At 43.2% G+C, this 53,872-nt stretch overlaps 1 protein-coding gene across 2 annotated transcripts; it reads left to right on the top strand.

Annotated features, from left to right (window-relative positions):
• Nucleotides 1–2,785: 2,785 nt before the first annotated feature.
• On the top strand, nt 2,786–47,927 carry LOC117399657 (zinc finger and BTB domain-containing protein 47-like). 2 transcript variants are annotated; one of them, XR_009328593.1, is made up of 7 exons: nt 2,786–3,012; nt 28,057–29,409; nt 29,727–29,874; nt 33,283–33,398; nt 40,287–40,431; nt 41,986–45,622; nt 45,670–47,927. XR_009328593.1 is itself a non-coding variant. In XM_033998968.3 (6 exons), exons 1-6 carry the CDS (start codon nt 3,010–3,012, stop codon nt 42,312–42,314), a joined length of 2,094 nt encoding a protein of 697 aa, XP_033854859.2. In that variant the 5' UTR covers nt 2,786–3,009; the 3' UTR covers nt 42,315–47,927. The 2 variants fall into 2 exon arrangements, 1 of the variants encoding a protein (XP_033854859.2); XM_033998968.3 differs by having other exon boundaries at nt 41,986–47,927.
• Nucleotides 47,928–53,872: the final 5,945 nt, after the last annotated feature.

Here is a 53,872-nt window from a genome sequence, read left to right as displayed (position 1 = left end):
CTTTAAAATTGCTGCTTTTGTATTATTATGTGTACACTGTTATTTAAATGGTCTGACTGTTTGATTTCAGTGACGGTTAAACGCGTGTGACGCGTATCGTATTATTTCATTTTGGCCCGTTCCAAACCTTGTCCGTTTTTCAGGGAACACACACACACACTCATACAAATACAGTATAAAAATACATAGCTCAAAGGACTGTGTTTTAAAATAAGCAGACTTCCAGTTAGATGCACTGTATTTATTTTGTTGGTACAGTACTATATTTTCAACAGAATAAGTATTTTAATTCAGAACGATATGATTCTGCAAACATCCTTTGCCATAACTAAAGAGACGACACGTTAACTGTAATACAGTACATACTTTTAAATCCGGTACGTATTGTAAAATTTCCCATTAACGACCTAACAGCAAAATGAAATCTAAATGTTATCCATGCACAGAACTGCGTAAAACGTAAAAGGCCATGCAATTTAGCAAAACCAAGAGATAAAACAACACGTTTCCAGAATTAAAACAGTATCCAAAGTCAGTATTCAAAATTGCATAATGTAGTGCTCGATAAGGCCCTAATGTCACAGTTCACTTGCAAATGAAAATGCACAAAAAACAACTACAGATCATAGATATATATAAAAAATACATCACAGTATCTAGAACTGCTTAATGATTAACTGTTACATTACCCTAGCTTGTCTCGTTCGCTTTGTTTTGGCTGCATTTCAGTCAGGTAAAACGGGAAGAAGCGCTGTGTAACTACACAATATAAAACAGACAGATTTGGCATTAGAGAGTTTTTTTTTTTTTTTTTAAACACGGGCTGTGACGGATATTCAGATAAACTGTAACATTTGAAGAGATGCGTTTTGTATCACAAAACTGGTGACGGAGTCGGAAATCGCGTGTGACGGGTAAGTGCATTCATTTGTTACATATACAGTATATATATATAAAATGAGGATTGATTTTATTCTTGATACAAGGCTGGTAAAACGCAACTGACGTGTATCTGGGTAACGGATATCTGAGTGCTGACTGTACACATGTATTGTGGTTTGTTCTTTTTTCTGCTATGTACTGTACAGTGCTTTGTACTTTTGTATAAAAAGCGCTACATAAATGCAATAAAATAAAATAAATAAATAAAATATTGTGTTGACCAAAGTGCTGAAACAGAAAACTGACAAATCTACTGTTCTGTTACTCAAACATACTGCTCTGTGTTCTGTTACTCAAACATACTGCTCTGTGTTCTGTTTCTACTCAAACATACTGCTCTGTGTTCAGTTACTACTCAAACATACTGCTCTGTGTTCTGTTACTCAAACATACTGCTCTGTGTTCTGTTACTCAAACATACTGCTCTGTGTTCTGTTTCTACTCAAACATACTGCTCTGTGTTCAGTTACTACTCAAACATACTGCTCTGTGTTCTGTTACTCAAACATACTGCTATGTGTTCTGTTTCTACTCAAACATACTGTTCTGTGTTCTGTTACTACTCAAACATAATGCTCTGTGTTCTGTTACTACTCAAACATACTGCTATGTGTTCTGTTACTCAAACATACTGCTCTGTGTTCTGTTTCTACTCAAACATACTGCTCTGTGTTCAGTTACTACTCAAACATACTGCTCTGTGTTCTGTTACTCAAACATACTGCTCTGTGTTCTGTTACTCAAACATACTGCTCTGTGTTCTGTTACTCAAACATACTGCTCTGTGTTCTGTTACTCAAACATACTGCTCTGTGTTCAGTTACTACTCAAACATACTGCTCTGTGTTCTGTTACTACTCAAACATACTGCTCTGTGTTCTATTACTACTCAAAGCCACTCTGTACATGTGAGATGACAGGCATCATTGACTGTGAGGAAAACTTGACCTTGAGAGAGAAGGCAGTGTCTGAACTCACAGCTGAAGAAGTCCTGTGCGTCCCGGCACACAGTGCTACAGTATGTGATGTGTACTTCTCTGTGTACAGCTCCAGCACTTGAATATGTTTTTATTACACTGAAGTGATGTGTACTTTTATTATTATTATTATTTGTTTATTTAGCAGACACCTTTATCCAAGGCGACTTACAGAGACTAGGGTGTGTGAACTATGCATCAGCTGCAGAGTCACTTACAACTACGTCTCACCCGAAAGACGGAGCACAAGGAGGTGAAGTGACTTGCTGAGGGTCACACAGAGAGTCAGTGGCTAAGCCGGGATTTGAACCGGGGACCTCCTGATTACAAGCCCTTTTCTTTAACCACTGGACCACACAGCCCCCTGTGTACAGCTCCAGCACTTGAACACGTTTTTATTTCAATCCTCTCCCCTACTTTAAACACGTCCACTCTTCTGTTAAACAGCACATACCTGTCCCAGTTTGCCATGGTTTGTCATGTTTTTAATATGCTTTACCACACCTCTCCAGGATTCACATCGCCTGCTTTACCATGCTTCCACTATGCTTTATTACACTTAGCTGCTTTTACTGTACAATTGTAAACTTTGAATAGAAGGGAATTGTGATAGGCCTGTTTATATGGGTCTAAAGCACATCGCGCAAATGATTGAGTGTGGAAAGTACAGGTCACATGTCTCATTCCGAAGTGTTTTATACGCGCGTGAGAATTCACATAAAGTAACAGATGACGCGTTGTTGATGCTCGAGACGGCGGAATACACGGTGTCATTGCTTTTAGTCAAAGCCACATACACACCGCACAGTACAAGCTCCCTAGAAATTATAACGTCCCTGTCCCTTTAAAACTCCAGACAAAAAGCCCCATATGATCCCTGAGCTCCAATCATCAGTCCCTTCTGCAAAAGCAGCCTCTGCATTTTTGTCTTTTCCTAAATGCTAACATGGCGAAAAAAAGACTGATGTCAAGAAAAACAGAGGCAGAAGAAATGTGAAAAAAGGAAAACCAAACATTTTCATGGAGAGCAAAAGTCAGAAGCAAAGGGAGGAGAATCCGGGCTCCTTTGCACCAGAAAACCTGCATCAAAATGGTAGAGCGTGTATATTTCTAGTTCTTTATTTTCCTTTTGATCTCTTGCAAATTTGGGCTCGTTAGGCCTTTGAAAGTTACCTGGAATTTGCCGTAGGATGCTTTTTGCATGCGTGTGTTTGAAGAATTTGCACAAATCCCTGCGGATCCGCCTCCATTTGCTGGTTGTTTAGGAAGTTTGCAACTTGTATTAAACCCAGGAAACAAAAACCAAAAATGTGAATGCATGCAAAAAGCAACAATAGCGACATTGCTGCCAAGAAAGAGTTAAATGCCTAACCGTCAGGGTGCTGCTGCGTCTCAAAGAGCAGGTCGTGACTGATGGATTGCGTGACTTCAGGTTTGTAAGTGTAACAGCACTAGTCGCGGCGCAAGTATAATTTAGACACAGTGAGACTAATACTTACGGTTTGCATATGTTTCCTGCATTTTTGTTTTGGTGCCGTTTTAATTTAATCAGAAGAAGTTTGAGGTAGGATTCTAAAAACAAAAACAAAACGGTCTTAACTAACTCGGATACAAACATTTAGAATGTTTTTTTTTTTTTTTTGCAGCAGAGTTTATTTATTGCAAACAGAGAATATAAATACTGCCATCTTTGTTTATTCTGAGTTGGTAGCGGGGTTAAAGTTTAGCAGGTTATGGGGTCCCCTGTTTCATTAATTTCTTGACTCCCCACCCCACAGACTGTAATTAGTTAAACGGGCCGTTTCAGAATTTGACGGATCTTCTCACAATGCACCATCCCCTTTTTTCCAGTGCCACGTTATAAACTTCTTCTAGAATTGCTTCACGGAGCCTATTGAAGTTGTATTGTTTGCAGCCTACATTTTAACAACCGCAGATATTAATACTATAATATGAATAACAAGGATTTGTTGTGGTTTTGCGTGCATTTTGAGTATTATTGTTTAGATGGAGAACAATAATTTACCTGTACGCTTCGGTGTTTTAGAGCCTTATTATTATACACGGTTGTGCTCAGAGACCCGGGTATAATGAGATTGCCTCTGTGTGATAAGGTTGATGATAAAACTGCTAACCTGTTAAAACAGAGCAACGGCCTGAAGAAGATTTCAAGAACAGCAGTGTACCGTATTCCTTCATGAGCACAGCAGTGTTAGAACAGCAGTGTACCGTATTCCTTCATGAGCACAGCAGTGTTAGAACAGCAGTGTACCGTATTCCTTCATGAGCACAGCAGTGTTAGAACAGCAGTGTACCGTATTCCTTCATGAGCACAGCAGTGTTAGAACAGCAGTGTACCGTATTCCTTCATGAGCACAGCAGTGTTAGAACAGCAGTGTACCGTATTCCTTCATTAGAACAGCAGTGTACCATATTCATTCAAGAGCACAGCAGTGTTAGAACAGCAGTGTATCGTATTCCTTCATTAGAACAGCAGTGTACCGTATTCATTCATGAGCACAGCAGTGTTAGAACAGCAGTGTTAGAACAGCAGTGTACCGTATTCCTTCATGAGCACAGCAGGGTTAGAACAGCAGTGTACCGTATTCCTTCATGAGCACAGCAGTGTTAGAACAGCAGTGTACCGTATTCCTTCATTAGAACAGCAGTGTACCATATTCATTCAAGAGCACAGCAGTGTTAGAACAGCAGTGTATCGTATTCCTTCATTAGAACAGCAGTGTACCGTATTCATTCATGAGCACAGCAGTGTTAGAACAGCAGTGTGCCGTATTCCTTCATGAGCACAGCAGTGTACCGTATTCCTTCATGAGCACAGCAGTGTTAGAACAGCAGTGTACCGTATTCCTTCATGGGCACAGCAGTGTTAGAACAGCAGTGTACCGTATTCCTTCATTAGAACAGCAGTGTACCATGTTAATTTATGAGCACAGCAGTGTTAGAACAGCAGTGTACCATATTCCTTCATGAGCACAGCAGTGTTAGAACAGCAGTGTACCATATGCATTCATGAGCACAGCAGTGTTAGAACAGCAGTGTACCGTATTCCTTCATGAGCACAGCAGTGTTAGAACAGCAGTGTACCGTATTCCTTCATGAGCACAGCAGTGTTAGAACAGCAGTGTGCCATATTCCTTCATGAGCACAGCAGTGTTAGAACAGCAGTGTGCCATATTCCTTCATGAGCACAGCAGTGTTAGAACATCAGTGTACCGTATTCCTTCATGAGCACAGCAGTGTTAGAACAGCAGTGTACCGTATTCCTTCATGAGCACAGCAGTGTTAGAACAGCAGTGTACCGTATTCCTTCATGAGCACAGCAGTGTTAGAACAGCAGTGTACCGTATTCCTTCATGAGCACAGCAGTGTTAGAACAGCAGTGTACCGTATTCCTTCATGAGCACAGCAGTGTTAGAACAGCAGTGTGCCGTCTTCCTTCATGAGCACAGCAGTGTTAGAACAGCAGTGTGCCGTATTCCTTCATGAGCACAGCAGTGTTAGAACAGCAGTGTACCGTATTCCTTCATGAGCACAGCAGTGTTAGAACAGCAGTGTGCCGTATTCCTTCATGAGCACAGCAGTGTTAGAACAGCAGTGTGCCGTATTCCTTCATGAGCACAGCAGTGTTAGAACAGCAGTGTGCCGTCTTCCTTCATGAGCACAGCAGTGTTAGAACAGCAGTGTGCCGTCTTCCTTCATGAGCACAGCAGTGTTAGAACAGCAGTGTGCTGTCTTCCTTCATGAGCACAGCAGTGTTAGAACAGCAGTGTGTCGTCTTCCTTCATGAGCACAGCAGTCTCTAGCGGTTCTGGTGCTAATGTTACAATGTCACTCCACCCATTCCACAGTTTAAAGTACATTTCCTGTGTAGCGTCTTGATCAGCAGCTGATCTGCTTAATAAGGTGTTATAGACAGCAGTTGTGGATTGATTGATTTCTTCAAATTAACTAGCTCTAGGAACTATTTATATGTGTGTGGGAATTTAAATGTGTGTTTAAGGTGATAAAACCACATACTGTTTGCATGCATTTCTTGTGTTTACACTGGCTGGACAAAACATATGAAACACGTGTACAAGTAGAGTGTAGGGCTATCCTGGGCAGACAGGGTGGCACTGATTCAGTGGGACAGCTCTACAAGGCTGTCAGATACCTGACCATTATATGAATATCACTACGGAATCACTGTTTTCACTTTAGTTCTGCAGCGTGGCTGTTTCACTGTTTTCATGCAGAGTTCACTTTAGTTCTGCAGCGTGGCTGTTTTACTGTTTTCATGCAGAGTTCACTTTAGTTCTGCAGCGTGGCTGTTTCACTGTTTTCATGCAGAGTTCACTTTAGTTCTGCAGCGTGGCTGTTTCACTGTTTTCATGCCGAGTTCACTTTAGTTCTGCAGCATGGCTGTTTCACTGTTTTCATGCAGAGTTCACTTTAGTTCTGCAGCGTGGCTGTTTCACTGTTTTCATGCAGAGTTCACTTTAGTTCTGCAGCGTGGCTGTTTCACTGTTTTCATGCAGAGTTCACTTTAGTTCTGCAGCGTGACTGTTTCATTGTTTTCATGCAGAGTTCACTTTAGTTCTGCAGCGTGGCTGTTTCACTGTTTTCATGCAGAGTTCACTTTAGTTCTGCAGCGTGGCTGTTTCACTGTTTTCATGCAGAGTTCACTTTATTTCTGCAGCGTGGCTGTTTCACTGTTTTCATGCCGAGTTCACTTCACTTCTTGTAGCCAGTGCAGCCGTCCCCATTGTGAGTTCAATGCAAGACAGACGGGACAGTTGACTTTCTCCACTTGGAGATTTAACGTGCGTTTCATTTCCAATCGGAAGGCTTGGCACAGGGCAGGCCACTTTAAACTACGTTGTCACTGTCAGGGTTTATCTGACTGTGCTGTTTCTCTGCTTTCTTTGGCAGACGGAATACTGTATTTAAAAAAGAAAAAGGCTCCAGACTGAAAAGGGGTTTAAGGAGAATGTGAAGCTTGTCTGACAGGACATGTCAAACAGTGCAAAGCAGAAGAATGATTACAGTGTGCCTGCCTGCCTGTCGGATGATTACAGTGTGCCTGCCTGCCTGCCTGTCGGATGATTACAGTGTGCCTGCCTGCCTGTCGGATGATTACAGTGTGCCTGCCTGCCTGCCTGTCGGATGATTACAGTGTGCCTGCCTGCCTGTCGGATGATTACAGTGTGCCTGCCTGCCTGCCTGTCGGATGATTACAGTGTACCTGCCTGCCTGCCTGTCGGATGATTACAGTGTGCCTGCCTGCCTGTCGGATGATTACAGTGTGCCTGCCTGCCTGTCGGATGATTACAGTGTACCTGCCTGCCTGCCTGTCGGATGATTACAGTGTGCCTGCCTGCCTGTCGGATGATTACAGTGTGCCTGCCTGCCTGTCGGATGATTACAGTGTGCCTGCCTGCCTGCCTGTCGGATGATTACAGTGTGCCAGCCTGCCTGTCGGATGATTACAGTGTGCCTGCCTGCCTGCCTGTCGGATGATTACAGTGTGCCTGCCTGCCTGTTGGATGATTACAGTGTGCCTGCCTGCCTGTTGGATGATTACAGTGTGCCTGCCTGCCTGTCGGATGATTACAGTGTGCCAGCCTGCCTGTCGGATGATTACAGTGTACCTGCCTGCCTGCCTGTCGGATGATTACAGTGTACCTGCCTGCCTGTCGGATGATTACAGTGTGCCTGCCTGCCTGCCTGTTGGATGATTACAGTGTACCTGCCTGCCTGTCAGATGATTACAGTGTACCTGCCTGCCTGCCTGTCGGATGATTACAGTGTGCCAGCCTGCCTGTCGGATGATTACAGTGTGTCTGCCTGCCTGCCTGTCGGATGATTACAGTGTGTCTGCCTGCCTGCCTGTCGGCTGATTACAGTGTGCCTGCCTGCCTGCCTGTCGATTACAGTGTGCCTGCCTGCCTGCCTGTCGGATGATTACAGTGTGCCAGCCTGCCTGTCGGATGATTACAGTGTGCCTGCCTGCCTGCCTGTCGGATGATTACAGTGTGCCTGCCTGCCTTGTGTGCTTGGGGTCATTATCTTGCTGGAAGATCCACTTGCGGCCAAGTTTCAGCCTCCTGGCAGAGGCAATCAGGTTTTTGGCTAAAAAACATTTTTATTGCCTGCGTGCAGTACTTTACACTTTTCTCTATTAAATGTCATTTTCCATGTGTCTGCTCAGTTCTGAATGCTGTCTAGATCATTTTGAATGACCTTTGCTGCTGCTGTTTGCCACTCCTCCTATTTTTGTGTCATCTGCAAATTTAACAAGTTTGCTTACAATAGCAGAATCGAAGTCATGCCAGAGAATGGGATTGTGGTTCTCTTTACATCAATGCCACATTATCGTAACGTCCATTGAACTGCTTCTAACTTAACCCCATGTTGTTTCTTGATAGTTTTACAACATTAACATTTCTCCTGGTGGACACTTTGCACTGTTGCAGACAGGACATGCAGTAAACCAGGCCCATATTGTGTCCCAGTGTGCTGAGTGATAGTCAGAGGAAAGCAAAGCTGAGATGACAAGGAGCTGCCTATCGCTATTGTTCTTTAAGAGCACTGCTGTTTGATTGTCATTAGTTTGCCGTTCAGCACTCAGAAGTGTTATGAATCAAATGCACAGGCCCCAGGATTTCTTTAAACCCAGCTGGACGGACAGAGAGACTGTTCTGGAAAGCACTGTCTGTGTAACTTGAGCTACCCGTCTGGGCTGTGTAATACAGTAATACAGTATGCATCCTTGTGCTTAGTGCCAGGTAGAGTAACAAGCAAATGGGGCACATCTGACACTGAGGCTGTGGAACACAGAACAGTTGGAGGATGCATCCCAATGCAGGCTTTTGCTTTTTTATGAGTTAAAGCAATTCATTTTTTTTTTCTTTTATAAATTTAGTCTGAGGACTGAGGACTCACCATGCAGCCACCCAAGAGCTACAGCGTCTGAGGACAACGCAGCTCTCGGGCAGCTTACAGGCAAGCCCGCAGGCACCCAGCCAGACTACAGGGGTCGCTGGTGCGCGGTAAGCTGAGGACACCCTGGCCGACCTAACCCTCCCTCCCCCCGGGCGACGCTTCCGCCAATTGAGCGCCGCCCCCTGGGAGCTCCCGTCATCGGTCGGCAAAGGAATAGCCTGGACTTGAATAAAGCAATTCATTTTAAATGCTCTCGACATGTAAATAAAGGCAAACTCAGTCAGCTTTTATGCAGTCCACTGTGGGACATTTCCACAGTGTATAATACAGCTGGATGAATGCATCAGGAACCTTGACCTCTGTCTTAGCATGGCTGCCATATTTGCTGTTGTGCTATTCTTCTGATCCGGATAATAAATACCACACATTAAGAAATCCTGCTCTGCAATTTGAAATGTCCTTTGAAGTGACATTCTGAGGTTTACATGGGTACAGCTGTCCAATCGAAGCTCAATGTTTGTCAGTTATTCACGTGTGGTTGAAATCGTACTTGCCATTGATTGAAAGTGATCAACTTCATAAACTTCATGCTTTTGTAGTTTGACAACAGCAACTACTCTACCATTTCGAAACCCTGAGTCAGTCATTGTAAACTGCTTCCAGGCAGATCAGATCCAGATGAAAAAAAAGCTTCACCTTTTCACTAGGATGGGATGAGAATTATGCCTCAGATAATTCAAAGGAGAAGGTCTGTGCATCTGCATCTGGGGATTACATTGGACAGTGTGTGATCATATCCTGAACTCTGCTTCTTACTGTATGAGCTCCTCCTCCAGCAGATCACATCCTGAACTGTGCTTCTTACTGTATGAGCTCCTCCTCCTCCAGCAGATCATATCCTGAACTGTGCTTCTTACTGTATGAGCTCCTCCTCCTCCAGCAGATCATATCCTGAACTCTGCTTCTTACTGTATGAGCTCCTCCTCCAGCAGATCATATCCTGAACTCTCCTTCTTACTGTATGAGCTCCTCCTCCTCCAGCAGATCATATCCTGAACTCTGCTTCGTACTGTATGAGCCTCCTCCTCCTCCAGCAGATCATATCCTGAACTGTGCTTCTTACTGTATGAGCTCCTCCTCCTCCAGCAGATCATATCCTGAACTCTGCTTCGTACTGTATGAGCCTCCTCCTCCTCCAGCAGATCATATCCTGAACTCTGCTTCTTACTGTATGAGCCTCCTCCTCCAGCAGATCATATCCTGAACTCTGCTTCTTACTGTATGAGCTCCTCCTCCTCCTCCAGCAGATCATATCCTGAACTCTGCTTCTTACTGTTTGAGCTCCTCCTCCTCCAGCAGATCATATCCTGAACTCTGCTTCTTACTGTATGAGCTCCTCCTCCTCCAGCAGATCATATCCTGAACTCTGCTTCTTACTGTATGAGCCTCCTCCTCCAGCAGATCATATCCTGAACTCTGCTTCTTACTGTATGAGCTCCTCCTCCTCCTCCAGCAGATCATATCCTGAACTCTGCTTCTTACTGTTTGAGCTCCTCCTCCTCCAGCAGATCATATCCTGAACTCTGCTTCTTACTGTATGAGCTCCTCCTCCAGCAGATCATAGCCTGAACTCTGCTTCGTACTGTATGAGCCTCCTCCTCCAGCAGATCATATCCTGAACTGTGCTTCTTACTGTATGAGCTCCTCCTCCTCCAGCAGATCATATCCTGAACTCTGCTTCTTACTGTATGAGCTCCTCCTCCTCCAGCAGATCATATCCTGAACTCTGCTTCTTACTGTATGAGCTCCTCCTCCTCCTCCAGCAGATCATATCCTGAACTCTGCTTCTTACTGTATGAGCTCCTCCTCCTCCAGCAGATCATATCCTGAACTCTGCTTCTTACTGTATGAGCCTCCTCCTCCAGCAGATCATATCCTGAACTCTGCTTCTTACTGTATGAGCTCCTCCTCCAGCAGATCATATCCTGAACTCTGCTTCTTACTGTATGAGCTCCTCCTCCTCCTCCAGCAGATCATATCCTGAACTCTGCTTCTTACTGTATGAGCTCCTCCTCCTCCTCCAGCAGATCATATCCTGAACTCTGCTTCTTACTGTATGAGCTCCTCCTCCTCCTCCAGCAGATCATATCCTGAACTCTGCTTCTTACTGTATGAGCTCCTCCTCCTCCAGCAGATCATATCCTGAACTCTGCTTCTTACTGTATGAGCTCCTCCTCCTCCTCCAGCAGATCATATCCTGAACTCTCCTTCTTACTGTATGAGCTCCTCCTCCTCCTCCAGCAGATCATATCCTGAACTCTGCTTCTTACTGTGTGAGCTCCTCCTCCTCCAGCAGATCATATCCTGAACTCTGCTTCGTACTGTATGAGCTCCTCCTCCTCCAGCAGATCATATCCTGAACTCTGCTTCTTACTGTATGAGCTCCTCCTCCTCCAGCAGATCATATCCTGAACTCTGCTTCTTACTGTATGAGCTCCTCCTCCTCCTCCAGCAGATCATATCCTGAACTCTGCTTCTTACTGTATGAGCTCCTCCTCCTCCAGCAGATCATATCCTGAACTCTGCTTCTTACTGTATGAGCTCCTCCTCCTCCTCCAGCAGATCATATCCTGAACTCTCCTTCTTACTGTATGAGCTCCTCCTCCTCCTCCAGCAGATCATATCCTGAACTCTGCTTCTTACTGTGTGAGCTCCTCCTCCTCCAGCAGATCATATCCTGAACTCTGCTTCGTACTGTATGAGCTCCTCCTCCTCCAGCAGATCATATCCTGAACTCTGCTTCTTACTGTATGAGCTCCTCCTCCTCCTCCAGCAGATCATATCCTGAACTCTCCTTCTTACTGTATGAGCTCCTCCTCCTCCTCCAGCAGATCATATCCTGAACTCTGCTTCTTACTGTATGAGCTCCTCCTCCTCCAGCAGATCATATCCTGAACTCTGCTCCTTACTGTTTGAGCTCCTCCTCCTCCAGCAGATCATATCCTGAACTCTGCTTCTTACTGTATGAGCCTCCTCCTCCTCCAGCAGATCATATCCTGAACTCTGCTTCGTACTGTATGAGCCTCCTCCTCCTCCAGCAGATCATATCCTGAACTCTGCTTCGTACTGTATGAGCCTCCTCCTCCTCCAGCAGATCATATCCTGAACTCTGCTTCTTACTGTATGAGCCTCCTCCTCCAGCAGATCATATCCTGAACTCTGCTTCTTACTGTATGAGCTCCTCCTCCTCCAGCAGATCATATCCTGAACTCTGCTTCTTACTGTTTGAGCTCCTCCTCCTCCAGCAGATCATATCCTGAACTCTGCTTCTTACTGTTTGAGCTCCTCCTCCAGCAGATCATATCCTGAACTCTGCTTCTTACTGTATGAGCTCCTCCTCCTCCAGCAGATCATATCCTGAACTCTGCTTCTTACTGTATGAGCTCCTCCTCCAGCAGATCATATCCTGAACTCTGCTTCTTACTGTATGAGCTCCTCCTCCTCCAGCAGATCATATCCTGAACTCTGCTTCTTACTGTATGAGCTCCTCCTCCAGCAGATCATATCCTGAACTCTGCTTCTTACTGTATGAGCTCCTCCTCCTCCTCCAGCAGATCATATCCTGAACTCTGCTTCTTACTGTATGAGCTCCTCCTCCTCCAGCAGATCATATCCTGAACTCTGCTTCTTACTGTTTGAGCCTCCTCCTCCTCCAGCAGATCATATCCTGAACTCTGCTTCTTACTGTATGAGCTCCTCCTCCAGCAGATCATATCCTGAACTCTGCTTCTTACTGTTTGAGCCTCCTCCTCCTCCAGCAGATCATATCCTGAACTCTCCTTCTTACTGTATGAGCTCCTCCTCCTCCTCCAGCAGATCATATCCTGAACTGTGCTTCTTACTGTATGAGCTCCTCCTCCTCCAGCAGATCATATCCTGAACTGTGCTTCTTACTGTATGAGCTCCTCCTCCAGCAGATCATATCCTGAACTCTGCTTCTTACTGTTTGAGCCTCCTCCTCCTCCAGCAGGTAACTCTTGTGTTTCACAGTGAGACAGAAAGCTTGGATTTAGCTTCTAAAAGAGCTATCCCTCTGGGACCCACTTTCAGCAGATTCAATTAATTCCTTTCACAGAGAAGCAGGTTTTTCTGCAGTAGGAACATTTATATGACATTTTTCTTACTCTGACTCTCGCTGTAGAAAAGCCTGCCTCTCAAATCCATTCCCATGGCAACAGTAATGGCAGCGCTCCTTTGTAATCCCACAAAACTCTCGTCTCGAGGTCTTAACCTTGGCTGCCATGCTCTCGTCTGTGTAAAAGTAGGGCTAGATTCCCAAAGCTCCTTTCTCTGAATCAATAACATCTTTTTTTTCAGAAGGTTATAAAACTTGCACATTAAAGTTAAGAAAATAAGTGACATTTTTTTACGTCCTTTATATAGTCTTAAAGGTAGAATGGAATTGGTTTAAAATATGTATGTTCTCTTACTCCTGTGTAGTATTTCATCTGAAAGAGCGCTCATGAAAATGGACGTTTTGTATGAATGTGTGATTTGGGAATGAAACACTGTGTCACTGACCTTGAGTCTTGCATGATGACTGAGGACCTTCCTCCCTGATGATACAGTGGAGGCAGGCGCACATCTGTACGTGTGTCTCACTAGCATTATATAATATACAGGATTGTGACAGGATAGCTTGGGTGATGACGTCAGGCCAAGAAGTACACAGACAATAGAGCTGGGGAATGGAAGCGCAGCAGCCCATTTATTAATAAACAAACAAAAAGCTTTTAAACAAAAACACAGACAAAAAGGCTCGAGGGCCAAAACAAACAGACAAATAATAATTCTAACAAGTACCGTGCTGGCAGTTCCAGCACGAGTAACAATTGTGTTTGTCTTTTTTTTTTGTTTCGTTTCTGTTTTCTCCCGTCTCTCCTGTTCTCCACTCTGGACCCTCTCTCCCCGTGCAGTCAAAGCTGCAGGTCTTTTATATTATGGCCGAGGGATTAACTGGCTATTAATTATCTTATTAACCCCTCGGCCATAGTCTGCACAAGTCTAATAAATCCATGTGGCTGTCAGTTAATTCAGTAATCAGTTAGCTGATCAGCCACGTGTTCTCACAAGAGGTACACAACACACAACAATAACAATAATGGCGGCGGATTTTCGTCCGCACCACAGATAATGCAGGCTTTCCACCGTCCTATATAATACAATAAATGATAATAGATTAAATGATAACACTATGTAACACATTTTTTGTTCCTGGGTAGTAAGTGTTATTTCCTAAATGCTTATGCCTCAAAAGTATAGAAAATGGCTATTATTCCCCACAAACTTTGCTTTTGTGACCAGGACAGTGATATTTTGAAATTGACCTATTTCCAATGAGAAAACGGACGAATTTGTGTCTTTTCGTTCACATAAAGTCAGAAGAAAACAACATATGAATCCAAATTAACATGTATTTATACTAAAGTAATACAAAAATGACTACAAAAGATTTAGAAGTGAGTAGTTTTTCGAGATTTATGATTATACTGTAAATCACTTTCACGAATCAGCCCCCAAATGTAGTCTCCCATCATGTTCTCATTATACTGTCCTTGGTAGCAGCATTCAAAGTCCAGTATATCCTGGTGGAAGCGCTCGCCTTGCTCCTCCGAGTACGCTCCCATGTTCTCCTTGAATTTATCAAGATGAGCATCAAGGATAGGGACTTTGAGGGACATCCTACAGCCCATTGTGCCGTAGTTCTTCACCAGAGTCTCAACCAGCTCCACATAGTTTTCGGCCTTGTGATTGCCCAGGAAGCCCCGAACCACTGCGACAAAGCTGTTCCAAGCCGCTTTCTCCTTACTAGTGAGCTTCTTGGGGAATTCATTGCATTCCAGGATCTTCTTTATCTGTGGTCCGACGAAGACACCGGCTTTGACCTTTGCCTCAGACAGCTTAGGGAAGAAGTCTTGAAGGTACTTGAAGGCTGCCGACTCCTTATCTAGAGCTCTGACAAATTGTTTCATAAGGCCCAATTTGATGTGCAGTGGTGGCATCAGCACCTTTTGGAGGTCCACCAGTGGCTCCCACTTGACGTTGTTCCTCCCCACAGAGAACTCGGTCCGCTGTGGCCAGTCCCGCCTGGGGTAGTGCGCCTTGGTGTCCGTGCTGTCCCAAAGGCAAAGATAGCAGGGAAACTTGGTAAAACCGCCTTGGAGACCCATCAGGAATGCCACCATTTTGAAGTCTCCTATGACCTTGATGCCATCTCAGAAAAATGCAGATATGTATCCATTTAGGCAGCTGGAACTAAACTAAACTGGTGGGCTTAAGGCCCCTGTATTTATACTACTATTTATATTACTGGAAAGTTCTAGAAAGTTCTAGAAGTTACTCCAAGTTTACTCAGCATTGAATCTATCTGGAATGTTCTGGAAAATAGGTAAATTTCAAAATATCACTGTCCTGGTCACAAAAGCAAAGTTTATGGGGAATAATAGCCATTTTCTATACTTTTGAGGCATAAGCAATTAGGAAATAACACTTACTACCCAGGAACCAAAAAAAAAATAATAATAATTGTTACACGGTGTAATAGAATAAATAATAGATTAAATGATAATAGATTAAATGATAATAGAATAAATGATAATAGATTAAATGATAATAGATTAAATGATAATAGATTAAATGATAATATATTAAATGATAATAGAATAAATGATAATAGAATAAATGATAATAGAATAAATGATAATAGAATAAATGATAATAGATTAAATGATAATAGATTAAATGATAATCGAATAAATGATAATCGAATAAATGATAATCGAATAAATGATAATAGATTAAATGATAATAGATTAAATGATAATAGATTAAATGATAATAGAATAAATGATAATAGAGTGCACACATATAGATAGGGGCGGAGCTCCCCGACACAAGGGTCTTCAGGACTTTGTTCCTGAAGACCCTTGACCTCCTGCCTGTCCTTAATATTCAAATGAATAGTGGAAAGTGAACAGTGTTTCTATCAAGCTGGAGTATTACTAGGTTTTGAGCTGTTCACCTATCAGCAATATGATGGTTTTCATGATTGATGAGGATTATGACTGCCAGCATTGTTCAACTGACGAGATTCATAAAGACACACAGATATGAGTTTTTACTTGAGCTGATTGCTGTGTCAAAATAAATCCTAGCACAGAGACACATCGATTACCTTAGGGCAGCAGTGTGGAGTAGTGGTTAGGGCTCTGGACTCTTGACCGGAGGGTTGTGGGTTCAATCCCCAGTGAGGGACACTGCTGTTGTACCCTTGAGCAAGGTACTTTACCTAGATTGCTCCAGTAAAAACCCAACTGTATAAATGGGTAATTGTATGTAAAATAATGTGATATCTGTATAATGTGAAATAATGTATAATGTGATATCTTGTAACAATTGTAAGTCGCCCTGGATAAGGGCGTCTGCTAAGAAATAAATAATAATAATAATAATAATAATAATAATGTTAAAAAGCCTCTGTATATGATATACTGCATCAGGAGAACAGTTAATCCAATTGTGTTAAAAGCTGCTGAGGACCCTTTTTAACACCAGAAGGAACAGTATTATATATTTGTGTTGTGTTTTTACAATTGGAGCTGTAATTCACATGTCTGTACCTGAAGAACAGTATTATATGTCTGTGTTGTGTTTTTACAATGGGAGTTGGAAGCGACTCCAGAGAAGATCAGTAAGAATGGGTCCATGCCTGTGTCCAACGTCATTGCCTCAGCTTGTACAAAGGGTGTGCATTGCAAGCATGAGAGTGCGTGTCGTACAGTGCTGTGTGCTGGAGCAGCTGTGTGTTCGTGTGATGCTGTGTTGTGTGCTGGAGCAGCTGTGTTCGTGTGATGCTGTGCTGTGTGCTGGAGCAGCTGTGTGTTCGTGTGGAGCTGGGCTGTGTGCTGGAGCAGCTGTTCGCGTGGAGCTGTGCTGTGTGCTGGAGCAGCTGTGTGTTCATGTGGAGCTGTGCTGTGTGAAGCTGTGCTGGAGCAGCTGTGTGTTCGTGTGGAGCTGTGCTGTGTGCTGGAGCAGCTGTGCGTTCATGTGGAGCTGTGCTGTGTGAAGCTGTGCTGGAGCAGCTGTGTGTTCGTGTGGAGCTGTGCTGTGTGATGCTGTGCTGTGTGCTGGAGCAGCTGTGTGTTCGTGTGGAGCTGTGCTGTGTGATGCTGTGCTGTGTGCTGGAGCAGCTGTGTTGTGTGATGCTGTGCTGTGTGCTGGAGCAGCTGTGTGTTCATGTGGAGCTGTGCTGTGTGATGCTGTGCTGTGTGCTGGAGCAGCTGTGTGTTTGTGTGGAGCTGTGTTGTGTGATGCTGTGCTGTGTGCTGGAGCAGCTGTGTTGTGTGATGCTGTGCTGTGTGCTGGAGCAGCTGTGTGTTTGTGTGGAGCTGTGTTGTGTGATGCTGTGCTGTGTGCTGGAGCAGCTGTGTGTTTGTGTGGAGCTGTGCTGTGTGATGCTGTGCTGTGTGCTGGAGCAGCTGTGTGTTCGTGTGAAGCTGTGCTGTGTGATGCTGTACTGTGTGCTGGAGCAGCTGTGTTGTGTGATGCTGTGCTGTGTGCTGGAGCAGCTGTGTGTTCATGTGGAGCTGTGCTGTGTGATGCTGTGCTGTGTGCTGGAGCAGCTGTGTGTTCGTGTGGAGCTGTGCTGTGTGCTGGAGCAGCCGTGTGTTCGTGTGGAGCTGTGCCGTGTGATGCTGTGCTGTGTGCTGGAGCAGCTGTGTGTTTGTGTGGTGCTGTGCTGTGTGCTGGAGCAGCTGTGTGTTTGTGTGGAGCTGTTTTGTGTGATGCTGTGCTGTGTGCTGGAGCAGCTGTTCGCATGGAGCTGTGCTGTGTGATGCTGTGCTGTGTGCTGGAGCAGCTGTGTGTTCGTGTGGAGCTGTGCTGGAGCAGCTGTGTGTTTGTGTGGAGCTGTGCTGTGTGATGCTGTGCTGTGTGCTGGAGCAGCTGTGTGTTTGTGTGGAGCTGTGTTGTGTGATGCTGTGCTGTGTGCTGGAGCAGCTGTGTGTTGTGTGATGCTGTGCTGTGTGCTGGAGCAGCTGTGTGTTCATGTGGAGCTGTGCTGTGTGATGCTGTGTGCTGGAGCAGCTGTGTGTTCGTGTGGAGCTGTGTTGTGTGATGCTGAGCTGTGTGCTGGAGCAGCTGTGTGTTTGTGTGGAGCTGTGCTGTGTGATGCTGAGCTGTGTGCTGGAGCAGCTGTGTGTTTGTGTGGAGCTGTGTTGTGTGATGCTGAGCTGTGTGCTGGAGCAGCTGTGTGTTTGTGTGGAACTGTGCTGTGTGATGCTGTGTGCTGGAGCAGCTGTGTGTTCATGTGGAGCTGTGTTGTGTGATGCTGTGCTGTGTGCTGGAGCAGCTGTGTGTTGTGTGATGCTGAGCTGTGTGCTGGAGCAGCTGTGTGTTTGTGTGGAGCTGTGCTGTGTGATGCTGTGCTGTGTGCTGGAGCAGCTGTGTGTTTGTGTGGAGCTGTGCTGTGTGATGCTGTGCTGTGTGCTGGAGCAGCTGTGTGTTTGTGTGGAGCTGTGCTGTGTGATGCTGTGTGCTGGAGCAGCTGTGTGTTTGTGTGGAGCTGTGTTGTGTGATGCTGTGCTGTGTGCTGGAGCAGCTGTGTGTTTGTGTGGAGCTGTGCTGTGTGATGCTGTGTGCTGGAGCAGCTGTGTGTTCATGTGGAGCTGTGCTGTGTGATGCTGTGCTGTGTGCTGGAGCAGCTGTGTGTTTGTGTGGAGCTGTGTTGTGTGATGCTGAGCTGTGTGCTGGAGCAGCTGTGTGTTTGTGTGGAGCTGTGCTGTGTGATGCTGTGTGCTGGAGCAGCTGTGTGTTCGTGTGGAGCTGCGCTGTGTGCTGGAGCAGCCGTGTGACTCGGGCAGAGGGAGTATTTTTAACATTAGGTAGGTAGATTACATTTACAGTTTGGCATGCTTAAAATTCAAAGGTAAGGCACAGCACACAGTCATTAAGAATGAAGAAGTGTAGTTAACATATTTATTGACTGGTGAAAGCTGCTGCAGTAAGTCCACTGTTTTGTCATTTCAAATATTTTCACAAAACAAACATTCAACTTTAAAGCTACAGTGTGTCGTGCAAAAGCATGTCATGAAAAAACACATTTGTAGATGAAAAACACTAGAATAAAAGTTGCTACATTTAAATATATAAACACTAAAATAAAGAGCTTTATATAATCTCTGTAAGAAATTGCAGTGTCCAGTGTGAAAAAACAACATGTAACAATAAATTAACATCCAAAGTAGCACAGTATTATTATTATTATTATTATTATTTCTTAACAGACGCCCTTATCCAGGGCGACTTACAATTGTTACAAGATATCACATTATTATTTACATACAATTACCCATTTATACAGTTGGGTTTTTACTGGAGCAATCTAGGTAAAGTAACTTGCTCAAGGGTACAGCAGCAGTGTCCCCCACCTGGGATTGAACCCACGACCTTCTGGTCAAGAGTCCAGAGCCCTAACCACTACTCCACACTGCTGCCCTAGTAGCAGTTAAATGTTCAGTACAAGAAAATGCCTGAGTTACAAGCTCTTGCAGTGTCAAAAAAAAAAAAATCTAAAATATAGATTGCAGCGTGGCAGGAATGTGTAGTCAATCAGTCTGTATCATCTGATCCTTCATCATCGATGATGCAAGCAATTGTCTGAATCATTAAACACAAAACCACTTCTAGGCACTTTTTTTCATGTGAGCCGCAATATTTCCCCTCAGGCATTATTTGCACATGGTTATTAAAAAACGGAAATTATTGGTGAAACTATTACTTTCAGCTAAACGTTGGTTTTGGGGGGGGGCAAAATCCTGTAAATACTTGGCAGAATCCTGTAAATACTGTAGCACTGTTGCTACATATGTGGGTGTAATTTTCACTCACCTGTCTCTTTAAGTAAAGGCAGTAGCCTGGCCAGGCCAACCTATAAAAACTACATTTCCCAGTGTCCATTTCTTTCTTTCTTTCACCCCATTGGTCCATTCAAAATTTCATCCACCAATCCTCTCACACAGTCAATCTTCACCTGTCTCTTATTTCTCTGATTGTGGGGGGTTCAGGGTGTGTTTTTTTCCTGTAGCTAGCACCTTGGTGAGAGTCTGTCTACCTTTTGAAACCTAATCTTTATACTGTTAGCTAGATATTATTCTTTAGCCTTTGTTTTTCTTTTTGTCTGCTGCTTTAGTTTATTGTCTAGTTGCCGTTTTTTGCTTAATTAGGTGGGGTAGTTTCTTTTGTGTTTTTTGCTGGAGTGTGTGGTTGTAGGTTTTTGTGCATCTGTTCTGGACTCTTTGCAACCGCAGTTTTCATCAAACATCCATTTCATCGCTCTCAATGTTTTTCATCTCCTGAAGACCTCTACATCATTGTTCACATTCCTCCCAAGTAATTAACTGGACTTCCATACCGGTTTGGTGAGCTCTTTCTGTTGACTGTGTCATCATTGTTGTTTTTTTTCTTTTGTTACTTTTTGGGACTTCATTACTATTTTGTTGATTTATATTTTGTGTTGCATTGTTTATTCATTCTGTATATTAATCATCCTCCGTGTCAGTAATTGTTAAATTGTTGTGGTTATATTCTTAAGCTCTGCTGTGTATCTTCATTTAGAATCTGTTTTCCTGGGTTTGTTTACACTATGTTCTCTTCCTTGTCACTCAGTCCCTAATTGAGTTGTTTTCTACTGTAATTGTTTAGTCTTATTTTTTGTCAAGCTTTGTGTTCCTTGGAATAAACCAGTGTTTGTTTAGTTAAATTGACGCATTGTGACGACCCTGTTTTACTGTCAGTCACCCTTACTGACTTATTTAGTTTTAATTATTGGGCCAGTAGTATCTCCTAAGGGAGGACAGTACAGTTGCTTCTCAACTGTGTAGGGTGACCGTTACAATACTTGTAGCAAACAAAATCATTCCATCCATTTCTCCGCCATGCACATACAGTGTACTGGGCAGTGTTGTGTGATACACTGCCGTTACGCATCAGCACGTTAATTCAGTGTAAATCAGATGTCTCTGTTAGATGCTGTGCGCTTGCTAAAGCATGCTTGTCAGTCAGCAAACAATGCAACGTTGCTTCAAAAACGCTGCGGTTTCTGTAGTTGAGGAGGAGAGTGCTGATGAAAATACAACCGAAACTGAAAATCTGACCCCACCAGAGGGGATGTCAGAGGAAGAACTCTCAGCTGTGTCACCTTGACGACCAGGACGCTCTGCCTGAAACGGACACCGATGACGTAAGCGTGCGTGCTGCGCTTGTGACACTGCAGCGTGCTATGGAGAAGCATCCAGATACAGAGCCAAACTGGGATTTTTAAGAAAATGCTGAAAGATTGTAGTCCATACTTGCAAAAAAAGTGTGTCCAGATGTGTATCCGAGTTCTTCGCTGTGTACTGTACGCTTCTGCACTTGCAGTACTTGTTATTACATTCGTAGGTTTTAATACATCTGTTTTTATTATTGTAATGAGTATCTTAATAAAGATGTAACCGCACACATGCTTGTTTGTTTTGATTACTGGTGATGGGGGGACATTCTGAATATCAGGTTATTGTGTGGGTGTTTATACCCTGCATCGCTTGCTGCAGGCGAATCACATTAACACAAGTGCACCTGTTCTAAGCGGTGGTGACTTTACTGTACAGATATAGTGAGGGAAAGTGCAGCACAGGCTACATTTCTGAAATCATTCTGTTTGATTCAACCTCTTCAGGGTAATCGGGATGACTGATTGGTGTAGTTGCCACAGTGGCTTCTCTTGGTATTACCAGCATGGTTTTCTACAGTACATACATGAGTAGATGAGGACTAATGCCCACTGGGGGCTTGGTTGAAAACTAAAAACTCATTTTACTTGTGAGCAAGCCAGCTTCACAGCCTGGAGCCTCCGGAGGTGAAAAGCACAAGCGGCTGGGGAATGCCTGCTGTGCATCGTGGAGCTTGCTTTCCAGTGGACCCAGTGCATTGCTATCCATACTGGAGATGAAGCCGTCTGCAAAGGGGTTCCAGTGGAGGCTTTCCAGTGGGACCCAGTGCATTGCTATCCATACTGGAGATGAAGCCATCTGCAAAGGGGTTCCAGTGGAGGCTTTCCAGTGGACCCAGTGCATTGCTATCCATACTGGAGATGAAGCCGTCTGCAAAGGGGTTCCAGTGGAGGCTTTCCAGTGGGACCCAGTGCATTGCTATCCATACTGGAGATGAAGCCATCTGCAAAGGGGTTCCAGTGGAGGCTTTCCAGTGGACCCAGTGCATTGCTATCCATACTGGAGATGAAGCCGTCTGCAAAGGGGTTCCAGTGGAGGCTTTCCAGTGGGACCCAGTGCATTGCTATCCATACTGGAGATGAAGCCATCTGCAAAGGGGTTCCAGTGGAGGCTTTCCAGTGGACCCAGTGCATTGCTATCCATACTGGAGATGAAGCCGTCTGCAAAGGGGTTCCAGTGGAGGCTTTCCAGTGGACCCAGTGCATTGCTATCCATACTGGAGATGAAGCCGTCTGCAAAGGGGTTCCAGTGGAGGCTTTCCAGTGGGACCCAGTGCATTGCTATCCATACTGGAGATGAAGCCGTCTGCAAAGGGGTTCCAGTGGAGGCTTTCCAGTGGACCCAGTGCATTGCTATCTATACTGGAGATGAAGCCGTCTGCAAAGGGGTTCCAGTGGAGGCTTTCCAGTGGACCCCAGTGCATTGCTATCCATACTGGAGATGAAGCCGTCTGCAAAGGGGTTCCAGTGGAGGCTTTCCAGTGGACCCAGTGCATTGCTATCCATACTGGAGATGAAGCCGTCTGCAAAGGGGTTCCAGTGGAGGCTTTCCAGTGGACCCAGTGCATTGCTATCCATACTGGAGATGAAGCCGTCTGCAAAGGGGTTCCAGTGGAGGTGGTCGTACATACCTGTGTGTATGTACAGTCACACAGCATCCTAGAGTGCTGTACAACGTGAATAACTAACAAAACAAGGGAGCTCACATGTACAATACACTCCAGCTACAACCAATTATAGAAAAGTACATTCAAAACAGTGTGTTTTCAGTTTAGACTTAAAATGATCCAGTGTTTCAGCCTGCCCAATGTCAAGCAGAATAGAGTTCCACACCCGAGGAGCACGGCAGCACAAAGCTCCGGCTCCAGCTGATTTAAGATGATTGTTTGGAACAATGAAGAGTTCTGCATTTTCTGATCTCAAAGAACACATAGGAATAGGCTTATCTAATTGACAGAAAAGCAGGCATTAACATGGTGTAGCAGAAGTTATTGAGAGGATCAGATTCTGCATATTTATTGTGTGTCTGTTCGTACAGTCGTCCATCTGTATGTGACACTTCATCATTGCATATACCTGGAGAACCACTAATCCAGTTCTCCTGAAGCTTCACATTAACATGGTGTAGCAGAAGTTATTGAGAGGATCAGATTCTGCAGATTTATTGTGTGTCTGTTTGTACAGTCGTCCATCTGTATGTGACACTTCATCATTGCATATACCTGGAGAACCACTAATCCAGTTCTCCTGAAGCTTCACATTAACATGGTGTAGCAGAAGTTATTGAGAGGATCAGATTCTGGTTATAAAACGGATATTACACTTCACGTATTTGAAAGTAGGATTTAGACATGTCTGCGGTGCATTTTGTTAAATGCAGATTTACTGCTAAACGCAGCATTGTATGCTAATGGCAGGATTACAATACCGGTGTTACTCTCATTTTGATTGAGCCTTTCTGAAATGACTGGGTCTGTGTTTAGATCCACTCTGATGAATAATGCATTCCAGGACCCTGATTGAGCAGGGCTACAGGGGGAGTGGTTATGAAAGGACTGGATGGCTCCAAGCAAGGATCACTCTGGCATTTACATGCAGATATAAAAATGATAATGAGCGTTATATTTGCTATTTTAATTAGAGATGTTACGCATCCTCTTTTCGTAGTTGTCATGGTCATGCATAGCAATGCTATTTGGTTGATTTAATCATTAGAGAGTTATAATGCATGTCTGTGTATTTTCATCATATAATGAATGTCACTTTTCCACATGGAAATATGCAGCCCATGGTGTATATCACACACCCCAATATCATGTGGCCAGTACAGCATCATAGAATGAGGTACCCTGGCATAAGTATACATGTTTTGAATCTGCACAAACTAAATTTTGGGAATAGGTAACATAACACCTCCTTTCAATGATGTGTTACCCATAATCCTTCTGGAGCCCCATGTAATGCTGTCGCATGACATAAAAGCTTTTTTACTGCCTTTGGTTACATTACCACTGGTACAGCACGTGTCCTTGCGTTTTGTTCTGGGGTTTAGTTAGTCCTTCCAATACTTTTAAAACAGGCCTGGCTGAGAGGGACAGTGTGGACAGTAGAACCATGCATCTCTCAGTATGCCCTTGCAGAAACACACACAGCTGCATTCAAATAAAATGCCATTTGCTAAGCATTGCCGCTGTTTCTGATCTTTCAGTCTCTGGTATTTCTTGTGTACCAAACACAAGGCTGGAGATCACAGAGGTCTGAAAATGCAGAAATGTGAGATGATACTCTGGTGCCGTACTTAGGGACACTACATGGGCATCGTCTAAAGAAATGTGGGCCATGTACATGCCAAGCTGCTTATACCATGCCATGGGCTTCCTTGCAGCATTGTACAGCTCCAGCATCTGGGCTGACCTATCCACGCCTCCCATGTATTTCTTATAGTCCAGGACACACTTTGGCTTGTTTGTGTGCGTGTCCTCACCTCGCACAGGAACTGCTACAGTAGCCTCATTGTGGATGGTGGTGAGGAGGTGCACGTCTTTTTTTGTCAGTGTTTTTAACTGCCAGCAGCTCCTCACAGCACCTCAGTGCTGGCATGATCCCAGCTGTGCTAGATATTGCTGAGTATACAGTTTGGTTTGGTTTACCAAATGTTCCAAAAATTCATCAGTGATAAACAACTGGAAAAAGTGAATTGAGGTAAACCCAGTCGGGTTCACAGTGCTGCCGTGTGCCAGAAAAAGGGGTATTTGAGGCTGGATGATGTTGGCGCGGGGGGGGGGGGGGGGGGTCCAGTGGTAGAAATCTACCCCCCTCTGTCCAGGCACACCAACTGTACTTAGTCCAGGCTGGGGCTGAGACTCAGTTTCCAGAGGCTTCTTCCTGACCACTGACTTCCTCACTGGAGAAAGTGTCACTCTAGTCATATTCACTGTCAGTCATCTGGCACATAATCACTCTCCTGAGCCAGACTCCATTAGGAGGTTAGCAACAGAGGTGCTGCGATGACATTTCTACCCAAAATAACCTCCACTGCCCAGTGCAAATACATTTTTATTAGAACAATGCAGTAATAAAATGAGATCCTTTACAATTATGTGTGTTGTGATGGGATAGGAGATAGTAACGAAAAAGTAACCACTAGAGCTGAGGTTTACAATTTTAAAAGGGCAAACTATGAAGGAATGAAACAGAGACTAACAGAAGTAGATTGGAGTAAAATAGAGAAAACATCCACAGAAAAAGGATGGCTGTTTTTAAAAAATATAGTACTAGAGGCGCAAAACAATTACATCCCAAAAGTAGACAAATCTAAATCTAAAACAAAATGGCCAAAATGGTTTAATAGATCAATTTAAAAAAAAAATTCAGTGAAAAAGGGCACTTTATAGAGCGTTTTAAAAGGGACCAATGTGTTGAGACACAAATGGCAAAATCATAGACTAAGAGAAAAAAATAGCAAATATACAGAATTATTACTTTTCACAAGTTTTTACAAAGGAGGATACGGACAACATGCCCGACATGTTCCTATCCAGTTTTAAATAAGTTTAGTATAACAGAGGCAGAAGTGTTAAAGGGACTAGGAGCTCTTAAAATAAACAAATCCCCTGGGCCAGATGAGATCCTCCCAATAGTACTCAAAGAAATGAAAGAAGTTATTTACAAACCGCTAACCAAGATCATGCAACAGTCTCTTGACACAGGGGTTGTACCGACAGACTAGAAAATAGCAAACATAATACCGATCCACAAAAAGGGAGACAAAACCGAACCAGGTAACTACAGACCAATAAGCCTGACTTCTATTATATGTAAATGTATGTAAACTATAATAAGATCCAAAATGGAAAATTAACTATATGGTAACAATATCCTGGGAGACAGTCAGCATGGTTTTAGGAAAGGGAGATCATGTCTAACTGACCTCCTTGATTTTATTGAGGATGCAACATCGACAATGGATAATTGCAAAGCATATGACACGGTTTATTTAGATTTCCAGAAAGATTGGGAGTGGTTAACATGTAGAAAACAGAAAGTATTAATTGGAGGAGAAACCTCAAAATGGAGCGAGGTAACCAGTGGTGTACCACAGGGATCAGTATTAGGTCCTCTGCTATTCCTAATCTACATTAATGATTTAGATTCTGGTATAGTAAGCAAACTTGTTAAATTTGCAGATGACACAAAAATGGGAGGAGTGGAAAACACTGTTGCAGCAGCAAAGGTCATTCAAAATGATCTAGACAGCATTCAGAACTGGGCACACATGGCAAATTACAGTTAATAGAACAAAGTGTAAAGTATTGCATGCAGGCAATAAAAATGTGCATTATAAATATCATAACGGAGATACTGAAATTGAAGTCTCTGAAAAGAGACTCTCTGAAAAAAAAAGTTTGTTGTCTCAGAAATGTCTTCATCTAGACAATGTGGGGAAGCTATAAAAAGGCCAACAAAATGCTTGGATATATTGTGAGAAGTGTTGAATTTAAATCAAGGGAAGTAATGTTAAAATTTTACAATGCATTAGTAAGACCGCATCTAAAATATTGTGTTCAGTTCTGGTCACCTCGTTACAAAAAGGGTATAGCTGCTCTAGAAAGAGTACAAAGAAGAGCAACCGGAATTATCCTGGGTTTAAAAGTCATGTCGTGTGCAGACAGGCTAAAAGAATTAAGTACTAATCAGTCGTATTTCTTTTTTTCAAATATAGAACGGGAACAGTAGATCAAATACATAATTATGAATAGAAGTTTCTCAATTGTACAATTAGTTATTCTGTTGATTTATTTATTTACTGTTTTATATAGAAGTTTGGGACGGTAAACAAATTAAATTAGATTTATATAAAATTATAAAGCAAGAAAAATTATGTAATACAGTAATTACAAAAATAAAAAATCTAAACAATATAATTTATGAAGATCACTCTGTGAAAAATGCACCAAAACTACCCAAACTGCTGCCTAAACTTTCTGTCCAACATCAACCCTGACCCTAACCCTAAGCCCAACCCTAACACCAACTCAAGCAGACACAACACAGTCTGATGCAAGGCTTCAAGTACAGCAACCCTAACCCTAACCCTAACACCAACTCAAACAGACACAACACAGTCTGATGCAAGGCTTCAAGTACAGCAACCCTAACCCTAACCCTAACACCAACTCAAACAGACACAACACAGTCTGATGCAAGGCTTCAAGTACAGCAACCCTAACCCTAACCCTAACACCAACTCAAACAGACACAACACAGTCTGATGCAAGGCTTCAAGTACAGCAACCCTAACCCTAACCCTAACACCAACTCAAACAGACACAACACAGTCTGATGCAAGGCTTCAAGTACAGCAACCCTAACCCTAACCCTAACACCAACTCAAACAGACACAACACAGTCTGATGCAAGGCTTCAAGTACAGCAACCCTAACCCTAACCCTAACACCAACTCAAGCAGACACAACACAGTCTGATGCAAGGCTTCAAGTACAGCAACCCTAACCCTAACCCTAACACCAACTCAAGCAGGCACAACAGAGTCTGATGCAGCTGTGTCATATCGAAGGTCTTTTATCCGTGTAACATCATGAAATTGAAACCACAGACCCAATATTATCTGTAGAACTTCTCGAAGAGCAACCCCGAGTGAAATAACGGCAATCCAGCATTTCTTTTTATTAAAAACATGTTTTTAATAGGAACTTACCTCATTTTTGAGACCTACCAGGTACGTCCAATAGCAGTCAAGTGGTTAATTTACCTTGTGGATGAGGTAAGGACATTTAACCCAAAGCAGTAATCTCATTGTTCTTCTCATTCTTTCACTCACTCTGCTTTGCTTTCTCTTCTCAGCTGATAGCAGAAAAGACGACTGAATTCCCTTCCACAGAGTTCTCTCTGGTGGAGGATGTTGCCCTCCACTTCACTTGTTTGATGGACAGACTCAATGAGCAGCGCCTGTTTCAGCCAGATCTTTGTGATGTAGACATCGTATTGGTTCGGCAGAAGAACACGTTTCCTGCGCACAAGGGAGTCCTCGCAGCCTACAGCCAGTTCTTTCACTCGCTTTTCACCCAGAACAAGCAGCTCCAGAGGGTGGAGCTCTCCCTGGAGGCTCTGACCTCTCAAGGCCTTCAGCAGATCCTCAACTTCATCTACACCTCGAAGCTGCTGGTGAATGCCTGCAACGTACAGGATGTGTTGAACGCGGCCGCTGTCTTTCAGATGAGTGACATTGCGACTTCCTGTCAGGAGCTCATCAACAGCCACTCATTGACCTTGACCATCACAGGGGATATGTCCAAGCAGGACGGCCAGGGCAACCCACTTCCATCGCAGTTCTACCGAGAGATCAAGCAAGAGGTGGATCCTCCCCACACCAAAATCTACGCCAGAGAGGGCAACAATCCCTACTCTGTCCGTGTCGAGGACAACGCCGGACCGAAGCACCAGCACAAGGACTATTTTAAGGAGGAGGAAGTTCGCGGGCGGGGGTCGTGCAAGATCGAGGGAGACGCAGAGGAATCCGAAGACTCGGACAGTCATGGCTCTTTCAATCGGGAGCAGATCATTGTGGAGGTTAACCTCAATAACCAAACCCTGAATGTTTCCAAAGGGACAGAAAGCAAAGCTTCATCCACCGAGGCCACCGCCTTGCTGGGACGGTGCCATGGTGAAGAGCAGGACACTGAGGAGGAGGAGGAGGAGGAGGATGAAGATAACGATGATGATGATGATGATGAAGATGCAGATGTTGGAGAAGAGGATGAAGATCAAACTGAAGAAGACGACCTGGTGGACTCCAGTGAAGATGAGGATGGTGATGAGGAAGAAGATAATAATGACATTCTGGAAGTCAAGAAGGAGAAAGTGGAGAGGCTGCGGAGGAGGACCAGAGTTTCGGGAGATGCTGAGGCCACGGTGTCCACACAGCAAGTTGAGCGCAGCGCCGAGGTGGATGGGAACCACAGGGGGAGGAAGAGGAAGAAGGACCAGGATGGCTTGGGCCAGAAGGTGAAACTGGAAGACAAGGAGCATTTCTCTTGTAAGAAGTGCCCGCGGGTCTTCAACAACCGCTGGTACCTAGAGAAGCACATGAACGTGACGCACAGCAGGATGCAGATCTGTGAACGGTGCGGCAAGAGGTTTCTACTGGAGAGCGAGCTGCTGCTGCACCACCAGACGGACTGCGAGAAAAACATCCAGGTAGGCCTTGCTGTTATCACTGTGTTTCATACACCTCCTCTGATATTCCTCACACCTCTTCTGTTTCAGTGTGTAACCTGTGGGAAGGCATGTGTTACTGCATTCATGTTTCTGGTTCAGAGTCGTCTAACCCCTGCCTCTTCAGTTTTCAGTGTGTAACCTGTGGGAAGGCATGTGTTACTGCATTCATGTTTCTGGTTCAGAGTCGTCTAACCCCTGCCTCTTCAGTTTTCAGTGTGTAACCTGTGGGAAGGCATGTGTTACTGCATTCATGTTTCTGGTTCAGAGTCGTCTAACCTGTGCCTGTTCTGTTTCAGTGTGTAACCTGTGGGAAGGCGTTTAAGAAGCTCTGGTCTCTCCATGAACACAATAAAATTGTCCATGGCTATGCGGAAAAGAAATTCTCATGTGAGATCTGTGAAAAGAAATTCTACACAATGGCTCATGTCAGAAAACACATGGTTGGTGAGTCGATACAACCCTGGGTAGTGTGTATATATAGATATAGATATAGATAGATCTGTGTGTGTAATAACATTTGAAATAAACGATGTGTAGTCTGCTTGGTGTGGGAATGCTGAAACGCTTTGGTGATTGGTCAATGCCATGTTTCAGGGCAGCATGTGTCTTCTAAAAATGTTCCATGGTAAAAATAAAACAACAATAATTCCTCACCAATTCATGTGAATGAGTTTTTTTATATTAGCATGTATCGCCATCAGGTAAGAACAGAATCTATTTAGCTTAAATCACAGATAGATTTGGGGGGACGTTTTTGACGAAGTTAACCCTAGATAATACTTCAAACTCAGCACAGAAACCAGGACCAGAGACAGTTGTAAATGAAGTGGAGACAGACTTCGTATCAAGGTCTACGAGACACATGGTGAGTGTATGGGATGGGTTACCAAGCCTGGTACTGATGCAGACTCATTATCACTAGCAGACACATGGTGAGTGTATGGGATGGGTTACCAAACCTGGTACTGATGCGGACTCATTATCACTAGCAGACACATGGTGAGTGTATGGGATGGGTTACCAAGCCTGGTACTGATGCGGACTCATTATCACTAGCAGACACATGGTGAGTGTATGGGATGGGTTACCAAGCCTGGTACTGATGCAGACTCATAATCACTAGCAGACACATGGTGAGTGTATGGGATGGGTTACCAAGCCTGGTACTGATGCAGACTCATTATCACTAGCAGACACATGGTGAGTGTATGGGATGGGTTACCAAGCCTGGTACTGATGCAGACTCATTATCACTAGCAGACACATGGTGAGTGTATGGGATGGGTTACCAAGCCTGGTACTGATGCAGACTCATTATCACTAGCAGACACATGGTGAGTGTATGGGATGGGTTACCAAGCCTGGTACTGATGCGGACTCATTATCACTAGCAGACACATGATGAGTGTATGGGATGGGTTACCAAGCCTGGTACTGATGCAGACTCATTATCACTAGCAGACACATGGTGAGTGTATGGGATGGGTTACCAAGCCTGGTACTGATGCAGACTCATTATCACTAGCAGACACATGGTGAGTGTATGGGATGGGTTACCAAGCCTGGTACTGATGCAGACTCATTATCACTAGCAGACACATGGTGAGTGTATGGGATGGGTTACCATGCACCGGTACTGATGCTGACTCATTATGACCCAACTTGACAACGTTTAGGGACTCAAGTACTGGACGATCATTGATGGCGTGAATGGATTGATGGTTTTATTATTACTATTATTATTATTATTATTATTATTATTATTATTATTATTATTATTATTTATTTCTTAGCAGACACCCTTATCCAGGGCGACTTACAATTGTTACAAATTATCACAGTACAAAGTATCACATTATAAAATATCACATTACAAAATATCATAATACAGATAAGAGCAGATATGAAAGTACAATAAAATCAATTCAAGTAAGAGCAAAATAAAGCATGCAGTAAATTATAAGTAAGAGCGAATTCGACTAAGTGCAGTTAAACCTGATAGTAACTATTTGCTTATATGAGTAAAGTCCAGTAAGAACACGTAGCAAGTATGATAAATGGATGAGAATGATTTCAAATAAGAGCAATTACAGAAAACGTGATTACAGATACCTATGAGAGTAAAAGTGTGGAGTAGTGGTTAGGGCTCTGGACTCTTGACTGGAGGGTCGTGGTTTCAATCCCAGGTGGGGGACGCTGCTGCTGTACCCTTGAGCGAGGTACTTTACCTAGATTGCTCCAGTAAAAACCCAGCTGTATAAATGGGTAATTGTATGTAAAAATGTGTAAAATAATGTAATTGTATGTAAAAATGTGATATCTTGTAACAATTGTAAGTCGCCCTGGATAAGGGCGTCTGCTAAGAAATAAATAATAATAAAATCAAACACAAGATCCAGTAAGTAGTTATAGGTAGGAGCAGTAGTAGAATGCAGTTCAGTGCAAGTACAAGCTGATGCAAGTACTGGTACAAGTGGGTGCCATATAATCCAGCATGGTTGAGAGTTGAGGTTTACAGTTGCTGTCTGAGTAGGTGTGTCTTGAGGAGGCGCCGGAAGGTGGTCAGAGACTGAGCAGTCCTGATATCCGTGGGTAGGTCATTCCGCCACTGAGGGGCACGGGTGGAGAAGGAGCGGGCTCTGGAGGCGGGGAAGCGGAGGGGGGTACAGCTAGTCTGCCAGAGGTGGAGGATCAGAGAGGGCGTGAGGGGATGTAGGGAGAAAAGTCAGGAGATAGGAGGGAGCAGAATGGTCAAGACAGTGATAGGCGAGTACAAGAGTTTTGAATTGGATGCGAGCAGCGATAGGGAGCCAGTGCAGAGAGCGGAGCAGCGGTGTAGCGTGGGAGAAACGAGGAAGGGAAAAGACAAGGCGAGTAGCAGAGTTTTGGATGAGCTGGAGTGGACGGGTTGCAGGGGCAGAGAGGCCAGCCAGGAGAGAGTTGCAGTAGTCAAGGCGGGACAGTACCAGGGACTGAACTAGGAGCTGTGTGGAGTAATTGGTGAGGAAGGGGCGAATTCTGCGTATGAGGAAGAAGCGACAGGAGCATGCCGGGTATGAATGGAATGCAGCTCTGAAGTACAGGAGTCTGCAAGGAGCGGGCTATAGAATGTGAAAAAATACCATTAAAACAGATCTTTATTATAAAGTGTGTGCCTTTCCCGTAGACAAAAGTGAGGCCTACAAAATGTACAACCCATTTGTTGAAAGGTATACTTTAATTATTTTGTTAACTCTATTCACTCCTTCATGCTTGTCTGGTTCCTAGTAGCTGAGTAGCAGAGCTGATTGATCTCAATGATTCAGCAGACACAACACAGTCCTCTCCATACACTCACCACTGTATAAGAAAGTGTCTCCACCTCTCTGTCCAAGGTCTGTGTCCTGGTCTCTGGAGACACAACACAATCCTCTCCATACACTCACCACTGTATAAGAAAGTGTCTCCACCTCTCTGTCCAAGGTCTGTCCACTCAGTTTGTGAGTGTGTCCTAGTCTCTGTGCTATGTTTGAAATAGTGGCAAGGGTTAACTTAGCTGAGTAATTTTAGGATTTTAATATCTTCCCCTGACCCTTCTTTGTTCTAGGGTAAATAGATCCCTCTACCTTCAGTAGCTCGTACCTTGTAGCCCTTGGGATTAGTGGAATTGCATTTCGCTGGACTCTCTCCAAAACCACAATGGTCTTTTTACTAAAGCGGGATGTTCCCTCCCAGGATGCCCATGTAAACCAGCTGATGTCTTTTTCCAGTGCGTACAATTTAAATACATAGTAATATCTGCCTGGGTGTGTTTATTGGGACTATAAAAAACTACCCCAAGCTCCCATGCTCTGTTTTGTTGTTGTTTTTCAGCTCACACGAAGGACATGCCATTTACCTGTGAGACCTGCGGGAAATCCTTCAAGCGCAGCATGTCTTTGAAAGTGCACTCGCTGCAGCACTCTGGAGAGAAGCCCTTCAAATGTGAGGTAAGAGAGGGATTGAGTGAAGCTGCAGCACTCTGGAGAGAAGCTCTTTAAATGTGAGGTAAGAGAGGGATTGAGTGAAGCTGCAGCACTTAGAAGCTCTTTAAATGTGAGGTAAGAGAGGGATTGAGTGAAGCTGCAGCACTCTGGAGAGAAGCTCTTTAAATGTGAGGTAAGAGGGATTGAGTGAAGCTGCAGCACTGGAGAGAAGCTCTTTAAATGAGAGGTAAGAGAGGGATTGAGTGAAGCTGCAGCACTTAGAAGCTCTTTAAATGTGAGGTAAGAGAGGGATTGAGTGAAGCTGCAGCACTCTGGAGAGAAGCTCTTTAAATGTGAGGTAAGAGAGGGATTGAGTGAAGCTGCAGCACTCTGGAGAGAAGCTCTTTAAATGTGAGGTAAGAGAGGGATTGAGTGAAGCTGCAGCACTCTGGAGAGAAGCTCTTTAAATGTGAGGTAAGAGAGGGATTGAGTGAAGCTGCAGCACTGGAGAGAAGCTCTTTAAATGAGAGGTAAGAGAGGGATTAAGTGAAGCTGCAGCACTTAGAAGCTCTTTAAATGTGAGGTAAGAGAGGGATTAAGTGAAGCTGCAGCACTCAGGAGAGAAGCTCTTTAAATGTGAGGTAAGAGAGGGATTGAGTGAAGCTGCAGCACTGGAGAGAAGCTCTTTAAATGAGAGGTAAGAGAGGGATTAAGTGAAGCTGCAGCACTTAGAAGCTCTTTAAATGTGAGGTAAGAGAGGGATTAAGTGAAGCTGCAGCACTCTGGAGAGAAGCTCTTTAAATGTGAGGTAAGAGAGGGATTGCGTGAAGCTGCAGCACTCTGGAGAGAGGCTCTTTAAATGTGAGGTAAGAGAGGGATTGAGTGAAGCTGCAGCACTGGAGAGAAGCTCTTTAAATGAGAGGTAAGAGAGGGATTGAGTGAAGCTGCAGCACTTAGAAGCTCTTTAAATGTGAGGTAAGAGAGGGATTGAGTGAAGCTGCAGCACTCTGGAGAGAAGCTCTTTAAATGTGAGGTAAGAGAGGGATTGAGTGAAGCTGCAGCACTCTGGAGAGAAGCTCTTTAAATGTGAGGTAAGAGAGGGATTGAGTGAAGCTGCAGCACTCTGGAGAGAAGCTCTTTAAATGTGAGGTAAGAGAGGGATTGAGTGAAGCTGCAGCACTGGAGAGAAGCTCTTTAAATGTGAGGTAAGAGAGGGATTGAGTGAAGCTGCAGCACTCAGGAGAGAAGCTCTTTAAATGTGAGGTAAGAGAGGGATTGAGTGAAGCTGCAGCACTGGAGAGAAGCTCTTTAAATGAGAGGTAAGAGAGGGATTAAGTGAAGCTGCAGCACTTAGAAGCTCTTTAAATGTGAGGTAAGAGAGGGATTAAGTGAAGCTGCAGCACTCTGGAGAGAAGCTCTTTAAATGTGAGGTAAGAGAGGGATTGCGTGAAGCTGCAGCACTCTGGAGAGAAGCTCTTTAAATGTGAGGTAAGAGAGGGATTGAGTGAAGCTGCAGCACTTGGAAGCTCTTTAAATGTGAGGTAAGAGAGGGATTGAGTGAAGCTGCAGCACTGGAGAGAAGCTCTTTAAATGTGAGGTAAGAGAGGGATTGCGTGAAGCTGCAGCACTTAGAAGCTCTTTAAATGTGAGGTAAGAGGGATTGAGTGAAGCTGCAGCACTCTGGAGAGAAGCTCTTTAAATGTGAGGTAAGGAAGGGATTGAGAGAAGCACTTGTGATGCTGTGTGTTGGAGTCGATCACTTCCATGCCACTGGTACAGCAATGCCTGATCACTCCCATAGATTTTCACAGATGGAATGGGCTGATGGGGTAGCTGTGGTTTGTTATTTAAGAGTTTGTAACAAACAGGCCTCTAGTACCTCGTTTCCATGAGCATGGACTGAGTGCCAGTCCGAGCTCATCCGGCTTCTTCCGAATTGCTCCTCAGAGTCGTAACGAGGCATTGTAGCGCCCGGGACAGGCAGTCATATTTGCACCCCCTGCCCATTTTTTTCTTTTTTGGGCGTTAAAAGTTGGGAAGGTATATTTGCTCATGTTTCATAGTTTTGATTAACTTCTTGTTATTTCAGAATCTCTCCTTTAACATGTTTGAAGGGAACAAGACATTACTTAAAACGGAAAGGAACTTGTTAACGTGTAAACTGCAAGGTTATATTGCCTGCCTCTACGATAATATTCAATCCACGCATTTTCAGAAGCAACCTATGAGAATTAGCTTATTTTACGAGTGGTCATTTTTTGTTAGTCAGGGCTGGAGTTTAGTTTTTGACTCCACAGTAAAAGCTAAGGCAGAGATCAAGCTATGTGCTTATAATAAGGACGATTTAAATTGTTTTCTTTTTTCTGATCAGATTAATACTTGATCAGTAAGTGCACGCGTTTGTGGAATTTTAGCTGTGTCACTGTAAACAGTAAACACTACTGTATGATTATTTGAAAATAATCGTAACACAAACGCGGATGCAATGGCTTGAAGCATATTCAGAAAGACATAAACTCGCATTTCCATCTATATAGTTAGCAAAAAGAAAATTCTTCCATTTCCCTAAAGATCCAAAACTATTTAGAATTTATCAAGAGCTATGCAGGTTTATATACTATTTTAAACAAAAAAATAAGGAGGTCATTAAAAATAGTAACTAGATTTTGTGTTTCTTTAGACATACATATTTTAATGCATTGTAAGAACTACATAATTATCAAATGAACTTGTTTTATAATGGTGCTTTTAAAAATAGCACATGGTGGGGTCATTTGCCCTGAATCTTATTCCAATAAATAAATACTGGTGCCACATTTAACATCTGGATGGTGAATTTTAATGGCTGTTTATCTATTTGCATTTTCTTATTAATTTAACTTGTCTATCCTTTCGTAATGTTTTGGTTTACGTTTATTAAGTAGGTGCTTAATATGTGTTATGAAATGTGCCTTTACATTTCATTATGTTTATAGCAGTGCTGGTCCTGAAGGCTGCAGGAGCGAACAAATAAATAAGCTGACCGCAGGGGAAGCGAACGACAGACATGCCTGAATAATAACGAACTGGCGACACTGTGGTGCTGGTTTGTGTAGAACCAGGTTCATGGTCGTTAAGACCGTTGCTAAGGAAGTGACGCATTCCCTTTTCTAGTGCAGAGGCGCATGCAATCTTCAGACTATGTAAGGGGGGCGCTGACAGCTGACAAGTGAAAACATTGAGAACCGCAGAACAGGAATTACTCGAGTCATTGAAGTCATTCTTCCGCCCCCCACGGCTTTGCACCCTGCTGCCCTGCTCGCCCAGCCCTAGTTATCACTCTGTTGCTCCTGAACCCGTATTGATAGTCTACCCTGCCGAGTGAAAAGACTCCGTATCTAAGCAATGCGAGTTTTCGACAGATGTTGGCGGTTCTTTCCCAGTAAGCCTTGCGGCTAAAGTTGCATTCATTAGTTTACAAAAACGAAAGGATGGATGCTACTGCTGTGTTTCTGATAATCATAACAATTCTTTGGAGCTTTTTGTTACAAAAAAAAATGGCAATATTAAAGCATGGCTAAACCTGCTCACCCTGGATGTGGATTAAATGTTTACGCCCACGTCACTTGATTGGTCACTGTTGTGACGTACACACCCACTCATCACTTGATTGGTCAGTGTTGTGACGTACACACCCACTCATCACTTGATTGGTCACTGTTGTGACGTACACACCCTCTCGTCACTTGATTGGTCAGTGTTGTGACGTACACACCCTCTCATCACTTGATTGGTCAGTGTTGTGACGTACACACCCTCTGGTCAGTGTTGTGACGTACACACCCACTCGTCACTTGATTGGTCAGTGTTGTGACGTTTCAACCCGGGATGAGTGGTGCATGGAAACATGGAGGCATTGGTGTGGTGAATGGAAACGAGGTATTGATATGGTATTAATCCAGACCAGGAGGAAATATGTAAAGTTTGAATTGCAGGTTCAAGCAAAGAGCACATTTATTTCATTTATTTTGGTCGTTCCCAGTACAGTTCTCCACACATAGCCTAGAGTACAGTTCTCCACACATAGCCTAGAGTACAGTTCTCCACACATAGCCTAGAGTACAGTTCTCCACACATAGCCTAGAGTACAGTTCTCCACACATAGCCTAGAGTACAGTTCTCCACACATAGCCTACAGTACAGTTCTTCACATAGCCTACAGACCAGTTCTCCACACATTAGCCTACAGTCCAGTTCTCCACACACAGCCTCCAGTACTTTGACAGTTCCATCCTGTAGCATGCATGTCAGAGTCAGACGCTGCTATTACTCTGCCCTCTAGTTAACCCCTTTACTCAAGGCACGTCTGCACAGCTCTGCTTCTGCTTCCCCTGTTAACTGGGAGATGCTCACCAGAGCAGATCACACAGTCAGGGGTGTTAAAGCACAAGCAACCGCACTAAAGGTACAGCAAGCAGTTAGTCATATATATATATATATATATATATATATATATATATATATATATATATATATATATATATATATATACAGTACTTTAGGCAGGTGTGAAAATGCTGTAAAGTAAAAATGCTTTCAAAAATAGACATGTTAATAGATTATATTGATCAATTAACTAAATGCAAAGTGAGTGAACAGAAGAAAAATCTAAATCAAATCCATATTTGGTGTGACCACCCTTTGCCTTCAAAACAGCATCAATTCTTCTAGGTACACTTGCACACAGTTTTTGAAGGAACTCGGCAGGTAGGTTGGCCCAAACATCTTGGAGAACTAACCACAGTTCTTCTGTGGATTTAGGCAGCCTCAGTTGCTTCTCTCTCTTCATGTAATCCCAGACAGACTCTCTGATGTTGAGATCAGGGCTCTGTGGGGGCCATACCATCACTTCCAGGACTCCTTGTTCTTCTTTACGCTGAAGATAGTTCTTAATGACTTTCGCTGTATGTTTGGGGTCGTTGTTGCTGCAGAATAAATTTGGGGCCAATCAGATGCCTCCCTGATGGTATTGCATGATGGATAAGTATCTGCCTGTACTTCTCAGCATTGAGGAGACCATTAATTCTGACCAAATCCCCAACTCCATTTGCAGAAATGCAGCCCCAAACTTGCAAGGAACCTCCACCATGCTTCACTGTTTTTAATTAATTATTTATTTCTTAGCAGACGCCCTTATCCAGGGCGACTTACAATTGTTACAAGATATCACATTATTTTTACATACAATTACCCATTTATACAGTTGGGTTTTTACTGGAGCAATCTAGGTAAAGTACCTTGCTCAAGGGTACAGCAGCAGTGTCCCTCACTGGGGATTGAACCCACGACCCTCCGGTCAAGAGTCCAGAGCCCTAACCACTACTCCACACTGTTGCCTGCAGACACTCATTCGTGTACCGCTCTCCAGCCCTTCGGTGAACAAACTGCCTTCTGCTACAGCCAAATATTTCAAATTTTGACTCATCAGTCCAGAGCACCTGCTGCCATTTTTCTGCACCCCAGTTCCTGTGTTTTCGTGCATAGTTGAGTCGCCTTGTTTCCACGTCGGAGGTATGGCTTTTTGGCCGCAAGTCTTCCATGAAGGCCACTTCTGACCAGACTTCTCCGGGCAGTAGATGGGTATACCTATGTCCCACTGTTTTCTGCCAATTCTGAGCTGATGGCACTGCTGGACATCTTCCGATTGTGAAGGGAAGTAAGCATGATGTGTCTTTCATCTGCTGCAGTAAGTTTCCTTGGCCGACCACTGCGTCTACGGTCCTCAACGTTGCCCATTTCTTTGTGCTTCTTCAAAAGAGCTTGGACAGCACATCTGGAAACCCCTGTCTGCCTTGAAATTTCTGCCTGGGAGAGACCTTGCTGATGCAGTATAACTACCTTGTGTCTTGTTGCTGTGCTCAGTCTTGCCATGGTGTATGACTTTTGACAGTAAACTGTCTTCAGCAACCTCACCTTGTTAGCTGAGTTTGGCTGTTCCTCACCCAGTTTTATTCCTCCTACACAGCTGTTTCTGTTTCAGTTAATGATTGTGTTTCAACCTACATATTGAATTGATGATCATTAGCACCTGTTTGGTATAATTGTTTAATCATACACCTGACTATATGCCTACAAAATCCCTGAATTGATGCTGTTTTGAAGGCAAAGGGTGGTCACACCAAATATGGATTTGATTTAGATTTTTCTTCTGTTCACTCACTTTGCATTTAGTTAATTGATCAATATAATCTATTAACATGTCTATTTTTGAAAGCATTTTTACTTTACAGCATTTTCACACCTGCCTAAAACTTTTGCACAGTACTGTGTGTGTGTGTGTGTGTGTGTGTGTGTGTGTGTGTGTATATATATATGTATATATATATATATATATGACAAATACAATTTCACAAACCTGGGATCCTTCAAGAAGCTGCTTGATGAGATTCTGGGATCAATAAGCTACTAACAACCAAACGAGCAAGATGGGCCGAATGGCCTCCTCTCGTTTGTAAACTTTCTTCTGTTCTTACCCTTTCTGTAAAGACTTGCTTGCTGTTCATATTGTCATTGCTTGTAAATTAGCTAGCATGGCAGTTCTATATATTTATGCCTAAGGCTGTATTCTTTTCGTGGTTATCACAGATTTCATGATTTCCGTGAAGTTACCCATGGCTGTGTAATATACAGTTCCCTGTGGAAATTCCCATTTCTGTTAGAATAGTGTAAATATAAATATTTATCCCTTAAAAAAATACAGCAAACGTCCTGGCAGATGGTTTCGTTTGTCTTCAATGAAAAAGACACCAGCTGCATCAAAGATGGGAAGTATTTCTGCTGATGATGGCTCTGTCCAGTTAAAGAAGGGTACATGTCTGTTGTAGTTGTTTTCCATGTATTTGTGTTTTTATTTTGTCTGCTGTGTCTCTGTAGAACTGCAGTGAGCGCTTCCAGTACAAGTACCAGCTGCGCTCCCACATGAGCATCCACATCGGACACAAGCAGTTCATGTGCCAGTGGTGCGGGAAGGACTTCAACATGAAGCAGTACTTCGACGAGCACATGAAGACACACACCGGTGAGCATGGGGAGTTACACGTCATCTTCTTAACTCTGTCAAGCCCATTCCTGTACCTCCTCTGATACGATGCTTAACCACCCCTCGATATTATTATTATTGAACTCTGTAATGCTCATTCCTGTACCTCCTCAGATACGATGCTTAACCACCCCTCGATATTATTATTATTGAACTCTGTAATGCTCATTCCTGTACCTCCTCTGATACGATGCTTAACCACCCCTCCATATTATTATTGAACTCTGTAATGCTCATTCCTGTACCTCCTCTGATACGATGCTTAACCACCCCTCGATATTATTATTGAACTCTGTAATGCTCATTCCTGTACCTCCTCTGATACGATGCTTAACCACCCCTCAATATTATTATTGAACTCTGTAATGCTCATTCCTGTACCTCCTCTGATACGATGCTTAACCACCCCTCGATATTATTATTGAACTCTGTAATGCTCATTCCTGTACCTCCTCTGATACGATGCGTCGCCACCCCTCGATATTATTATTGAACTCTGTAATGCTCATTCCTGTACCTCCTCTGATACGATGCTTAACCACCCCTCGATATTATTATTGAACTCTGTAATGCTTATTCCTGTACCTCCTCTGATACGATGCTTAACCACCCCTCGATATTATTATTGAACTCTGTAATGCTCATTCCTGTACCTCCTCTGATACGATGCTTAACCACCCCTTGATATTATTATTGAACTCTGTAATGCTTATTCCTGTACCTCCTCTGATACGATGCTTAACCACCCCTCGATATTATTATTGAACTCTGTAATGCTCATTCCTGTACCTCCTCTGATACGATGCTTAACCACCCCTCGATATTATTATTGAACTCTGTAATGCTCATTCCTGTACCTCCTCTGATACGATGCTTAACCACCCCTCGATATTATTATTGAACTCTGTAATGCTCATTCCTGTACCTCCTCTGATACGATGCTTAACCACCCCTCGATATTATTATTGAACTCTGTAATGCTCATTCCTGTACCTCCTCTGATACGATGCTTAACCACCCCTCGATATTATTATTGAACTCTGTAATGCTCATTCCTGTACCTCCTCTGATACGATGCTTAACCACCCCTCGATATTATTATTGAACTCTGTAATGCTTATTCCTGTACCTCCTCTGATACGATGCGTCGCCACCCCTCGATATTATTATTTTGTAAATCCATCCTCAGAAGCCAGACTTTTTCATATGTAGTATGTTATGTGTTTCTGGACAGGGGGAAACAATGCTTGTATTATACAAGAAACGGAATCTAGTTTAATAAATAAAGTATCTTATAAACTGGGCATTACAGGGTTCAAGTGGAAGCAGCTGTCCTATACTTTCAAAATCCTACCTGTCATGCACTTCCCTTCACTGCACAGTATAGGACTCGCATTCGAAATCTCCTAAAGAAATGACACCGACTACTACACAAGGTCAAAGAAAGTTGTCAGCTTGCTTGACTTGCCTGCCAGGAAATGTGTTCCCCCTTGTTGCATCTCCCCCTGACAGGAAGCCCCTGTGTCCCTGCAGGAGAGAAGCCATTCATCTGTGAGATCTGTGGGAAAAGCTTCACCAGCCGGCCCAACATGAAGCGTCACCGGCGTACGCACACGGGTGAGAAGCCGTACCCCTGCGACGTGTGCGGGCAGCGCTTCCGCTTCTCCAACATGCTGAAGACACACAAGGAGAAGTGCTTCCGGGTCAGCAACCCCATGGGCCTCGCCAATCAGGGAGCAACACCAGCAGTGGCTACGTCCCTATCCCTCCCCCTGCTTCCCTCCATGGCAGCCATCGCCCCGCCCCCTCACCTACCCCCCCTGCCACCGCTGTTCCCAGCCGGGAGGGTAAACAGCAACTGAGCATAGAAACACACACACACTCTCATTGTGAACAGCAACTGAGCAGAGAAACACACACACACACACACACACACACTCATTGTAAACAGCAACTGAGCAGAGAAACACACACACAAACACTCTCATTGTAAACAGCAACTGAACAGAGAAACACACACACACACATTGTGAACAGCAACTGAACAGAGAAACACACACACAAACGCACACACACACACACTCATTGTAAACAGCAACTGAACAGAGAAACACACACACAAACGCACACACACACACACTCATTGTAAACAGCAACTGAACAGAGAAACACACACACACACTGTCATGTAAACCCCCTCTCCCTGTCCCTCTCGCACACATGCTCACACGCACAGACACACGCACACTGACACACGCACGCACACAGACACACACATGCACATGCACACACATGCACGCATGGACACACACACACACACACACGCACACACACACGTGTGAAGGTCATACTCTTGGTAAGGCTGACCTCCATTTTGTAAGCATGGAACCCATTCCAGCTGAGAAGGAGCTGTTCAGCAGTAAAGGGACGCCGATCTCAGGATCAGTGGCCACTTTCACTTCTTTTATTCTTTTAGTTTTTAATTTTTTTAAATGTCTCGACTTGTCAAGTTCAGTTAAGTAAAGGAATGCAGAGACGGTGTTATTTTGGACATTGTATTTTACTGTGGGATTTACACAGTCTGTGCTTTGTGTGTTTCCACACAAGCCCATACAACACATAAAGCTTGTTTAATGACATCCCCAGCCTGGAGAATTGCATGATTTCACCGTCATGGAGTCCTTCATAATTCCTCCTGGCTGCTCCATTCTCATTATAAAAAGCTACGGAACAACATTTTTTTGGGGGGGGGATATTTCACAAACTCTTTTCCGCTAACCCCAATATCCAAGTTGTAATTTCTGAGAGAAATCGATGCAACCCTAACCGTTCCCAGTGGGAATTTCTATGAAGAAATGTGGTTCAAATGATTATTATTTTGTTGTTGCTGCTGCCCCTCACCCCCTAGTTTTAAAGATCATTTGTAATTGGATCTCAGTTTTCAGCAGCTGTGATTTCTCTTCCCTAACGCCTGTGTGTGTAAGTGTATAGAAACACAACTATACTAGCCTGAGGAAGTGCTGGGTCTTCATTCCCTTTATAGAATTCAAAGCAATCTCAAAAAGGACTTCAGAGGAAGGGTGCAGATCTTCAGCAGCAAGCAGAAGTGATATTTCTGACTGTTCCATGAACACTTTACAATGTGGAGTACAACAAAATAAGAAACAGGATCACTTTACAATGTGGAGTAGAATCAAATAAGAGAAAGGGTGTAAACTAAGGACTCCAACAAACGTGGAGCTCGGTTTAACTTCTGAATCTCATAGCGTGCAATGGCATAACTGTATGGCTGTGTAGAAGAGTATACTGGACTGTATACTGTGGCTGAGGATCAGTGCAGCAGCCACAATAGGAAGCTCTGTGATTTCTTGTTTTATTCATTAATCACTTTAAAGACATGTGCAGTAGGAGACGTTGAGAACTCAATTGTAATGCTCCTGTGATAACCAAATGCTGCTCTGTGTCGAGGGCAAGCTTATATTGCATTGCAATAACCAAATGCTGTGATCTCATTGTATTGTATTGTATTTCTAGAGATGCTGATGGAGTGCTGTTTAGAATCCCCAGCAGCATTTCTGTGAAACATGAAGTGAAGAGTAGGAAAGCTGTGCAGTACACAGTGCAATGAGAGACTCAGAAAGCTGTGCAGTACACAGTGCAATGAGAAACTAAGAAAGCTGTGCAGTACACAGTGCAATGAGAGACTAAGAAAGCTGTGCAGTACACAGTGCAATGAGAGGACTCAGAAAGCTGTGCAGTACACAGTGCAATGAGAGACTCAGAAAGCTGTGCAGTACACAGTGCAATGAGAGACTCAGAAAGCTGTGCAGTACACAGTGCAATGAGAGACGAAGAAAGCTGTGCAGTACACAGTGCAATGAGAGACTAAGAAAGCTGTGCAGTACACAGTGCAATGAGAGACTAAGAAAGCTGTGCAGTACACAGTGCAATGAGAGGACTCAGAAAGCTGTGCAGTACACAGTGCAATGAGAGACTCAGAAAGCTGTGCAGTACACAGTGCAATGAGAAACTAAGAAAGCTGTGCAGTACACAGTGCAATGAGAGACTAAGAAAGCTGTGCAGTACACAGTGCAATGAGAGAAAGTCTGTATCATGTAATGGTTTTTTAAGCTTGGAAAATGCTGCAGTCTTAAAAGTGACTCTAAAAAGCGAACCGTTTGATTTGCTGAGGGACGGTGGACGGCAGGCTGCTTTGTACTGTCTAACCTGAATTGCTTATGTTAAGCAGTGTTTTTATAGTTGTGTTTGTGGAGTAACTTGGCTCTTGTTTCTCTTGTTTCCTTTGACCCCTCCTCACACCTCCTTGTTAGAGACTACAGCTAGTATAGCTATTGCTTCACTTTTACAATACGATGCTGTGCTGTGATACAGACGCTGTACTGCTGTATAAAAGCAGTTGAAAATGAACACATGTGATTGACTCATACTGTAAGGGTAACTGTAGGCAGCTAAGCACAGTTCTGCTTGCAGTTCCCATTTGAACCCATCAAGTGTCATTGTCCTTTGAGCACAGGCTACTTTGTCATTTTTTGGAGCATTTTTAACCTGTTACCGTATTCCTTTGAATTTTAAGATGCAGTCCAAATTTCCCATCCTCAATTTGAGGAAAAAATAAAACATCAAATAAATCTGCATTTACAAAGATACAACCTCAATTACGCATATGGAGGCAGTTTGCAGCCATCTGCTCTCACACAGAGCAGTACAGGTATGTGTTGTGTCTCATTTCCAGTCTGCTCTCACACAGAGCAGTACAGGTATGTGCTGTGTCTCATTTCCAGTCTGCTCTCACACAGAGCAGTACAGGTATGTGCTGTGTCTCATTTCCAGTCTGCTCTCACACAGAGCAGTACAGGTATGTGCTGTGTCTCATTTCCAGTCTGCTCTCACACAGAGCAGTACAGGTATGTGTTGTGTCTCATTTCCAGTCTGCTCTCACACAGAGCAGTACAGGTATGTGTTGTGTCTCATTTCCAGTCTGCTCTCACACAGAGCAGTACAGGTATGTGCTGTGTCTCATTTCCAGTCTGCTCTCACACAGAGCAGTACAGGTATGTGCTGTGTCTCATTTCCAGTCTGCTCTCACACAGAGCAGTACAGGTATGTGCTGTGTCTCATTTCCAGTCTGCTCTCACACAGAGCAGTACAGGTATGTGTTGTCTCATTTCCAGTCTGCTCTCACACAGAGCAGTACAGGTATGTGCTGTGTCTCATTTCCAGTCGTGATTACTCACACCCATTTTTCTCCCAGTTTGTGAACTGTGGTATTGCTTTGGAAATGGCGAAAAATACGGGGGTCTGATCACATTTCTGATCTGTCCATGCTGGTACTGTTTGTTAGAAAGGCTGAAATTGTGCTGAGCTTCATAGCTGGTGTGAAATTTCACTGGTCTGATTACAGGAACGTCTAACTTGACTGTCCTCAAAATAGGACACAGTCGTTTGTAGCGAAAAAGGAAGGACTTTAATTTTTTTTCTGTGAAGAAATATTGATTTAGAATGTAACACATTACAAAATACTGCTTGTGTTCTGAATGTGATACATGTGGTACCGGTATTTATTTTTATGCATTTAGCATGATTTTTAAGTTACGGAAACTTTAAAACAAAAAAGACATCTATCTGGACAAACCCCAACCCACTCCGATGATAACTTTCCTTATTCTAAACAGTGTGTGTGGCATGCGTTTAACCCCTCTCTCTTGCACTAACAGATCCTGGGTATTGGTTGCTGTCTCTTGCACTAACAGATCCTGGGTATTGGTTGCTGTCTCTTGCACTAACAGATCCTGGGTATTGGTTGCTGTCTCTTGCAGTAACAAATCCTGGGTATTGGTTGCTGTCTCTTGCACAAACAGATCCTGGGTGTTGGTTGCTGTCTGTTGCAGCAACAGATCCTGGTATTGGTTGTTGTCTCTTCCAGTAACAGATCCTGGTATTGGTTGCTGTCTCTTGCACTAACAGATCCTGGGTATTGGTTCCTGTCTCTTGCAGTAACAGATCCTGGGTATTGGTTGCTGTCTCTTGCACTAACAGATCCTGGGTATTGGTTCCTGTCTCTTGCAGTAACAGATCCTGGGTATTGGTTGTTGTCTCTTGCAGTAACAGATCCTGGTGTTGGTTGCTGTCTAACTGGGGGAGGCGCACTTTATCTAGTAGAGCAGCTTTGTCCCCACAGAGTCCAGATACTGACAGGAAGGGATCCAAAATATTACATGACTCTTGGCCATGTCGGTACCCCGGGTGCTGCTAGCTATTGGGCATTTCTCCTTCTAAATATCATATTGTAGCTGTGCCTATCTAAATATAATGTTTCTAATCACACAAAAACACTTGAAACGGGGTGTTTAGAAGGCATAAGGGATTCTAATCACACAGAAGCACATGAAACGGGATGTTTAGGCATAAGGGATTCTAATCACACAGAAGCACATGAAACGGGATGTTTAGAAGGCATAAGGGATTCTAATCACACAGAAGCACATGAAACGGGATGTTTAGAAGGCATAAGGGATTCTAATCACACAGAAGCACATGAAGTAGGTAGTCTCAAGGTTTGATTCAGGAGCTTCTTGGACAGTTGAAATGCTAAAGAGAGCCTGTGTTAGTTTTGCGGGCAGGTGGTAATAATATGTAATACTATGAGAGCTGCAAGCAACCTTGCTTCATGGTTTTTCTGTACATTTTCTTTTTTTTCATAGAAATTTGCTTTTACGAAGGGTGGGGGTTCATTTGAAATTCTTCAGTTCAGTCCTGCCAGTGCTGTGTTCTCTAAATGATGTGAAGAAATCTAAAAGCTATTTTTCCATGTACAGTGTATGTTGTTGTCATTCTGGTAAATTAGGCATCTGACCACATGACCACAACTTACAGTATAGGCAGGGGCTAGTGCCCAATCTGCAGTCATGTGGTCTAAACCCTGTCATCTTCAGCTGCATGCCTGGCTTGACACACTGACTGATACATGTCCACAGACACCAACGGTGTGTTCATGCATGTATTTATATGTGTTACAAAGAAACCAAGGCAAGCTCCTTTACGGCCAGAACCAGTCACATTGTTAAGTCGTCCTGGTTTTGCTGTTGTATCAACTTTATGTATATTTCTGTTGTCACATGTTTAAATGGGAAGAGCGGATCTGTTTTTTCTAACCTGTCTTTTTGTACATTTAACATGTTTTGGTCAGATGACTATAGAAAGAAGGCAATGAATTGTTTAATGTATGTTTGTAAGTGTTCGGTGGCTACCTGTAGTCTAGTTGATAGTGTGTGAGAAATACACTCTCAACTTGATTAGAGGTAGCCACCAAATACTTATAAACATACAGTAAACACACCCGTGAATGTGGGATTGTCTACTTATTTTAATGGCTTCCGAGTTACTGACGGCGTCCATGGAAAGCTGGCAACCCTAATGTGTGTGTGTGTGTGTGTGTGTGTGTGTGTGTGTGTGAGGGTGTTCTCTCTCTCTCTCTCTCTCTCTCTCTCTCTCTCTCTCTCTCTCTCTCTCTCTACTATATATATATATATATATATATATATATATATATATATATATATATATATATATATATACACACACACTACCGGTCAAAAGTTTTAGAACACCCTCAATTTTCCAGTTTTTATTGAAATTTAAGCAGTTCAAGTCCAGTGAATAACCTGAAATGGTACAAAGGTAAGCGGTAAACTGCCAGAGGTTAAAAAAAAAGTTTAGGTTACCAAAAACTGAAAAATAATGTACATTTCAGAGTTATACAAAAGGCCTTTTTCAGGGAACAAGTAATGGGTTAACAACTTACAGCTGTTCTGCAGCAATGGAAGTAAATTAAGCCTTGAAAGTTGATGCTAACAATTCCTACAGGTGTCCCAACTTTTGTTGATTACTTACAAACCCTCTGTCTGTATAAAAGCAGTGTTGGAACAGACTGTGTTACTACACCCTCTTAAGCATTATTTGGACAGTATTGTACTGCAGGAAGTAGTATATTGCTCTCATAATGGCGAGAAAAAGGCAATTAACAAAGGAAGACAGACAGACCATTATAACCCTTAAAAGTGTAGGTCTTTCCTTTAGAGAAATTGCAAAGAAAGCCGTGAGTACAGTTTCCTACACCATCAAAAGGCACTTTGAAACTGGAGGAAACTGACAGGAAGAGGTCTGGCAGACCCAAAGCCACAACAGAATCTGAGAGTCAACAGCTTGTGTGATAGGCGGCTCACAGGACAACAGCTTCAAGCACAGCTTAACACTGGTCGAAGTAAGCAAGTCTCAGTTTCAACTGTGAAGAGAAGACTTCGAGCTGCAGGTTTGACAGGTCGAGTGGCAGTGAGAAAGCTATTGCTAAGATGGCAAAATAAGAACAAGAGGCTTGCCTGGGCCATGAAGCACCGCCAGTGGACTACTGAAGACTGGAAGAAGGTCTTATGGACCGATGAATCAAAATTTGAAATCTTCAGTTCATCACACAGGGTTTTTGTACGCCGTCGAGTAGGCGAAAGGATGGTTCCTCGGTGTGTGACACCAACTGTCAAACATGGAGGAGGAAGCATGATGGTCTGGGGCTCTTTTGCTGGATTCAGAGTCGGCGACTTGCACAGAGTGAGTGGCACCCTGAACCAAAACTGCTACCACAGCATTTTGCAGCGCCATGCAATACCCTCTGGTATACACCTAGTTGGTCAGGGGTTCATCCTACAGCAAGATAATGACCCAAAACATACCTCCAGGCTATGTCAGAACTACCTTAGAAGGAAAGAACAAGACGGTAGGCTTCAAATCATGGAATGGCCAGCACAGTCTCCAGATTTAAACCCCATCGAGCTGGTTTGGGATGAACTGGACAGAAGGGTGAAAGCAAAACAACCTACAAGTGCAACACATTTGTGGGAACTTCTGCAACAGTGTTGGGAAGAACTTTCCGAACAATATTTGATTTCCATTGTAGAAAGAATGCCACGAGTGTGTTCGGCTGTTATATCTGCAAAAGGTGGCTACTTTGAGTCAAAAATTTGAGATTAAATTTTGTTAAACAAAACGATTCCATGATTTCTTTATCTCCAATTGTTTATGTGTTCTATGCTTTAATTTCAGAGTACATTGAGACATTAAACTGCGTAAATTTCAATAAAAACTGGAAAAATTGAGGTGTTCTAAAAATTTTGACCGGTAGTGTATATTGTGTAACAAGGAAAGGCTGCTTCTCGAGGCCTGTCCACACTCCTGTCATTCTTCTCCTGGCAGGTTCTCTTTATTTGTTGCTGACAAGCTTTGTAGAGACCCACGGAGAAGGGGTTCATTGAATTCAATATTTCACTTTGTAGAGACCAGAGAGAAGGGGTTCATTGAATTCAATATTTCACTTTGTAGAGACCAGAGAGAAGGGGTTCATTGAATTCAATATTTCACTTTGTAGAGACCAGAGAGAAGGGGTTCATTGAATTCAATATTTCACTTTGTAGAGACCAGAGAGAAGGGGTTCATTGAATTCAATATTTCACTTTGTAGAGACCAGAGAGAAGGGGTTCATTGAATTCAATATTTCACTTTGTAGAGACCCAGGAGAAGGGGTTCATTGAATCCAATATTTCACTCATTAAAAGCAGAGGAGTAAAACTGCACTATAGATATGTCCACCGTGTGGCGCTGCAGTATATTGTTATATTTTCAAATGGATTGAGAATGGAGGTCTTTGTATAGCGGTGCTGCGAGAGCTGTGGGGAGAAGAATGAGCAGAGACGTGGTCTTGTTCACCAATAGCATGTCTGTGCCTGGGCCTGTAAGCATGGTCACATGGAGGATTATTATTATTATTATTATTATTATTCTATGTCATTGTTGGAGTTTCTAGAGTAATATTCTTTGGTTTTGGTCTGTTTTTTTAAAGGAAGTTTGTTATTTGGGTTTTTATGCTGCTAGTAGGGGGTTGACAAGTCTCCCCAGATGACTCATTTTCTGTGGCCTTTGTACCCAAAACCAAAAGGAACTTATTAGGATTCAGAACCCAACCTGAGAAATTTGGGTTGTTTTTGGACATTGCTGTGTTTTGTGCCCCTGGATTGTGAAATGCCAGAATGTAAATAAAGAATTTTGAATTGCAGTAATTCAACGCTGTTGTTTAGGGTAGCTGTAGACGTTCTGCACTACAATGTGTTGGTCCTGGATGCTTTGTTTAGTGGTAGTTCATTAACTACTGTACCAGGGCAATGAATGAAGTATCCCAAAGGAACAATCTGGGGGGAGCTCGGCATTCAACATGTTTGAAGCACTTTCCAACTGCTGCAGAATAGAAAAACAAATGTGTTCAACTTTTATTTTAGAGAAGAAAGAAAACATGTTTTTTGTGTCCGACTAGGTTACTACTGACTTTTATTAAAGGTATAGGAAAATAAATTCCGTATTTTAGAAGCCTTCGGGATTCCAGGACACTGAACTCTGACCCCAAACCACCCCACTCCAGTCCAGTAAACAAATGAGATGTGTGTGTCAGTCCTCCATATGCTAATTCTGTTTTACTAGGTAACACAATGTCTTAGTTAACTCTTGTGTACATAGACTACATGTAGAATGAAGCTGTCGTGGTGATATAAACTATACAATACAAGGATGATGGTGTCTAGAGCTGCTAATAATATTAGTCTATATTCTATGTCATTTATTGTACTGCCTAGTGTATAGTGTCTGTAACACAGGAAAGAGAGCAAAATGAATCATTTCAATATTAAACAATATAGATATATATTATTCAAATCCTATTGTGACCATGTGTGGTTTTTTTATTTTGATATCCTGCTGCGTAACGCTTTCTCTCTCTCTCACACACACACACGCACACACACACACATAATTCAACCATTCAATTCAAAACAGTCTGATACAGAATTTGATAAAAACAGAAATTAAGAGATACAACAATTGGAAAAAATAACATAAAAATAACATAAAAAGCTAGTTTATAGAATTAGAACAATTAAGGGTCTAAAACTACAATTTTATAAAATTGCAATACAAAAGAAATACATAAATAAATAATTTAACTGTAAAATTAGACACCCTGTGAAGAAGGTACTCCTGGCCATCAGTGTAAGGGAGGTCAGCTGCCACTCCTAAGGGAAGAGGAACTCACTCTTGGCAGTGGCTGGCTCCAACAACAACTGGCTGCTTGCAGTAGCTTCTGGGATTTTAACATTTTGCAAAGGTTTTTTTTCTGTTTTTCAACACAGTGGCACTCTGTTTTTTAAAAACACAGCATTAGGATCAATAAGATGCTAACAACCAAATGAGCAAGATGGGCCAAATGGCCTCCTCTCGTTTGTAAACGTTCTTATGTTCTTATTAGTAACTGCAAGTGTGTGTGTGTGTGGATGGGATTTCTTTCTTTACTGTCTTTCATACCACAGTATCTCGGAGTGCTTTGCATGTGTGTTTCCACACAGAAACTAGAACAGTTTGTGAAAAATGGTGTATCCCTGCAGAAACAGAACTGCAGCTGAACTAACAGAACTGCTGCTCTCTGTGCTGCTGCTGAACTGAATCCCTGCAGAAACAGAGAACCAGCGGGCCCTTGTGTGCCGTTTCATCTATCCACACACTTGTATAATGCAATTTCAATACTGATTTGGTTATTTTAGCTGTATTGAAATACACTGACCTCTAATGGGGAAATAAATGCATTACATGCTACTTGATTTTTATGTCAAGGACGTGACACTTTTCTGAGTCTTGGATCTCTGGTGGTTTTATGCAGGATACTGCATTTCTAAATTTAGAGTTCAGTAAACTTACTGGTTGTCAGTCAGTAGATTTAAGACGGATTTTAACTCCTCCAAGGACGCACGTATTTTCATTGTCTCATTCCTCCTTTACAGAGTCATGTAAGTACGTGTTAGGTGAGATGCACTGGCATTATTTTGTCATTTAGGGAATAATGACACGTTCCAAAAACTTTGCTTTCAATCAGATGGTTTTACAGTTGCTATAGAAACGCCCTGTGCATTTGGGTTTAGCTTTTTAAACAGGCTTTTCTCAGTTGTGAAAAGAGGGATTATGGGATGTTTTGAAAATAATGAGCCAAGAAAAGAGTTGTGGTGACAAAGTGGACAGAAAGACTGTGCTGTGAGAGTCTCTTGAATAATAAGGGCCATGTTGAAGCTGTCTGTACATCTTGGTGCGTAGCGGAGTAGGATGACCAGACGTCCCAGTTTAGCCGGGACAGTCCCGGTTTTCCATCAAAGGTCCCGGTGTTCTGACATTTTGCTCAAAATCTTTACAAAGTCCCGGTTTTCAGCCATTTCATGTAGCGCGACACACGTTAAATATCTTTTGTCACAATAACGTAAACAACCGCTTTTAGTTTATGGCACCTTGTGACAAGCAGGCTCTAGTGGTTACGTCAGACCAGAAAGGAGTACACAGACAGACGATGGATGAAATGGTAAATGCGCTTGCTTGCGCCGTGCTATTGTAAAATAAAAGGACACGGCACTTGAGGCCAAAATAAATAGACAAACAAAACGGACTAACACTTAACAAACGATGCACGGACAGACACACACAAACACGGGGCGTTTAAACACTTATTATTTACGTTATTTTACTTTCCTTTCTCCTCTCCACACCCGTTCTGCACTCACCGAACCGAGTGAGTAAAACGTGCATCTATATATACTGTTGTGCCGGGATTCAATTACCAATTAATTATTCACTTGAATCACAGCACGTGAATTAATTATGTGCAACCTCGTGCTCACATATTAAATACTTTAAATGCACGTGAAGTGATGTGCCATTCTCGTGCCTAAATATAATTCTACATCTTCTCGTGCTGCACGCACCCATTTATATCCTGTGCAGCCATCTCTATACACCAACATTAACACACGCAACATACAACATATAACACACAAATGCACACAGGGGTGGGGCGGGGCACATTGCCACACACCTGCAGTGAAAACAAAATAAAATACAAAAAAGGTACTAATCAACAACATTATTTTTATAAAGTGATGAACACAGGCGTACGCGCTTATTCCTTTGTGTGCCATGCGTTTTCATTTCGTTTACGTTCGATATGAATCTACAATTGTGTGTAAATATGGTCATTTTATAGCTGCTTAGTTCTGGCGGGATTATCCCAGACACAGCAAACATCCGAATCCACCAGGTTAAACCACATCAACAACGGCACGAGCCTGATGCAGGGAGTAAAACAACTGAAAAAAATGACAAAATGTAAATGGATTTAATATATCATTATTATTATTATTATTATTATTATTATTATTATTATTATTATTATTATTATTATTATTATTATTATTAAACGGAATATAAAAGTACACAATACGGCTACTTAAACTAAAGCCCCAAAACATTTCTTGCGGAAGTGAAACCTGGT

This window comes from Acipenser ruthenus, chromosome 4, assembly GCF_902713425.1.
Source record: "Acipenser ruthenus chromosome 4, fAciRut3.2 maternal haplotype, whole genome shotgun sequence".
NCBI lineage: Eukaryota > Metazoa > Chordata > Actinopteri > Acipenseriformes > Acipenseridae > Acipenser > Acipenser ruthenus.
The sequence above is the reverse complement of the archived record's forward strand: the minus strand, read 5'-3'. Positions and strand labels throughout refer to the sequence as shown.

What these genes read in the sequence shown, in the direction of transcription:
- LOC117399657 (XM_033998968.3), top strand. An exon ending in AGAAGCCCTTCAAATGTGAG is followed by an intron (nt 33,399 to 40,286) that starts GTAAGAGAGGGA and finishes GTGTCTCTGTAG; the next exon opens with AACTGCAGTGAGCGCTTCCA. An exon ending in GCACATGAAGACACACACCG is followed by an intron (nt 40,432 to 41,985) that starts GTGAGCATGGGG and finishes GTGTCCCTGCAG; the next exon opens with GAGAGAAGCCATTCATCTGT.